This window comes from Numida meleagris, chromosome 4 (genome assembly GCF_002078875.1).
Source record: "Numida meleagris isolate 19003 breed g44 Domestic line chromosome 4, NumMel1.0, whole genome shotgun sequence".
Classification (NCBI taxonomy): Eukaryota; Metazoa; Chordata; class Aves; order Galliformes; family Numididae; genus Numida; species Numida meleagris.
In genome coordinates this window covers 60,661,065-60,733,153 of record NC_034412.1, presented here as the reverse complement: position 1 = coordinate 60,733,153, position 72,089 = coordinate 60,661,065, and the positions used below count along the sequence as shown (strand labels likewise).

The following is a 72,089-nucleotide window of genomic DNA, read 5'->3' as shown; positions in this document are numbered from 1 at the left end:
CAGCTATGTCAGACTGCTTTTGTGTCCACGTAAAACTGTAAAAATCCTTGCAGCAAGCCTGCCTACTTGTAACTACTGTAAGAAATGCAAACTCCATTGTTCACTATGCTTTCTCATGTTTAATAACATAATTTTATCTGATTTTCCTTATGTGCATCCTTGATGAGCAGCTTCAGAGCATACTCCACTAAAACCAATAAAACCTGAGCCTTTTTTTTTTTTTTTTAATCCTATTACTAATGTCTACTGGAGTCGTTACACTGGCCTTAAGTCTGAAGACATTGTATTAGTACCTCGTATTTGAAGAAAACTCTGCTGAAAGAGCAAGAAGCATTCTTCATTCCCTTTTTCTCATTTATATTGGACATGTGTACTCCTCTTTGGGTTATATGATGAAGGGATAATGTGGCACATAACACATTTTTGTCTTTTAACTGGGCAGACATCTAAACACCATACAGCCTTTTGCTCCCTCCCTCCCTTTCCCAGTGGAACTGGGGAGGGAATCAGGGGAAAAAAAGTAGAGCTCATGGGTTCAGATAAAAACTAGGACTGAAAAGGGAGAAAGAAATAATAGTAATGACAATAATATATTGATATTTTATCCTTGGGTAAAGCTATGTGTTGTGGCTGAGCCAATTGCATTGTTCACTACCACTGAAAGGAATATTTCTGCTGCTGGCCTGTAGTTCTTCTCTCATCTTTGTGCTAGCTCGTGTTATTTGCACTCTGCTGAACCACTTCAGTTGGCTTACTCTGGAAAAAAACTATTTTCAACTGTAGAATATAACTTTAGCCTGGGCTGGAAGTGTTTCCTCTATAACAGTGTGAAATAGTTCACTCAAATGAGGGAGAAAAAAACAAAAATTGTTGCTCCCAGTCTAAAACCAACCCAGTTCACAGTCAGAGATGTGGAACAAATACAGAAGTGAATATGTTAGAAAACAGTAGTCTCAATAGTATGGTTTAGTTCTATAACTTACATTCCAAAACCCTTTAAAGACACAGTTGCTTTTATATTTTAATAGAAATTTGGGAATGTAGTTTCCCAAAAGATATCTGGTGATGCTGAAAAGAAATAATCTAATTTAGTATGTAAGTATTCTTGCACAACGAATTTCTTTAATATCAAGGCTCTGTATGCCTTTAATATGAAGATTTCTGATAAGAAGATCTAAATTTAAAATAATTCACTCAGTGTCTTTGTCTTATTTAGTAAGGATTAAAGATTTTTCCCTTTACACATGTTAGACCTGCATAATAAGAGGTAATGATATAGCCAACAGAAAGTAATTTCATTCCTGCTATATTGTGCCTATTTCCTCCTCTGAATAAACCTTCTTATATATTGGGAGTTGAAACTGAGAACTGGGTCTGTGGACTAATTCTTAATTACTGCTTGATGTCATTACTTGAATCAATTGTTATTATGTTAACCAGGATATGTTTAATTTTTTTTTAAGAAATAACAGCAGAAGTTACGATAATTCAACTCCATGTAAAGCTTAGAATTCCCTAGAATTGTAGAACATCTGAATGTCAGTCTGTGCCTGTGAGTCTTTCATAACATGTAAGCATAGTCAAATCCTACAAAATGGTATTTTTTGCTCTAATACTAAATTTGTTTTGAGTAAAAAATAAATCACAGCATAGAAGTTTCCTTCAGCAAAATAAGTTAATATGTAGTTCCTGCAGGCACAAGGTGTTTCACTAGACTTGTGGTGCTTTTGGCTTGACAGCTAAGCTGTTTAGAAAGTTTTCTAGAAGCAGATTAAAATTTAAACCATGCAATTTAATATGTAAAATAACTAGTTATTTGATGGAACTAAGTAAAAATATTTCTGAATTAATAACTAGACAATTGGTAATGTAGATTGTTTTCTCTCTTTTTAAGGACTGAGAAAATGACTTGCGAGGTCAACTGCTGTGGATAGCAGAGGGAAAATGTAGAACACTTCAAGGATGAATGTCCAGGTTAGTATAACAAATATTCGTTTGAGTTGTTTTGTTAGAACAGTACTGTATTTCTCTGATACCCCTATCACAAATCTAGGAACCACAGGTGATGATAGAGAATGATAAATATAATTATTTTGGCTATCTGTTACATGATTGAGAGTGTGAACTATCCACCGTACAGGACATTTTCAACTCCTGAAAATCAGACTTCAAAAATATCAATGTGTAGTTGGTGGAGAAAGAAGTTAGGCTTTGCAACAAAGTATATCGGGCTATATTTCTTCCTATAAAGTGCAGGAGGGGCACTCAATTCATTAATATTTTATGTCTGGCGATCGTAACCATTATGTTAGTTTCAGTCATTCTGAAGAGAAAGGATTTGATAATACATTTATTTACCTCTCAGGCTTGTAATAGAATCTCTGTCTACCATAGGAACCTGTCTGTAGTTTTTGTATGTATGTGTACATGTGCATACCTGTTTGTGTGTGATTTGAAGCTACTTGGAATCAGTTTTTAAGTGCATTACTTTACGTTCAGTTTGTGAAAGTGTGAAATATGTATCATCTTTTTTTGACAAAACTTCAGTTAGTCTTTGATAAAAGTGCTACTACTGTTCAGACCATCACAAAATGTATTTTTTTTAGATTGTACAGCAGATAATCAGAGAAACAAAGCCCACACAGTCTAGTAGTCTCTGCCATACCTGTGAAAAGGTTAATTCACAAAGGCTTCAGCTTTTAAGTGTTAGCTGCTAAAAAGAGCTTCAAGGTCTTGGTTCAAGAGTTTGATCTAGTGATTTAGTGCTCTCAGTTCAGAGATGAATCTGAAGAACATCATGTTGCAGACTTCTTCAGTTTCTGCTAAACCAATTTATTAGTAGAGATGGGCCTGAGCATTAAAGTTCAGGGTACTTGCCTGCTGTGAGGACTAATAGGCAGACTAATAGGTGACTCAGCAAGAAGCTTAGCCCACTTCCCACTTTTAGCAGCTAGATCAGATGCCAGCCCTTGTTTGATGGTGGAGAACATTTTGCTGCCCATTGACATGAAAGAATTGAGCCAGAATTCACTCTAATAATAAATTAGATTTATCAGCAAAAGTTCCCTGTAACAGTAAACAAATATCCTGAGTGCTTTTCCAGCATCTTTTTTTTTTTTTTTTTTTTTGGCTCTCAGGAAGCATACAAGAGCCAGTTTGTTCAAAATTTTTTCCCATCTTGAGCCCAGTTTATCATGCCCACTAACCAACAGCCTACATGGAAACCTTCACAAAACATCTAACCTTCTTGTCCAGTAAGGCTTGTGATTTGCTGCTAACTGACTGGACTATTAAGACTCAGAGAAGGAGTGGCTGAGTTTTTTAGACTGATAATTATGCAAATCAGCATAAGCAAAACTTTCTTCAGACTCCATTCATAAAAGGCCCAAGTTATCTCATTTAACTACCAAGAAAACTAGTGTAAACTGTGGAAGCTTTCATCATCACTTTCACGATGAACAAAATGATGATGAAAAGAAGTATTTAATCTCTTCCAGTCAGAGTCATGCTACTCCTAATCAGCCTTATTCCTGGAGAGCAGAAATTACAGCATTTCTAGAAATGTGATACCATGTGCTGATATAACTATCTAGAATTACTAAGTTAAGAGTAAGTTAGTTTTACTTTGCCAAGGATTTTCAGTCTTTGATCTCAAACTCGCAGTTACTTTGATAGACCTTGTGGTTCCTCGTCCCTGGTGTTAATCATCTGTGGTCTATTCTCTGCCGTGAGAAGTGACATTGTTGTCTCTACATTCAGTTCTGCACCTCCACTGGAAAAATGGGTGGGAGTGAAGCTCTGAAACAAGCTGAAAAAAAATTGAGAATTGCTACAATAAGCACTTCAAACATTTTTCATCTCTCTGCTGGCTTTGGAGGTTATTGCTTACACATGCAGGTGCAGCATTCCTCCTTTGCTGATATCTTGTAAAATCTGCTTTAGAGAAGTGTACTATCTGCTTGGAGCTCTCAGCACAACAGAGTGTGGCAATGAGCACCAAGAGGAGATTCTGCAAGACAAATTACAAAGAGTTGGGTTTTGCAATATCTTCTATGTAAATTCACAAAATAATCACTTTCAGTGGAAAAATCAATCATTAATGAGTTATATTAAAATATCACGTTAGTACTGGACAAATACACATTAACGATTTTGATTATCTATTTCATTGTTTCAGTAATGTGTATAGTTTTACATATGAGGAATTTAATAGTGTAGAAAGTCTTGATTTCATGACATTATAAGCAGCTGTTTTTATTGCATTTAATGACTTTATAAATTAGCTGATTAAAATGTTCAGGAGATTCAGGTTTAGTATATAATGTAGCCTATTCTAATCTGAGATTTAATTGAATGTGTATTATTTGTCCTTCATATCTTCCATATAAAAACTTAATGTTATTTTATACTATTTTTTTCTAAGTAAAATGATATAATTAAGAAGTTCTTAATTAGATGAAGAATATTTGGGGTTTCATTTTTCTTTAATTCCTCACAGAATTCTCTTTGTTATCTGTTAAGGGAATTGCTCCTAAGCTGTTAGCATAATATTGGAAAGTCCATTTTAATTGTACATACTTTTAATGTAGATATGGGCAAAGAAAATGCTCACTGAGGTAATACAATATATTGTACGAAAGCTCTGGCATCTCTGATAAATACAGACATTATTATGAGTCAATAGTGGTGTCCTTGTGGATAGCATTAGATATGAGTTTTAACTGATGTCTGAAAAGGAAAGAGTCCTACATGAGAATAGCTCAAATTCGAAAGTGTTCTTGAAACTTTGATCCATGAAAATTCCTAAGAAAATTTTTGTAGACATAAGCAGAAAGTGGCATTTATGCTGTACTAAAGCCTGTATGATCAGAATAGTTACTGTCACGGGAGTTGGTTGGCTATGGGAGAAAACATCTTTTCTGTTTTGTAGTACTGCTGTTATATTTTTATATTTGGAATTTACATTACTGCCTTTGCTGAACCAAAATGAGAGTTCTTTTCTCCTACTTCTGTTGTAATCACAAAAGTAACTTTGACATTCTCATCTTCCATGTAGGTATAGGCTTACTGGCTGTAGTTTAGGTAGATAGAGATATTCAGATCCAAATAAAGCTACTCCATAGCCAGTTTTTTTTTTTTTAAGATACTTTATATTGTCTACCACAATTCATATGTCCTCACTACAAACCTGACTCATAATTGTTTATTTAATACTTTTAACCCTCCAGCTGTTTCTGACTAGACGTATCACTCCAGTAGTTGGCAGTATTTTCTGCCAAATGTATCTGGCTCAACTTGACTGTAGCATCCTGGCTGGTTCAGATCTCTGCTTTCTTTTCAATGGGTAATGTGCTTATCCATCATATAAATCCTGATCAGACAACCAGTAGTAGGTAACATCTAAACTGGAAGGTGCTTTTGGAATGTAAACTGTTACTTCTAGCTGTTTTGGCACATGAGCACCAAAAAGTATTTCCTACATTTGAGGTTATTTACTTTAATATATACATTTAATTGTAAGAAATGAGCCTGGAATTTGTTAGTGTAGATCCTTTCCTCTGCAAATATTTCAAGAAAAGCTCATACTGCAGTAAAGTACTGCAGTACTGAAAGATTGTGTATAACTTAAAAATGCAGTTGCTATTCTCCTGAAAGAGAGTTAAAGAAATGTAAAATAATGCTTTTCTGAAGTTCTGATAATTAAAGAATGAATAGACCTCCCAAAAAGAGTTCACAGGTTTCTCAGTATCCTTGCAAGTGAGAGAGCTCCTTCATTAAAAAAAAAAGCTTGAGCTTGCCAAGTAGATGAGTTAAGGGACATTACCTTGCCAACAATTTTTTGTTTTATGTAAGTCAAGCAAGAAATAAATGAATATTAACTCAGTATTTTCTGAACTTATATCTGTCTTTTCTTTGGCTTTTTAAGAGCATAACTTGCAAAGTTAACTTCACTACATTGAGATCTGTGGAAACATCGGCTGGAAATGATGATCGCTGAATATGCCTCATATTTTTCTGCAGAGAAGGATTTTAGTTTTCCTAAATGCAACAGGAAATGGACAAATTTAGGCACAAAATAGCACTCTACTTTTTAAGGTTCATGACATTTTAATTTCAGTTGTATATTTTTAGTCACTGCTTAGACAGTATTATATTTCATCTAAATAGCATTTAACATTTCCTCTTCTTCCCGAGTAGTGATATAAACCTGAGTTAATGGATCAATTTCTGTGATTACACTAAAACAAATTAAATTGTCAAATATTACTACCTTTAAATTTTGAACATAAGAATGATTTTATGTGAAAAGAACATTACAATGTCTTTATGTATAATTAATGCAAATAGAAGAACTAGAGATATAGGGATATGTGTACTTTAAGGGATGAAGATAGTGAAGAAAAATACAAAATCAGAAATGAGAGAGACTCATGGAAAAAAACAGATGCTAATCCCAGTAACTGTGAGTGTTTTGAAGATTAGAGTTTCTTACATAAAAACAGATGAAGATATGTATCTGTGATACAATTTAGGAAATACTTTGCAATACTACTGAAATGATTTTGAGGGTAAATTTGCAAACAGTGATATTAACCTTAGAATTGGCTTCAAGGAGCTTTGTGGCTTCTAATGTACCTCGTATTTTCATGAAACTGATAGAAGGAGAGCTCATGGAAGACAGTGGTTGCAGTAATGTTCAGAAACAAGTGTCTTTTCTCACAGGAAATTATCATTAAAGAGTTGTTGAAACCTTAATTATTCATGGAATCCTATGTAAAAGTGGCAACCAGAAGTCTTAGTGAAAGCATGAAGAATAAATGGGTAATCGTAAATAAATTCCTCTCCTCAAGCTAGATTTTCTGAAAGAATCTGACACTTTACTATAAACTTTAGCTTCTCCTTCTCCCCCTCAAAAATCTCATTTACCATTGTAGCTAATGAGCTAGCATGAGAACAATTACTTTTCTAAGCAAGCCAGTTTTTCATTTTTAAATCTTTATTTTTCTTTATGTTCTGTCTTATCTCGTGTTATGTGTGATTTTATATAGATTAAAGTAATTATAGAAAAATACTCAACTAGATCCTCCTACAAATTGGAGATATAAGGTCTTGAAAACATTACTTCTGATATGTTTCTCAGTGGGATCTATTTCATTATTACAAAACTGTGTTAGAAACTAGAGGTTTTTGTCTATAAGTGCAGACAATTATATGTGATGAATGCTCGTAAAACAGAACAGTTGAGAGCCAAGTATGGTAGAACAAAATCTGCAGCTGGAGAAAATAAGCGTTGTGGCATAGTAAGTAGCACAATTTCTCTGAGCTTTCAACATATCCAGTTAGAATAACTTGCACTGTGGCAAATACAGAACAAAGTAAAGAATCAGATAAAACCTAAGAATGCTAGAGTGCTTGGGGTGTCAAAGGGTGCACAGAGTGGGGTTCATTTTTGGATTGCTTGATTTAAAAGATACTTCATATCAGAAACTTCTATGTGTAATGAAAAATCACTCCATCCTCAAAGCAGAAAAAATGGGAAGGAAAAGCAGGTGTTGCTTAGTTGGAGATATAAAAGATGTAGAAGATCGATGGGAAAGCGAAACAAGCTTTTATCCAAGAAGAGATTTATTTCCTTATCTAGTATTCAGGCCTCCATTCATATGTGAAGGTTTGATTTTGATTTCTTCATTAAAAAGAAAAAAGAAAGAACGAGATACAGCAGAAGAAGTGATAAAGAGGAGAATTCATGATCTTCCTTCATTCGTGTTTTCATTGCATGTAAGCTCAGATGGAGACAAGCCAATCCAGACATAGATCTCTATTCTTGCCTTGAGCAAACCAAGTTCATATTTCTGAAGAGGTAATACAAGGCAGAAAGCTGCTAGGATGAACTCCAAGCACAGCTTATTAAAATAGCTTTTTGTGCATTTTTTTTTGTTTGTTTGTTTGTTTTTCTCAATAGAAAGGTGTTATTGATGATACCTAGTAAAACACCAAAGGCAATGCTGGTACCAGCTACATTTTCTTTGAAAACTGAAGGTGGGATTTTTATTTGTTTGTTTGATTGATTTTTCTGGCCCTAGTAGTGTTATGTCAGAAGGAATTTTTCTCCAAAATTCATCCTTCATGTTTTCCTTTAGTCAGGTGTCAGTGTTTTTTTTCATTTGTTTTTATCTATGTAATTGGCAGTTTACTTGCTACTCTTTTCCCCTATAGAAAGCCTGTAGATCATGTGATGGCAGGGGTCTGATTCCAAATAATGTGCTTAATTTTTGAAATAATAAAAAGCAAAATTTTATAAGAACAGATGAACTTTTCGTCTAGCAGGATTATTTGTTGTTTTATCAATAAAAATTTTATTTTTACCCCAGTCTTTGAGAAAAAAAAAAAGATTATAATTTGATTTTTATTCACTTGGTGGTCCCTTTGTCTTCAGAAAAACTACCTCTGTTTCTTATCACCTAGATTCTCATGCTTATTTCTTCTTTGTTATTTAGAGGTTTAATACTTTAGAAGCAAGTGTAAGGAGTATAAATTGTCTACATCCAGTTGTTTCTACGCTGCTATGATACACAGTTGCTCAAGATGTTTTTTTTTCTTCTGTAGAATATCCTGAAACACTGTTTCACAAATCCTTTGTTCCATGAAGGTTCCTTTTTAGAAGAGTTCAGGTCTTCTTCAAGCTTCTTTCTGGTGATGACCTTGGCAGAAGAACTGATAAAATCTCACTGAAGCTCATGTGCCAATCCCTGTATCTTCTGGTAGTAAGATATTGTCACTAGAGAGCATTTCATTACATATGGAACTATTACTACTGTCATATATAACCAGTTATAAAATGTATGTGTATTATCATTGGCACACAGTGATTATGTATATATGTACATATAAATACACAGATGTGTGTTTGCATATGTCCGCTGAGAAGGCCAGTAGCATCTTGGCCAGCATCAGAAGTAGCGTGAGCAGCAAGACTAGGGAAGTGACTGTCCCCTTGTATCTGGCACGGAAAGGAAATCGCAGTGAGGAAGATATCGATCTCTTTTTTCAAGTGGCAAATGATAGAACTTGAGGAAACAGTCTCAAGTTGCCACAGGGGAGGATTAGATTGGACATTAGGAAGAGCTTTGCAGAGATGGTGAAGCATTGGGACGGGCTGCCCAGGGAGAAAATGATGACCCCACCCCTGAAGGTATGTAAGAGACATATGGCATTAAGAGACATAGTTTACTGATGGGACTCAGCAGGTCAGGTCAACAGTTGAGCTTGATGATCTTGAAGATATTTTCCAACCAAAATGACTCTATGTACAATGCCACAGATAGATGCCAAGTTGCATTTTATATCATGTGATAATACCAGATTGATAGTCCCCACTTAAATAAGAGGTGTTTAGTTAGATATACTATCTAAAAATTAAGTAGAGGAAAATTAAGTACTGTATCTGCGACCATGAAATGGTAGAGTTCTCAACTCTTGGTGGAACCAGGAAAGGGGACAACGAAACAGCTACCTTGGATTTCTGGAGGGCAGACTTCGAATTGTTCAGGAGACTGGTAGGGAGGGTCCCTTAGGATTCAGTCTTGGAGGGTAAAGGGGTCCAGGAAGGCCGGTCAATCCTCAAGAAGGAAGTCCTGAAGGCGCAGGAACAAGCTGTCCCCCTGAGCCTCAAGATGAGCTGGCGGGGAAGGAGACCAGCGTGGATGAACAGGGAGCTTTTCCTCCGGGCTCCAGGAGAAAAAGAGAATCTACCTCCTGTGGAAAAAGGGACAGCCAACTCGGGGAGAGTACAAAGAGTTTGTTAGGATGCGCAGGGAGAAAATTAGAAAGGCAAAGGCCCAGCTCGAACTCAGCTTGGCTGCTGGGGTAAAAGGGAACAAGAAACTCTTTTACAAATATATTAACAGTAAGAAGAGGACCAAGGAGAATCTCCATTCTTTACTGGACACGGCTGGGAATGTGGCCACTGAGGACAATGAAAAGGCTGAGGTTCTCAATACCTTCTTTACATCTGTCTTTAAAAGTCAGACCAGTTGTCCTCAGAGCACTCTACTCTCTGACCTGGAAGTCTCGGATGGGGAGCAGAATAAACCCCCCATGATTCGGGAGGAAACGGTCAGAGACCTACTACTCCACCTGGACTGCCACAAGTCCATGGGGCCGGACGAGATCCATCCAAGAGTACTGAGGGAGCTGGTGGAGGAGATAGCCAAGCCGCTTTCCATCATCTATCAGCATTCCTGGTCAACTGGAGAGGTCCCAGAAGACTGCAGACTTGCCAATGCGACTCCCATCTACAAGAAGGGTCGTAAGGAGGATCCGGGGAACTACAGGCCTGTCAGCCTGACCTCAGTGCCAGGGAAGGTGATGGAGCAAATTATCCGAGGGAGATCACACGGCATTTGCAGGACAACTGGGGGATCAGGCCCAGCCAGCATGGGTTTGTGAAGGGCAGGTCCTGCTTGACCAACCTGATCTCCTTCTATGATCGAGGCACCTGCCTGGTGGATGAGGGAAAGGCTGTTGATGTGGTCTACCTAGACTTCAGCAAAGCCTTCGATACTGTCTCCCACAGTGTTCTCTTGGAGAAGCTGGCAGCCCATGGCTTGGACAGGTACACCCTTTGCTGGGTAAGGAGCTGGCTGGAGGGCCGGGCCCAGAGAGTGGTGGTGAATGGAGTTAAATCCAGCTGGAGACCGGTCATGAGTGGTGTTCCCCAAGGGTCGGTGCTGGGGCCTGTCCTCTTCAATATCTTTACTGATGACCTGGATGAGGGCATTGAGAGCACCCTCAGTAATTTTGCAGATGACACCAAGCTGGCAGGAAGTGTTGATCTGCCTGGGGGTAGCAAGGCCCTACAGAGAGATCTGGACAGGCTGGATCTCTGGGCTGAAGCCAATGGGATGAGGTTCAACAAGACCAAGTGCCAGGTCCTGCACTTTGGCCGCAACAACCCCAGGCAATGCTAAGGCTTGGGGCAGAGTGGCTGGAAAGTTGTATGGAGGAAACGGACCTGGGGGTGTTGGTCGATGCTTGGCTGAGCATGAGCCAGCAGTGTGCCCAGGTGGCCAAGAAGGCCAATGGCATCCTGGCTTGTATCAGAACTAGTATTGCCAGTAGGAGTAGGGAAGTAATTGTCCCTCTGTACTCAGCACTGGTGAGGCCCCACCTCGAGTACTGTGTCCAGTTTTGGGCCCTTCACTGCAAGAAAGACATCGAGGCCCTGGAGCCTGTTCAGAGGAGAGTGACAAAGCTGGTGAGGGATCTGGAGCCTAGGCCTTATGAGGAGCGGCTGAGGGAGCTGGGATTGTTCAGTCTGGAGAAGAGGAGGCTCAGGGGAGACCTTATCACTCTCTATAACTACCTGAAAAGTGGTTGTAGTGAGCTGGGGGTCAGCCTCTTTGTAACTAGTGACAGGACGAGGGGGAATGGCTTCAAATTGCACCAGGGGAGATTCAGACTGAACATTAGGTAATACTACTTTTCTGCAAGAGAGGTCAGGCGCTGGAATGGGCTGCCCAGGGAGGAGGTTGAGTCACCGTCCCTGGAGGTGTTCAAGAAACGTTTAGATATAGTGTTGAGAGACCTGGTTTAGTGGAGTTATTGGTGGTAGGTGGATGGTTGGACTGGATGATCTTGTAGGTCTTTTCCAACCTAGCTAGTTCTATGATTCTATCTGTGTACAGTATACAGTATAAGTGCAGTGGACTCTGTCCTCTCCAGTCCATTCTGTGTTTCCTCTATGAGGGTGCCTCCTTCTAGTGCTTCCTAAAGCTTTCTAATTTATTTTCCTCCCCTGTCTCAGGTTGTATTAATGCCATGCAAGTTAAGATTAAAATCTATCTTGGCAATTCAGAATCTGAATGTCCTTACTGCTAACTCAGATCCACGAAGAAGTTCCCAAGTTAGGTGTAAATCAGCTAACTCAGGCACTGATAGAAGTGTTGCCAGTGCAGCACAAGACTCATTGTGGTCCATGAAAACTCTTCCAGCACTTTAGGGAAATAACAAGGCAGATAGCTGGATTGTGATTACATGTTGCTCTAGTTAAAAGCCAATTCAGTATGACTTCAGCATGCACTCCCTAATATTCAGACATAAGAGGAAAAACAGGGATGCAAAAATAACACTTTCTCATCAAATTGCAAATAACCATCATCTTAGGGATTATGTAGCAGGCAAGCAGTATGATGAAAACAAAGCAGAAAAAGATAGTAAACTTTACACTTTTTCTCAGGAAGTTAGTGAAAAGAACTAATGCCCAAAAAAATTGAATTTAATTATGTACTGTTTTTAGCGGTCTCAAATACAATGTTAAAAATGCATTCACACACCTGATTTGATCTTTACATAGGTAATGTTTATTCATTAGCAGTTGTCTGTATGCAAAATATAGTAGATATTTTGCTTAAGGAATACATTGCCCCATAAATGACTTTGTGAGCATTTCATCCACAGTTTCTCAGTGGATAGGATTTCAGCTGGATTAAGTTCGATTTCATGTCACCTTTTCCCACACAAAAGAACAATAACAAACACTTTCCTTCCCAGTCCGTTTGGAAACTGGATTGTACTTTTCACAACTTTCCATTTCGGTGACTTTTTGACAATGCAGCAGACCATCTTTGATGCAGAAAATCTAGCAAAATGACAAGACATCTAGCAAAGCCAGGAATAAATTTATTTAGGGGTCCAGGATTTACTTTCTTTCTATTATTTTCCCAAATAATTAACTTTAAGAGATAAATCTAGTATATTTATATGTGATACAGTTCCTTTAAGAAGGGCTTTCTCCAAAGTAATATATTGGAGAATGTTGAGTATTGAATGTATGTTAGTTTACAAATTGATGAGACATCTTGTCTCAATATGGATGTTTAGAATTTTGGAAAACTTAGATTACTTTTTATTGAAAATAGTTTTATTTATCAGAGATAATTTAAATATACTTTCCTCTTCAAAATGATCATAATATAATCAGTCTTCATGTCACATCAATTAGTATTGCGGTGGACTTGGGCAGAAAATGACAAAGAAAAATATTTCTGTTATGGTTTTAAATAGGTGGAAAGCCTTTAAGAGAAATGTATTTAACTATTTTTAGTTGGAAGAGGAATATATGTAAGTTTTCATGTTTTATCATGAAATTCAATGTAGATTAATGTAGTAGGCGGCAACCGAAAGTACGGGATGTGACGCAATAGGACCTCCCCTGCCTAGTGTGCTTGGGCATAGACGAAGCTAATGAGGTGATTAAGGAAACATATATAAATCAATGTAACGACGCAATAAACACCATTTTGCTGCTCATCATGCTGATGTGTAAATGCGACGAGGTGGCTGGGGACAGAAAGTAGTCCTTGCGGGCAGGGTGACAAGTTATGAACAGAATATCAGATGTGGTGATCACCACATTTGGTGCCCTCTCTGAGGCACGTGAGGAACTTGTCGTGCCCTTGCTCTGGTGCTGGCTGGCGCCCAACCCACGGCAACACGGATCCGTTCGTGGAAGGCGGGGATCACATTACGTTGCTGCAGCAACACAGTACCCGCGGTTCAGAAGGATTTCGTCGCGGAAGGCTGGACCGGCTTGCCACACCCCCACTCCCTGACTCCAGCCATGGAACAAGTTGTTAAGGTACTGCTTCAGTTTTGTAAGGACTATTGTGGTAAATCGGCTCCTTCTAAGAAGGAGATAGCCGCCGTGCTAACGCGGCTAGAGAAGGAAGGCTGCTTGCCTACTCCTGAGTCAATCTTGGACCACGAGTTATGGGATTCTTTTACCATGACTCTTGCCCAACGGGCAATGACTCTGAACAAGTCGTCTGACTTGAGATATTGGGGGCTGATTAAGGAAGCTCTGAAAGCGGCCAGAGAAGATAAGCAATCGTTGTATACCGCACGCAAATTGCTCGGGCTGCATGGGGACCCGGGGGGAGGTCAGAGCCTGGGGGGTACCAGGGTGGTGGCGCGGGGAGCTTGTGCTTCCTTGGTAGATCACCTGGCAGCACCGACCCCACTCAGAACGACCGTTGGAGATTTCGAAAACAAAGAACGGCCGACTCACCCTGCATTGCACAGCTCATCACTATCGGCCTTGGATGACGCTCCGCCTCTGTATCCACGACCATCACTGTATCCTGCTTTACCAGACAGCGGGGGGTTGGGAGATTGTGCGAGCTCTCTGACACAGAGAGATAACATGGAGGGTAAAGGGGGGATGGATAAAGGGAAAGGGTTGGCCCTGCCCCCTCCTCCTCAGTCACCGGACACCGCACCATTAGCCCCGCCCAGCTCGTTCACTGATTGGTCAAAGATAAAAGAGGGCGTTGAGGAATGTGGATTACCCGTGGGGGCGTACCCTATTCTAGCAGGGGAGGGGGGCCCCATGTGGGTGCCATTAGATCAGAAAGGCACCACACGCTTCATAGAAGCAATAGAGAAAAAAGGGTTGAAATCACCTTTTACTCTAACCGCGCTGGAAGCGCTGACAGCCCACGGCCCCCTTCTTCCGCATGATATAGTGAACCTAATGCGGATGGCGCTTAGGCCAGTTCAGTATACACTCTGGGAGCAAGAACGGAAGGCTCAATGCCGGCAAGTTGTTGCCCGGGTGGAGAGGGATGAACGTCATCCCCTTCGCCAGGGGGGCGGTACGGATGTACCGAGACTAACAGGGTCTGCTGGTGGAATGGCTACCCCCCAGGGTCAGGTCACCCTGCTGCGGCCAGGGGAGCTATTGGCTACTACAGACGCGATGCTTGAGGCGTTCAGGAGATGCGCATGTGATGCTGAGCCTCCGGCCCCTTGGACAACAATTGTACAGGAGCCTGCTGAATCCTTTCAGCAATTTGCCAACTGCTTAATTCGAGCAGTAGAAGGATCAGAGTTACCCCAAGCGGCCCGCGATCCGGTTATCGTGGATTGCTTAAAACAGAGGTCCCACGAGGATATAAAGATCATACTTTGGTCAGCGCCTGAGGGGTTGCGCACGCCTGGGGACATTATTAAATATGTGCTAGATAAACAAAAAGGGATGCCTGTTACCGCGGAAAGTCTCGTGGCTGTGCTTCAGGAAGCAATGTCGGTAGCAAGTCCTCCTAGAGTGACTCCCCAGCCTGAGGGGCCCATCACGGGTCCCTGCTTTCATTGTGGCGAACACAGGCATATGAAGATGCAGTGTCCCGCTAGAAAGAAAGAGCCCGTTATCTGTCAGTTCTGTGGAAAGCGAGGTCATAATGCCCATCAGTACCGAGGCTTGAAGGCATTGTTGCAGGGAAACAAGAAGGGGAGGGGCCTTCCGGCCCAGGGTCCCTCCCTACCAAACATGGATGGGCCTGGCAGTTGGGGGCAGGCAGGCCCACAAGCGACCCAGTCAGGACCGCCCACAACTATGTTCCGCCCACCGTGGCATTAACCCTTCACGCAAATGAAAAGTCCCTAGTGAAAGCTAGAGCTTCCTGTCTTGGGTTTTCCCCCGACTATGCTGGACACCGGTCAACTACCCTTGTTGCGCTTGTTGACTTGGGAGCTGATGTCACCGTTATTTCTGAAACCGATTGGCCAGGAAAATAGCCGACGGGCCCCTTCCAGCTTATCAGAGGGGTGGGAGGGGCCATTACTGCGCGGAAGTCTCTAGCTGAGGTGGAGATAATTGTGGTTGCCCGTGATGAAACATTGGAAAAGCCTGCTCTGCTTTTTCCGCTGGTGGCGAAACTCCCGGGGACTCTGCTTGGTAGGGACTTTTTGAACACTATCGGTGCACGGATCACAAATTTATAGTTAGGGCCACTGTCTACCAATTGTCCACCGTTCACGCTATTCCATTACGGTGGAGGCAGGATGAGCGCCCTGTCTGGGTGGATCAGCTGCATGGGAAGAAATTATGGGCCAGTGTCTAGACCGATCATTGTCAAGGTTTGACCCTCACCTCCCTCTGGAATCGGCAGTATGCCGGTGTGCAGAGGGGGCAGTGGCTGTCCTTGGACACTGCCTTTCTGCAAAGCCTATACCGCTTTGGTGGTTATTTTCTACTCAATTTGTTCGAGCTTACACCTCCTGGCTTGAGGTATTAGCTACGTTGCTGAGGAAGATCCGCCGCTTCACAGTGCGGACGTTTTCTACTGAACCCGATGTAATCTATTTACCAAAGGCGCTCGGATTAATGCAACCCTTACCTGATCTGATCATTGAGGCACTACAGGGTTGGGGAGGGGAAATGGAGTTTACAGAGTCATTGCTGATCTTTGATCTGGCTGAGCCCCTTGAAATATCTATGCAGGTCCGAGTTGTCACTTGACCACTTCGTGGACCCACGTTATTTACTGATGCCTCTTCGAGCACAGAACAGGGAGCAGTGGTCTGGCAACATGGGAGGGACTGGGAATCTATGATTTTTACAGACCGAACTGTCAGTGTCCAGATGCTGGAGGTCCGAGCGATTACGGCTGTGGCTCAGTTGTGGCCTAACCTCCCATGTAATATAGTAAAAGACTCAGCATTCGCTGCCCGACTATTGGCACACTTGGGGCAGCAGGGTCATCCGAGCACGAAAGCTGCAGGGATCCTGGAAGATACGATCTCCATACGCTCTGCCCCTGTTGCCATTTTGCACGTCCATAGTCACTCTGAAGTGCCTGGATTTTTTACCACCGGTAATGCGATGGCTGATAAAGCCGCTACCAATCCGTCAGGGAAAGGGACTGTTGCACCCTGGGTGTTATCAGTAAGGGAGGCCCAAGATCTTCATGCTAGCCTTCATATAGGCGCAAGAGCTTTGGCAAAACGCTGTTCGATCCCGTTATCCACCGTGTGTGACGTTATAGCAGCTTGCCCACATTGTAATTCAGCACCCTCAATAGGAGCAGGGGTCAACCGAGAGGGTTGAGTCCCTTGCAAATTTGGCAGACAGACTTTACTTGGGAACCGCGCCTGTCTCCGCGCGCTTGGCTCACAGTTATAGTGGATACCTCTTTCACCGTGATCGTTGCCACACAGCACGCAAGAGCGAACTCAGTTGCAGCACAGGCACATTGGGCTACTACAATCACCGTCTTGGGTTTGCCTAGTCAAATCAAAACAGACAATGGATCTTGTTTCATCTCATGGTCCACACAAGAATGGCTGGCGTCATGGGGAATTGCTCACAATACGGGTATCCTGGGCAATTCCCAGGGCCAAGCCATTGTGGAACGGGCAAACCGCCTCCTCAAGGACAAGTTGCGCGTGCTTGGGGAGGGGGAGGGATATAGTGAAAAGATACCGGTGAGCAGACAGGCAGAGATCCTGGCAAAGGCTCTTTACACGTTAAACCACTTCGAGCGTGGGGACAGCATGCGAAACCCCATGCAAAAGCACTGGCAACCCAGAATCTTAGTGGAAGGTCCACCTGTAAAAATCAAATCAGATGCTGGAATATGGGAGTCAGGGTGGAGGATTCTGGTTTGGGGAAGAGGTTACGTGGCCGTCAAACACTGGGATTCGGGGAAAGTTCTCTGGTTACCATCGCATAAGGTAAAACGGGATACCAGTAAATCAGATGACAAGGAATTTGTCAACACAGAGAGATCTAATCAAGATCTGAGCCTTCTGTTTGCAGGAGATGTTCTTTGGGAGACCATGGACAGAGGGGAGCCCAGCTGAAAAAACTAAAAAGCCTAACAAGGATTCTAAGATGAAACGGCTGATTTCTTCGAGAAGTAGCTTTGTTGAAAAAACCATGCTCTTATGCTTCCTGCTGTTTTTAACCCTCGCCTTAGGGGAAAGCGTTCACCTCATAGACCAACCAGGAAACATCTGGGTCACATGGGCTAATCGAATGAATCAAACAGATTTTTGTCCGAGTTTAGTCTGCCACTTCACCATTCCGAACATGCTTGGTGGGAATACCTGTATGGGATGACACTACTGGGTTCCAAGGGTATATAAAAGAGTTTAATGACTCTATGAGGCAAGATCCGTGTAGGACATGGTGTCTCTCATGGAGACAAAATGGAACGGAACCAGACAGAGGAAATGATACCGTAATATACATCAGCAAAAAGATGGCATGTATCATCTGCAGGCTAAATGTTACCCTCCCATGGGACCCCCAGGAATTAGTTATTAGGATCTCAGAGAGTGCCCAATGAAACTTGGGATGCAAAAGTAAGGGCATGGTGGTCACCCGGATGTTTGGGCTTTGCAAAATTTAATAATAATGGGTCACTTTCGAGTAACTTAGACCTCCTCACTCCACGAGGTCCCTATTGGAATGCAAGAGAGAATCGATCCGAGATGTTCACCCTTGTCAATCCACAAAACACAGAGCAGTTTACCTGGCATGGACCATACTGTGGTTTCTATGCAAATATATCCACATTAATGCAAAACGAAAGTTTTTGCAAACCTCCTGGGGTCTGGGTATCACCAAACGTGACCTTTAACATTATGCGGCCAGATGGCAGCCAGCAGGCGGTTCACTGCAATCGCTATGACCACATCTATACAGGTGGCTGCTGTGTTGGTCCTTGCAAGAAAGGACAGGGTTCAGAGAGGCGTATTTGGAATAACGATACTGCAAAGGCGTTACCGCCAGGTATGTTCCTGATTTGCGGTGATCGTGCATGGCAAGGCATCCCTAGGAATGCAGTGGGAGGGCCCTGTTATTTAGGCAAGTTGACCATGCTAACATTAAACCACACAGTTTGGATGCAGTTTGTGAAGAATTTAACACATGAAAGACAGAAGCGTAGTGTACATGCGCTTGACACGAATTGCAGTGATAAGGTCCAGCTATGGGGTGCTACGGATGTATCTTTGCCTCTATCCTAGCACCTGGCGTCGCTGCAGTGCAAGGATTAAGAGAGATAGAGCAACTGGCGTGTTGGTCAGCCAAGCAAACAAACGCCACTGAAATATTGAGTGAACTGCTCATGGATGTGGACAACATCCGACATGCGGTGCTACAGAACAGGGCTGCTATAGATTTCCTCCTGTTGGCTCAAGGTCACGGGTGTCAAGAAATGGAAGGCATGTGCTGCTTCAATCTGTCTGACCACAGCGAGTCTATTCACTGAAAATTGGAGTGGATGAAGGAACACACACAGAAGATAACAACCACTACTGATCCGTTTGGCGACTGGCTGAAGAATTTGTTTGGTGGACTGGGACCATGGGTTGTCCAGATACTCAAGGTGATTGGGGTAATGCTTTTTGTATTTGTTTGTATTGCATTTTGCTTGCCTTGCTTAATGGGATACCTACAGCAATGTTTATCTAGAATGATAGAACGGGCTTTTGATCAACGCATGGAATATCATAGGTTGCGTGCACGCTTGCAGAAAGTTGTAGAGCAGTTAAAAACGTGCATTTATATTAGGTGTGAATGCTAGAGCTTTGATAGCAGGTAATTTAGTTAGAAAATAGATCATAAGGGATATAGGGAATTTGCGATCGCACTGTAACAGGTTCAAGGCTTTTCCAGGCATGGGGAGGGGGAAGTGTAGTAGGCGGCAACCAAAAGTACGGGATGTGACGCGATAGGACCTCCCCTGCCTAGTGTGCTTGGGCGTAGACGAAGCTAATGAAGTGATAAGGAAACATATATAAATCAATGTAACGACGCAATAAACGCCATTTTGCTGCTCATCATGCTGATGTGTAAATGCAACGAGGTGGCCGGGGACAGAAAGTAGTCCTTGCGGGCAGGGTGACAAGTTATGAACAGAATATCAGATGTGGTGATCACCACAGATTAATGTTAAACAAACATTAGGAGAAAGACTCATAGCTTTAATCAAAAATATTTAAGATTATTATTACCTGTGGAGGAATGAGATCTCAGAATTATGATAAATGGTTTTATGAAAATACCTGCTCAATTCTTATTAATCATCAAAAGTTAATGTTGGAAATTACAGAGAAACGTGAAGAAAGCAAAACAGAGGTGATTACTACATACATCTAAGTTGTGCCTCCATCTTGAACTTCATATGCACTTATGGAACAGCTTTTAACACACTGTCATGGTTTTGTGATTTTCAGTTATTGGTATTCCACATCATAACATCATGTAGTGAGTGTACCTGGTTCTCAGAAGAGAAGGACTACTACATTTCCCAGGGTACTTTTCTCCTCTGTTACCATTTTCCGGACAGAGGGAAAAGATAAAAGCTTGCAGATCACGAGACCTCGTCCATTCTTCCGCCCGTCTCTCGTCCTGGCAGAACCTCGCTCTCCAGCCGTCTTATCGTCGGTAATAGAGTAAGGCCTACCTTGAACTTGGGACATTCTCTCTCTCTGTATTGGATTTATCAGCTTAAATTGTAATTATATTGTGTTATAGTGTGTTGTTTTGCATTCTGATATCTTATTTAGTAAATTAGTTTGTTTCTCTTCAGATTGTTGCCGCTGTTCTTTGCTCTCAGGGCCATCTCCTTACCCTTTTTTCCCTTTTCCCTTTTCCCGGGGTGTGGGCCCTTGGGTCCCCTGTCCCCTTCGTCACGGAACTGGGCCGAATGCCCGTAAACCATTGACACTCACATAAATGTAGTGTACGCCATAGCCCGTCCATCTAGAAAGCAGACTGGGGGCAGCCCCCCAAGAGCAGCACAGAGAAGGTGAAAACGAAATAAGCATGCCTTGTTTATTCCGATACAAAAACTTAAAAGAAACACTGATGAGACCAGTAGCTGAGGTAGTTCCTTGCAGGGCAATTAATGAAGGTTTATTTTCTAAACATGACAAATTTATGAACGAAAAGTGTGTGTAAGGCTATCAAACAGACATGCAAGTAACATCCATGATGCAATTTGCTCAAATCAGGAAACAATCCCAAAAAACTTCCCTGCATGCCTGCCATCATCTTACTACCCTTCCCCAAGCATTCATTGTTACTACTACTGGAGATCTAGTTGGTATGGCTATTCTTTCCATTTTTTCAGTGAAAAGCAGTGTGCAGCATTGTTATGGGTAATACTGCAAGGAACTACACTTTTCTAGATACAAAATTGATAAACCCAGTTATCACATTTTTAATTAACAATGTTTATATGAAAGAAAAAAAAAACAACACCTGAAGTCTCCAGCTGGTTGTTTTGTCCTCTATGTCTTAAATACTTTTTCACAGAATGTAAAGAGATTAGGATTTCAGTGGTGTTGTTTTTAGAGCCAGAGGGATGGATTTTCCTTCTTGTGTTTAATAAAATGTATGACCTGTTTGTTTAACCTGCTATGTTAAACTTCCTCTGGTAAACTAGAATGAATTCACCCAATTCTCATTTGTAGAGACTTTGCATTTCATGTCTTGAATGTCTCTGTCAGTTTTTTATCCATCTCTGCTACTATATTTTGACAAATATCTGTTAAGCTTTTGATGTATGTTTTGGTCTAACTGCATGTTTGTTAAAAGGTGACCTTTTGATTTTATTGTATGGCTGACTTCAGTGCTAATAAGCTGAAGGATGAGATGTCTAATGAGTCCTGTGTATAGAAATAATGATAGATGACTTATTTGGAATTCTACAGACACAGCATGGCCAACCGTGCTGAGGAGACCCTGGAAATGAACCAATCTTAGAGTGGGAAGCTTTATCGATTGTGCAGAGATAGGGCACGTTTTAATCATTTTTACAACACTGTACTGTCTTAGGTACTGAAATCCTTTAAATAAGGAGTATAAACTCTGTTTTAAACTGGATCCTAAACTGTTTCTTGATGTACAGTCAGCAGCAGCTCTGTAAGATCAATCACAGTTACCAAGGCATATTAAAATCAACTTGTTTAATTTTAATTGTTTATGTTTCTGACCCTCTGTGGGTAGCTGTTCATAAAGGTAAATTGTTTTTCTCTCAGACAAGGGTTTCATTTCACTTTGTGGTAGTTCTCTTTCCTTTTACACTAACCAGCATTTTGCTTTCCTTTCCCCCTCCTTCCTGGCCCACACTTCTCATTTTTCTTAGAGAATTTTTTCTCATTTTGACTTCCATCCTCATTAGCAGAAGCTGAAGCCTTGTAAATGACTCAACTTTAATAAAGAAGGTGGATTGCTTGAATTGTTAGATGATGTAAAGTTACCTACCTCAATCTCTTTTCAGGAGTCTCTGTTAACCTATGCTACATGAGTGATTATCCTTTCAGACTCCAAATCAAATTATAAAATTTGCTGGCTGTATTGTGAGCAGGTACATTCATTTTAAACTTGTACTTTCTGTTTAGCTCCATTTATTTTAGTGTTCTCTGTTCTTTATTTATTAGGGGAGTTCTATGTAACTAGTTACTAATTTCATTCCTACTTTTATATCTGTTCTTCTGAGGATGAAAGATCCCAATTCAGTTTGTATCAATTTATTTCCTTCCTTCAATATCTGAATATAATAGTAGGCTAGTGTGCTTAGTTACAGAAAAGAGTAACAAGTTTGAGTCTGAATCTCACACAAAATATTTCTTACTGTTACCTTAAACTTCTTTCAGCAGCATGAGATTATAAATACTTACTTACTGCCTAGACTGGACACAAGGTTATCCTACTCTCTTCTGAAGAGTATTGGGTGCTTTCAAATTTCCAGTCATTTTGGGTATTCTCTGTGCCCTTAATCTAAAGATCAAAGTATGTTGTAAGGACAGATATGAGGAAATACAACCCAGAGGTAGAAAATGAGGCATAAAGTTTGTTTAAAATACGCAAGTATGTAGAAAAGAACTTCAGTGCAGTGAAGCTTCTATTTCTGATAGATATTCTTAGCCTGATAGTATGCAGGGAAATAAGGATAAAATCATGGTTTTAAATTTTATTGGATTACCTGGTTACTGTGAGTTGAAAGAAAACTGGTGCATGCAACAGTCAGGTGAGCGGAAACAAAATACTGAGTCTTTTCAGAAAAACAGTGATGGTTCTAGTGCATGAGCACCACAACATAATTTTTGTAAAGCATCACAGCAATGGCATGTTAAGGCAGTAAGTGGAAGAGATGAGTATGATTTAAACATATCATCTGTGAATCTTTAGATGTAAAGGAAATAAGTGGTATGGATGGAAGATACATGTCTTGGAAAATTTAAACTGAAATAGTAGGAGAAGAAGTATTTCTTCTATAGTAGAAAAAAAAATTAAAAACCTAAATGGTATTTAAAGCCATGTAACATTAGCAAGTACAATTACAGGAGCACACAGCAGCAAGGGACTGTTTTTAGTAAAATTTTATAAATTTTACTAAAAATGTGACCTTGGTTGTAGTATTAGACCCTTCAGATTTCAGGGCAGCCTGTGGATTTTCACATAGTTTCATTCATGTTAAATAAAGAAGAGTCTTTTTGTACAGGTGATTTCCATAATTTGACAACTTTAGTTCAGATGCAACTTTGGCTATTTCTTTTTTACTTCTCATTTTTCATGTACTTGTACTATTCTCTACTACTTTTGTTGCAAATTTTAAAATGCAAGCTGACATCCTCCAGCAGACGCAGGGGGCAGAGGGACAGCATATGCTACAGTCTTGCTCTGGAAATGGAAAGCTTGACAAAACAGGGAGCTCTTCAAAATACGCATTTCATTTTTTCTAGGCAGCATATCATGATTTGCGGAGACTTTGTTTTCTGGAGTCTTTCTAAGCCAATAAATAATGTTGGAAATAGGAAAAACATTCTATGAATACAGCTAACTTGAGGATCTCTAGAGATTCTAGAGAGCACCATTCACTGAGCTTCAGAGCTATATTGAATTGAACGTATATAAGTCCATGGGGCCAGATGATATCCACCCCAACGTTCTGAGAGAGATGGCTGATGTGGTTGCCGAGCCACGCTCTATCATATTTGAAAAATCATAGCTGGCAGTTGAAATCCTCGGTGACTGGAAAAGGGAAACATTACTCCCATTTTTAAGAAAGGTTGAAGGGAAGACGTGGGGAACTACAGGCCGCTGAGCCTCACCTCTGTGCCTGGGAAGATCATGGAGCACATCCTCCTAGAATCTATGTTAAGGCACATACGAGACAAAGAGGTGATCCGAGACAGCCAGCATGGCTTCACCAAGGGCAGATCTTGCCTGACCAATCTGGTGGCCTTCTGTGATGGAGTGATGGCATCGGTGGATGGGGGAAGGGCGATGGATGTCGTCTACCTGGACTTCTGCAAAGCCTTTGACATGGTCCCTCACCACATCCTTCTCTCTAAACTGGAGAGGCATGGATTTGAAGGATTTGTTCAGTAGATTAAGAATTGGTTGGCTGATCGCAGCCAAAGGGTTGTGATTAATGGTTCTATGTCAGGGTGGAGGTCAGCCACAAGTGCTGTCCCACTGGAGTCCGTCGTGTGATCGGTGCTCTTCAACTTCTTAAGCTGGTAATTTGTCAAGCCTTTTTAAAACAAGAGAATTTGTACTTTATTTAGAGGATAAGTTCAACTGGGCAGAATTTTAGTTTAAAATTTTGCCCTTCTGGATAGTTAAGATCGAAGCTGCACTAAGACAGCTATTTGTTTGCCCCAGATCGGTCAGTCTTGGAACCAGTGCTCTTCAACTTCTTAATCAATGACATAGACAATGGCATCAAGTGCACCCTCAGCAAGTTTGCAGATGACACCAAGCTGAGCAGTGCAGTTGATACAGCAGGGGGAAGGGAAGCCATCCAGAGGGACCTGGACAGGCTGGAGTGTGGGCCTGGAAGTGGACCCATGTGAACATAATGAGGTTCAACAAGGCCAAATGCAAGGTGCTGCACTTGGGCCGGGGCAATCCCAGGTATTTATATAGACTGGGGGAAGAACTCCTTGAGTTCAACTAAAATTCTGCCCAGTTGAACTTATCCTCTAAATAAAGTACAAATTCTCTTGTTTTAAAAAGGCTTGACAAATTACCAGCTTTATTCAAGTAGATCCCTACACATAGAGCTGCTAGATAGTAAAACAAAAAGACAGTTTAGCTTTTTCCTCTCCCTAGGCCAAATTCAAGAAAAGATGCTTTGCTCTAAGGAGAAGGCAAGATTTGCTCCTATATGCATGTAATCTGGGAGAATCATTATTATGAATAATGGGTCATCAGAACTGGAAGAGCCCCATGGCTCATATTTATGAACCAACTACCATAATGATGGACATAGTATAAAAATCTCACTAAAATAGAACTCTGGGATATTGTCCCTAGTTTTTCTCATCAGTCACTGGCAAGCATTCCCAGAAATGAAAATCCTCTAGGCAATGTTAAATGTAACTCAGTCTTTACTTGCAAGAATTCATCTTCAGAATGGAAAAGTTGTTTGTCTTTATGTCCAGTTAATTCTTGGCTTTCATTTGAAACTGCCAGCAAGTTTTCCAACCCAATCTGATGGGTTTTATTTATGTGATATAAATCTTTGTCAGCTGATAATTGGTCTCATATATATTGGAAGGTGATTTTTTTTATTCACCAGCAACCTAGATCAAAATGTACACAAAATGTACCTGGAAATGTAATAATCTGCCTCACCTCACAGAGCCAATCACTCTCTTTAAATAGTTTTCAACCTAGCATGCCCTGTACAGACAGCAGATAAACCAATGAAACTTTGATTATTAATGGAAAACAGAATATGTATATTATCATCTTCCTGCTGAAAAACCCTGCTAAAATAAGTTTCATGAGTTCTTCTGACTTGCTTTGTATGAAGGAAAAAAAAAATCATTGTCTATACTTGCAAGATAAAATCATAGAATCACCAAGGTTGGAAAAGCCCTCCAAGATCATCTAGTCCAACCATCCGCTTACCACCTAAACCATGTCCCTTTGTATAACATCTAAATTTTTCTTGAACACCTCCAGGGATGATGACTCCATCACCTTCCAGTGTATCCTGTTCCAGTGCCTAGCCACTCTTTCAAAGAAGAAATTTTCCTAACATCCAGTGTTAACCTCCCCTGGTACAACTTGAGGCTATTTTTTGGCCTTTTTGTCCTATCACTAGATAAGTGGGAGAAGAGATCGACCCTCGCCTCACCACAACCTCTTTTCAGTGAGTTGTAGAGAGCAGTGAGGTCTCCCCAGAGTCTCCTTCAGACTGAATAATCCCAGTTCCCTCAGCCACTCCTCTTAAGGTTTGTGCTCCAGATCCTTCACCAACTTCGTTGTACTGGACATGCTCTAGGGCCTCTATGTCCTTCTTGTAATGGCCCAAAACTGAACTTGAGGTGTGTCCTCACCAGAGCTGAGTACAAAGGGATGATCACCTCCCTGCTCCATCTGGCAACACAATTTCTTATACAAACCAGGACGCCACTGGCCTTCTTGGCTACCGGGGCACACTGCTGGATCATGTTTAGCTGAGTGTCGATCAGCACTCTCAGATCCATTTCTTGCACACAGACTTCCTCCTGAAGCCTGTCACAAATTCCAGAGCTGTTGTGACCAAACTGGAGGACCTGGCACTTGTTCTTGTTGAACTTCATCCCATTGGCTTCAGCCCAGTGATCCAGCCTGTCCAGATCCCTCTGAAGGGTTGTCCTACCCTCAGGCAGGTCGACACTTCCTGCCGACTTGGTGTCATCTGCAAACTTACTGAGGGTGCACACAGTCCCCTTGTCCAGGTCATCAAGTAAGGCATTAAACAGGACAAGCCCCAGAGAAGAAAAAGTATTAGTAAACCTGAAAATGTACCAGTGAGGCCATAACTGAGGGATGCATACCTGGCCCCTCTATATGGCTTTCCCTCCTCCACCCCTTGCTTTGCAGGCAGGAGATAGCCCAGGTAGTGGGACTCGGCTGCGGAGAGGATCTGGAGCTTTTCTTCCAGCTTCCTGCTCTTGGCTTGCAGCACCTTGTTCTTTTTCAGTGGAAACAAGCAAGCAGCAATTGCCTCTGAACTGCCATGAAGATTTGAACTCTGTGGTCACAATGAGAAGAGTAGACCAACTTTGGAAGGATTTTTTTGTCAAATCCTCAAAAATCTTAGAAAATTTTAAGTTTGCTAAAATTAGAGGGAGATGCATAAGCAAGTCTCAATAACAACAGAGAAAGTGAGGAGTGTGGGGAGCCTCCACCATTTGACAGTCATTCTGGAGCTTTCATTGTTTTTGCCCTGAAACAGAGAGATGGATTGCTTGGCCACTTTATGTCCCTTCCATTACTCCTTTTCTCATCTGCTTCTGTAGTAAAAACTCTTTTAGAATGGAACTGATGAAAAACACAGCTTCTGTTGGAAACATCTTGTGGGTGAAATGGCACTATGAAAAAATCCGGAGATGGAAGGTGATTAGCTAATTTAGAACATTATTTTTTAGGGTATTCATTACTCCTCTCAGTATGTTCCTGTAAAGAGCTTAACAAATATTAGACTTTTTAATACATTTTTAAATTCTGTTAGAATATTTCTATGTTAAATATGTATGTGGAGTGTATGAGGAATGCCATTAGAGTTCCCAAGAGTTGAGACTGTCACTACGGGTTATCCTTAAAATGATTTTTTCAATCTCTTCATTGATTTCCCATAGGTTTCCTAAAGGATGAATCATTCTCATCCCCAAGTAGGTTTTCATGGCCAAATTATGTGTTGGAATAATTCTGATGAAGGAAATAAAATAACACAACTGGATAATTTGTCATTACACAGATTGCAAGAGTATGTAAGATACCTGGTGGTCTGGGATATTCCCAAGTAGTTGATATTGGGCTGATAAAATTTATTTTGCACAGATAGCTCTATGGGTATTTAGTGGAGAACTGAAATAGGATTACTGAAAATAACTGATTTTCAAACTACGTTTCTTTCCCAATTAAAATTATCCTGAGGCACTTAAAATCTGTAATCTAAAACTGTGTTGGAAATCCAAGAAAGTCTTCACTTACAGTGATTTTTAGATATAATAACCATTTTGAACCATATGAGCAGTAAAAAACTGCCATTTTATTACAAATTATTTAATTTTACACTTTAAAAAGTGAATTACAATTAATTTTGGTTTGATTTTCATGTTTCTTCCAAAAGGAAATAGGAGATCATTTTTCATACCAGGGAAATAGTGGATAAAAATCAACTGAAACTTTACCATCGGCTTTGATGAAACAAAATGTTACCCTATGCCCTAAAGCTGAGATTTCACTAGAGAACAACAGAAACAAAATAAACCCTGCTAACATAAAATACATAAGCTTACTGTGGGCTACTAGTCCAAACGCTTCAGTTCCCCAATGTTTTCAACAGACATGCTCTGTCTGTAAAGGTGCAAGAAAACAGTATTTCAAATGCAGAATTTTAGAGCTTGTAACATGGGAATTATGTCTTAAAATAAAGCTGTTTTACAACAGCAATATCCATAATATGCATGTGCTGGTAAAGTAAGGGTGAAATTTAACTGAAGCTCTGTATAAAAAGCTGGACAGCCTCACAAATCTGCTAATGTGATCAAAGAAGCAATTTTTTTGCCAATACAACCAAAAAACAGTACTTTTTCCTAATGAAGCTTTGATCGAATCACTGTCTTGAATACCATCTGTAGCCCTTCCATGTTCTTCTTGCTTCTTTTTCCCCACATTTTTTCATTCATTAGTCTGATCAGTAGCATCTCCTTTTTCCAGCCTTGCCTCTGATTTGGTGCAAAAATATCTATGTGTTCATTTTCATTAAATGGAATTTCTAAAAGGGTTGTAATTATTTGAGATGAGAGCTTAAAAAGGAATATATGATATGCTCAGGAAATTGCTTACACAAAGTAACATACAATGTAAGTTACTCTCTGTTGAAGGAAATGCAAATATCTTCTATTTCTAATTCAATTTTGTCCAATTCACTTCATAAACAATAGTTTTTGGTGAAAAAGATAAATTCTTGTCCAAGAAGTCTCACACCCCAACCTTTGCTTGTGGGCTCTATTAATAGAGTAACTTCACTGTCATTATGTCTTCTCAGTGCTTTGACTTTGCCAGAAAATATTGATCTGTAGCATGATCTGTCCAAGGGCAACAGCATCATTAATTGCTAAGTGATCTGCAAAACAATTAGAGACCTCCTGGCTGTTGTACAAATAGATGAATGGAGCTGTCTACCTAATCAGATACGGTTGTATCTATCTATGGACCCAATTGTGTTGTTCAGAAATGTCTTCAACATCTGTCACTTTCCCACTTCTCTCAATAACCTGCTTTGCTCAGCAGGGTTCCTGCTCAAAAGCCTTGGAGGGAAGGGGGGGGTTTCATGCAGTTTCCTAAGAAGATTTTTATCCTGTATCTGCATTCTCAGATTTACTTTTTAAGAGACAAGGAGGATTAATCTAAAGTTCATAAGCATACAAGAGGCTGTAATTCACATTTGCATTAGCGGCATGAAGGCAGAACAAATATATTAAAAATTAATTCAAAGCCTGGACACAGAGAATTTAATGTTTAAGAAAATGAAAGGAATTGATGATTTTCTAGGCTTTGTTACTCAGCACCCAGTACAATGGAAATCTGTCTTTAACTAGGGTCTCTGAGGACTAAATGGTAAATGCTAAGAATAAGATTGTGTTTATCACTGACATATTTCTGTGGGAAGGAAACCTATTAGGAAGGAAATACAGAATTCGTGCTCAGTCTCCTTAAAGTTAGATGGTACAGATGTTGCATAAATATCCTCTGCTGAAAATGCTTGTATTGAGACCCAGGTGATTGTTGGGAAAAAAAAAACAAAACAACAGACTGACACTGTGCAATGTGCTGTCAGATAAATACTCTTTAACTGAATTTGTGATGCAACAGAGTGACTCAGGAAAGAAGTGTTCCTATTGACACACAAATTTTTTTCTAAATATTACTACTGTATGTTTCCAGAGGCTTTGAAGGGTTTAGTCCTGTTTTGGGAAGGGTTTGTGTTCTGTTCAACAAAAATGATATTTTTAGTAGTGTTTTATGGTGTTTGAAGAGTAAACACAAGCACTGCATACCACATATTGGTGCTGTTTGTGTATGTGTGCATAATACTTAGGTTAGTGCTTCTAGATAATTCGGTGTTGAAGATTAGATGCGAAGGTCTGACTTCCTTCACATTCTTTGGTTACATATGCTGCTGTTTTAAAGTTCTTTTATCTTTGTATCTGGCTGTGAGGTTTGTTACCAAATTTCTGTAACTGTCACTGTATCATTCTGAGTTGAATTTTAAGTTGGTTTTGGTTTGAATGATACACAGACTTTAAGATAACATTCCCCTCTATGAAGTATTGGTTATATCCTGTTTAGCACTGAGCAATGAGAAATATACCCAGTCAGTAGTTTCCAGTATTCTCATTGCTCTGTCTGGCTCTGTTTTAGTCATTAGGGTTTTACAGAAAAACTGTTCCTCTTTCTAGTTCTGGCCTCATTGCACATGGTACAAGGACCAGAAGATGTGCACAAACAGGAGAGCATGTACTTGAGGACGGAAGTGCACAGGCTGCTTCTTTATGTGTGATTTAGCTCCTGCATCTTTTAAGGACTGCATAATCTTCATAACGTTGCTGCAAATCCACTGACCATCCTTCCAGTCTCAGGACGAAAAGGCACGAGTGATTCCCTGTAGGAAGTGATTGAGTGCTATCCCCATTATTCCGTCTCTTGGGAGGACACTGGAAAAGATCCAAGAAGATATATCTGGCAGATGGAAAGGTTGCAGGCAGAAAGCGATCCTTTTATAGCAATAAGAAAACATTATTTATGTTCCTCTAAGAAGCAGTTTCAAAAAATTTGTACTTTTCATTGAAAAACTGCTGTGTGGATCCTACCCTTGTTTTGTCTCTAAGCATTCATAATCTGCACATGGATACAAAACATCCTGTTTTTACAGAAACAATTTCTATTTGAGTGGAATGGTTTTGTGTTGCTTTTCATCAGGGGTTAGGTGGTGCAACAGAATAATAAACTAGCTTTCCACCTTCTGCAGACATCTGGTCAGATGCACTGTAGATCACATGTGAAAATGAGGCTGGCGGTCCTGTCCCTACTGCTGTGTTTTATAGCCCAAAAGAGGGGAAGCAAAACATGAAAAATACTTAGTTCTTGGCAACCTCCCAATTTAATTTTCATCTGTATATTCCTCTGCCCTCCATTCAAATAAAAGCAAACGCAAATCATAATGCAGATCATAAGAAAAGTGACAGAAAAGCAATAGCCTAAACAGTCACAGTCAAATTTTCTAACAGCACAGCACTGCAAAGGGTAGATGTTTATGGCAGAGAAGATTTGGTCTTTACTCCCACAATTCTGCTTTGCTTTTCCTAGCACTGCTCTCATGTTACTGGCAATTGCATTTTGGAGCTACAACAGTGCTGTTTCACTGGCATAAACAAAAAGCTTTCCTGGGAAAGTGGCATTATACTGACTTAATTAGTTACAGATAATATAATATTTTTTCTGGAGTTTAAGATGTAAGAGTGGAGGATTTGGGGCTACAGATATTTTATGCATTGAAAATAATTTTCTCTGAAGAAAATGGTTTGATATTTTTCTGAACAAAAACAAACAAAAAAATACTTACAGAATCTTTTATTTAATAACCAGAATATATAATTGAGATAGGTTCTCATAGTGCTGCATGGAGATGTATGTAGATCAGGATCTATATCCAGCCTGTATCTAATGCAAAGCACCATAAATATTCACCTTCCCTTTTCTCCAGCAAAAGCAGCATGGATGTCTGTCCCACCAGTCAACTGCACCGCTTCTTGAGATCCCAACCCAGGAACTCAAGAGGAGTATCTGTAATGCTGTACACGGTTGCATCTTGATGGAGAAAATCAGCCTTTCCAGAAAAACAGAAAATTACATGTTTTCAGTTAAAGAGCCCACAAGCTTGTCCCAGGCTAGATTCCGCCACCCTTGCTGATACTCAGTAGTCATTTCCTATTTAAGTGTGCTCACAATAGTCTGCTGTTCTGTCTGCAGAGTAAAGTGATGGTTACTCAGAAGCTGGGAAATTAAAACTCAGTACTCATCATGCAGTCATGCTGGCCACCAAGAGCAGCCTCTGAAACTGTCTATGGCCATGAATTGTACTTCATGTGTGTTACTAGCCAGCAAACCATAAAGAAGCACTTGATTAAAGCAGAATTACCTAATTAGTTAAAATATTTTCTATCTGTAATTAAGATGCATGTAATGCCTAGAGTAGAAACTGAACCATGGTAAGGGCTGCCATTGCATTCCAGTGCACTTTAGCCAGGACACTCATTGAGGCATTGGCAAGAGAAATGGTCACAGAACATTAAGCGCATTCTCCATGGTTGTTACCATTGTTGTGTGGGCAGTAAGTGTATGTTGCCAGCCTATGCTTTTTGTTTTTTGTTGTTATTTTTTTAAGGATTTTTTTTAGATTACCAAAAAAAAAAAAGAGAAAAGCCTGTTTCTGTTGTTTTCTCCATTATGTTTTTTTGTTTGTTTGTTTCCATGTTTTCTTTTTTAGCTGCATGCCAATATAATATTGCTTAGTGACCGTATATTTTCCTGTAAAAGAGTTACAACACAATAGATAAAAGAAACAGAGTGTTTTGAGTTTTAAGAAAGGAAGCAATTAAACTAATCCAATGTAAATTCTTTGAAAAATCTCTCAAATTTTTGCATCTCTTTCACACAGACTTCTTGAAAAGAAATTGGAAAATATGTACAGCAAAAAAAATCTCAGGAATTCTCTGAATTCCTGAATTCTCTGAATCTCAGGAAAATCTCTGTTTTTAAGACTTTGCAAATCTTTCCTAAGATCAAAGAAGTGCCTTACTTTTTGTATCTTTTCTCAGACTTCACTATTCCTGAATTCCTACCGAGATCACATAAAAATTTGGCTTCTGTTTAAGGTTTATAATACACCTCTTAGATGCCATATTCTAAATTACATTTAAAAAAATCACATTTCTTGCAAAAATTAATCTCTTCAGTTAAAACTCTATTAAAAAATCAATTTTTCTAATACCAGACACAATATTCATGCATTTATTCTTCTCTTAACAAACAAATGCCAACTGTCATGAATAGCAAAATGTAACAGCAAGCTGGTTTCGTTTTTCTTTGCCCTGTCCTGTACTTATTTACTCAGGAAAAACTTCTGCTGGTTGAAAGTGCTTATGAACTCTTACCTGGAAAAGATTCATACTAATTTTAGTAATCTTTACTTCAAAACAGACTGTCTGTTCTGTACAGAAGTTCACCTGAGCCAGGTAGCTACATGTCAAGTCAAGTACTTCAAACTGATTCTTTCCAAACTGGCCAGAAGCAGTAATGCACTGTTAACGTACAGTACTCCCACTTTCAGTTTTTCTTGTAAGCATATTTTAATCTGCTAATGAATACGTGGAAAGAAAAGACAGTATATTTTAGCATTCATTGCAACATCAAGCTTTGGCAAAAAGGGAACTTCTTTCTGAGGCACAGTGCAGCAGTTTGCTATTCAGTTAATTCATCCATACACTGCAAAGCAATTGGGGGCTGAGTTGTGAGTTCTTCAGGTAAGTTCTTCTATCATTTGCTGAGAGCAAATCCAGGATGGGTCCAACAGAATTGGTCTATATTTGTGTGACAAAATTTCTAGAGTGCATGAGGCACCATGTAAAGGCAGATTTACATTTAGAAATGTGAGAGTATTAAAATTCTGTGCGCAAATCTAATCTCAAAACAGTGGCAGCTAATTTGGTAAGGGAATAACAGCGTCTGGAAGTTCTGTACCATGAAATAGCACTAGCATATTTATAGTCACCATTCCCAAAATAAGACATTCAGCAACATCTTCACAGACAGGTTAAGAAAGCCTATTCCTGTTTGCAAGACTCCAGTAATGAAGCATGAAGGATAGTGTTTTCAGGCCATCTGTCAAGTAGCTCACTTTTTTTTGGTAATTGAAAGTGATTTAATACGTCTTGGAAAAGAAAGATCTAACCATGTGCTGTAAGCCTTTCCCCAGTGGCTTGCTGTACAGAACTGGCAATGCAGCAGTTTCATGAAGACATTAAGAAAAGACTCACTCTGTGCATGTCCAAAAAGTGCAAATGAATCCCCTGCCCTACATGGCACTAACTTAATTTCCTAGTACAAATCTTTGCTGGCAGAGAACTGAAGTAAAGGTTAATTTCTTCACAGATTTCACTATCTCCTGTGAATAGATGTTTATTCTCTAGTACTTGAAAGGCTATGATATACAGGTTTTGTAGAAGTGAATTTCACCCAGATTAGTTTCACTTGTGAAAAAGTGTTCTTTTTCCTCTCTTCCAGTAATTACCCCTCTGTTGATGATAGCTATTTTTATTGAAAGCATAACATATCCAAATGTGATTGTATCATGTGTGGATTTGGTTTCATTTTCTACTGCCATATAATGTATTTTCATCCTCTTGTGTATAATGAAGCTTCTCCAACTCCTTGTAGAGCTCTGGAGATTACAATTGTGATGGGGCAAATATGTAACTGCCTGGGAGATACAGTTTAATCAGCCATCCCAGAAAAGAAAGGATGATTTAGCTGCTGGTAAAGATGGCAATTTCATTGGACAAGTCCAGTGAAATGCAAGATGGTTAGGAAGGGAGCTGAGTATCACACCTGCCCACTGAAAGTGACAAGTAACCCTGAGCCACTCCCATGAGTGATGTTACACATCAGAGGAAAAATAAATATCTCCAAATTGTTCTGTCTCAGTCTAAATAAGTTATGCACAATTTTAGACAGAAAGCAGTGTCCTTGAAGTCTAATTGAATTATTTTCGTTGCCAAATTTGAGAGAAAAATGAAAATTGAAGAGTGAAAAGAGCAGTATGTAAGTAGTATTGGAAGAGACCAGTAAAACGAACCCTGTAAGGGATAAGATTCTTTGAAGCCTTCATTATTACATTATTTTTCTGGGCAAAGATTAATACTGCATTTTTTTTCTCCACAGTATAGTCTATTCTTTCCCTGGCTCTCTTGTGCTAATTTAGATGACCCCAACACGTACAAAATTAAACACTGGGATTTCAGGGAGGCAAACCAAAGCATGCTTATTCCCATGGTGACAAGCACAGTGAATAATCCTTATAAGATGCAGAAAATGAAGTAATTACTATTTCTATTTTATTCGTGAAAGTATTTACAGTGTAGAGCTTTATTCAATTTCCCCAGTGTAAAAAGCTTTTGTATGGAAGACTCTCAATGCTCTTTCACTTTCGGGAAAGCAGAAATTGGCTGCTGCAGGTTAGTGCTATTATTCTTTCCATTGTTAGTAGAATGCAGGAGTTTCTTGAAGATAGGCTTTAGCTTATATGCTTAAAAAGGAAACAAAAAGGTATAGAAGGATGGCTTCCAGTTCTCATTTAGACTTCATCATTTCTTTCCTGGAAAACTTTGGGCAATGCTTGCAATTTACCTGCCAGCAACTGCCAGAAAAGAAGCCTCGTTCTTGAGAGGTGACCACAATAGCCTCAATCTTTCGCTGAATAAGTTGTTCAGAAGTTGTTGATTTAGGCAGTGATATGTCAGTGGATTACAGAATAACAGAAGACTGTGTACAGGAAGTTTACCTCCATTCTCTTTTCTCTCTTTTTCACTATTTTCTTTATCAGTGAGTGTGTGTGTGGCATCTGTAGATTGTAAGTATGGATTAAACTATGTAGCATTGTCTCTCTCTCATTAAGATGTAAGGATTCTGACATTTTGTGGGCCTTCATCCACTTTCCAGTGTTTGCTCTCATCATTGGGATAAACCTGCTGGAATCTATTGAGCCTCTCTCCTTAAAAATGTAGATGGTATTGGATTATCTAATGAGATTGGTGTGAAAAATAAACATTCATCAAAGGTTGCGGGTATTCTATGCACTGTGAGAAATCAGTGTTGTTAAAGTAGCTGATTTACTAGATCAGACCATTAATTCAGTGATTACATCAAACCTGGAAGAACTGTCAGTTTTTTACTTTGTAACTCCATTTATAAAATGACTGCCCAGTACACTATGTGTTTTAGAAGCACATTATTTGATCTCAAGCTTGTGATTTCATCAGTCTTACCTTTCTTGGGAAGCTGGAGTGGCTTTCTGCATCACCATTCTTAAATGGAACATATTCCGTCTCATCTAACACTTGGCATCCTGACTGTGGTAGTTAACTAGGGTACACGTTATTAACATATATCTAAGTGCAAATATACACATTTAACTAATTATTTACAAGACTGGGATGTATGTGGCTCTTAGTATTTCTTTTCCTCACATAATTTGTACTTCAAAAGAAAAAAACTTGATGCTTTTCTATGTAGAACAAAAAAAGAACAATTTAAACCAGCTAAAACATCTGTGTTTCTTCCATCTTTATCTAGAAAACAGATGAAGAGTTTAAAACTAACTTAAAAATTATATCAAAGACTGCTTATATGCCAAGTTTCAGCTAAAAATACTTTTCACAGCCAAATTATCAAATCCTCCGGAAGAGTGTTTATAATGGATTTGCTGATGCAACTTTTATTACAGGGATATGAATAGCTGTAATGAGGGCTTCCGTTGATGCTCTGGCAAGCCTACTGCTAAAAATTATTCTGAATTTATCTGGCATTCAGAAAATGTTTGAAGTGGCCAAAATGTTTACACCATCATTATCACTTTGACAATGTCTCTTTTATCCCAAAGGAAGTCAGTGATGAACAAATTCAAGCAATGTGCGAGACATGCATATTTAGCATCTGTTAGGCATTCTCTTGGCAGCATTATTTCATATGAGAAAACCAGGGCCAAGGGTTCAGCCACCAGCTTTGAGCAGTGTATTGGAATCAAATATTGTTGCCTATTGTGTCATTTGAAAATATATTAGTTTAGTGCATTATGATTTTTTTCTGGTGATTTGCTTTTGGTTTATGATCAAGAGACTCCTGAGTATGAGCAAGAGTGCTAAATTCAGAGTGATATTATTTTGGAGTTCCACGTCTTTCCTTTGGTTCTTTCATACTACTCGTTTGCACAGTTTTGAAAAACCATTAGCACATGTATTTTTTAGGAAAGACATACAAAGTGTTCTTAATCCTGGACTAATTATAGACATGCTACTTTTATGACTTTAGATTCCTGAAGCAGATTCAGTCAGATATCTGATGACAGGAATTCATGGTCAGCTTTTGGTACATTGTAATACAGAATGTGTATGCACAATTGCATCTTATAGTAATATCTTTTTCTATCAGGTTTTCTTTTTTCTAGTAGTCTATTTTTAGACAGTGAAATGGTACCTCTTCTTAAACTTATGATGGTTTGGCCACATGTGAGATTGCATTGATTAATCAAGTTTGGGTGCTAAACTGATTTTATTAAGCTCCCGTGCAGGGAGCTATCAAGTGAATTAAGCTGGTCCCTTATTGTCGTAACTTAAGTTGAGAAAGACTTAACCTATGCTAAATCAATATAAACCAGATTTAAAATGATATAAGTGGGTGCACAGTAGTGTTTAAACTAATCAAATTTAATACATTTTAACACATAGTTTAAACAAGTTCAATATGATGTTGCTCAGGCTTCTGACTGTATTTTCAAGGATTTTAGTTCCGAGAACAGTAAAAAAAGAATGCCTTTACAGGAAAACTTGCACAAGAAATTTCATAAAGAGTGCATGTTTTTTTTAAGAAACAGGAATTTCATACATAGAATTTTCATACAGCAAATGCTAGAATTCCTGTTGGAAAATTTTTGCATCATTTTGGAAGTATTAGAAGAAAAAAGTAGCATAGTTTCATTTTGAAATTAATTTGAAATGAAATACAAATGTTTTTGTTGAATGTCAGTGCTAATGCTGTTGTGTGTCACATCACTGAAAAATATATTTCTGTAAATTTTGTGAATTCTTCATCCATCCCTTTTGGCTTTCAAAAAATAAAGTACAGAAAAGGAAGCTGAGAATGAAACCAAAATGTATTACTTTAGTCTGAAGGCTTTAAACTGAATTTAATTTGAGGAGTTTTGCAACCAACTAAATATGCTGTTCATCCAGTTTTAACAAAAACTCTTCCTGTCACATTATATAGCAATGCACATGGGACTCTTCACCAGGAGGAAGGAGTCTCTTGAATATCTTCTGCTCTTCCTTGGATTCAAAGCAGAAGACTTTTTGTACCAAGTCATTCTGAATGAGATGGAAATATATTTGAGGTTTGTCTTGCACAATCTCTAAATATTGAACAACAATTAAAAAAAAAATGGTTCTTAACGATGGTACTTGGCAAAGGTACAGCTCATTGCAAGCTTAACTGATAGTGGGTCCTTCTCAGTGTGAGATTTAATTTTCTTTCAGATAGCCAGCTGTGCTTTGTGTCATTACGTATAAACCATCTTGTCAGCACTTGATTGCATGCTGAGATGGGAAAGTGCCCCATGGGAAGGAAGAAGAAAACCACTTCTTAGCATGGTATCATCTATAGGACTCTGTGCAGTGCTGTCAACACTGAGCTTATATATTATGGATATTGAACTACAGGATATGTCACCATTTCAATCAAAGAAACTGAGGTACACTGGAAGAGGGGAAGAGGAAATAGTAAGCAGTGTCATATTAATAAGCCAAAAGTACGTAGGATTAATTGAAACCTATGACACAACCCAGTCCATAAAATATCTGAAGGAAAACAGCTTAAGTCTGCTTTCCATATATCTATGTGTATATATGATGTATGTATTTTTTTTGAGTGATTAGCTACAGTACTGTGATTTCCATCAAATTCAATGGAGAACAGAAAAATTATATGAGATGACTATAGGTCAAACCAGAAGCCACTTGAAGAACTGACAGTCTCATGAATGAGCTGGTTTTCAACTTTACTTACCCATATCCACTAAACAATTAAAAAGCAAGCCATGATTCTGATTCATGAAAAGCTAATGTGGTACTCACAAAGGTAAATACATATATGTATACACATACATATACATTATTGATGTAAAATGAAGATACCAGATGAAATAACTGGTGCCAAAAACAGTCATGTTGACGGAAGAGACTGAGTACTTCATTTCTGTTTCTTTCAGACATAGAAAACAAAGAGTAACTGACCTATTTGGACTGTTCTATTCTAGTCCTACATGACTTATGTCTTCCCTAACTCAAACACTCCCTTGTTTTTCAGTCTCGGGTTCTACCTGCTGACCTCACTCCTCAGTTAGAGTGAGTTACATGAATGCCCCGAATGGGTTGATTTTTTAAGTCTTAAGATGCAAGGAGAAGAGTTGAATGATGTGAACAGATGCCATGATGCCTTTCTTCTCAAACTTTTCCATTGTCTTGTTGTTGTTGTCTTTGCAGTTTGGAGAACAAAGTACCTTTGGGTTTGCTCTCTTCCTAATTGATGAAGCTGATTTTTCTTTTATTCTGATATGTTTCTTTGGCCAAAATAATTGAGATCTGGGCTATGGGCAGAATATAGCCTGTTTAGAGCCTTTCATTATAAAAAAAACACACAACAATATAGTCAACGTATGACAGTGTAAGGCTCTATTAGGCTTTGAAAAAAAAAATAAATAAATGGAGTAACCAGATGAAAACAAAAGGAATTGCACTGAGGTTACTACACAAAAGTGATGCTAAATTTGTAGTCCTTGGGTACTCAGCATCTCTCAGGATCCTGTACTTTGAAACTACTGGAACAAGAGTGAAACTGCATGAAATTTTTGTCAAAGAATCATAACCCTTATCAGTCCAAGCTATTCAAGCTAGCCTTTTTGGATAAAAGATAAATTTGGGGCCTGTGAGTAGAACTCAACAAAGCTACGTGTTTAATTTCCCAGTTCACAAGAGAGTTGTGATTTGCTGGTTTTTATTAAAAAGCCTTATCTGGTCTTAAAAGTTCTTTCTTTTGGAAACAGTCTAGAACCCAAGAGGACAACAGACATATCAGAAAATGCAATAGCTTGTTCAGCAATAAGTGTAGTTTACATTAACAAATGTTCAATAAGTTTTTGTAACTTTTTGCATGTAGTAACTGGAAGACTTACATGTTTTACCTACATATTTTTGTACTTTCTGGAGATAGCTAAAAGAGAATAATCTTCACTTTTTGAGGGACACCTTCTCCAGAGTAACTTGAAGAATAAACACCAAATAATTCATAGACTTCTAGCATTTAGTCTTGCCCAGATCAAATTTAAACTTCTCCTGGCACCCAAAGTGGCACTCTCTTTGACACTGCTAAGATAAAAACATATATCTAAACTATAGAAATACTCCTGCTGATGAAGATGCAATACATAAACAGACTTGGATAATCTACACACAAATCCATGAAGCTACCAGCTGGCAACCATGTAGAAGTGAGAATTTAGTGAGTAATAAATGGAAGATCAGCACAGCCTGTCTTTGATTAAAGACTATTGTGGGTGTTACAGAACAGACACAAGTACAAAAATGCTAGTGGAGGGTCAAAAGCAAGTCTTTCCAATTGAAACAATCAACTCAGCAAAACTTCAGGGTGTGGTAAGTAATAAAACTGGTGGATTTTTTAGATGAAGATTTGCATGAGAAAGAGCTGGGAACGTGACTAGTCAAGAGGAGTGAGATTGTCTCAGTAGCTTGTCCTGGCAGTTGTACACCAGGGCAGATGGTAATCTCTGAGGAGTAAGAAGTGTTGCCTAGGGCAGCTGAGCATGTTCAGGTGGGAAAATCTCAACCACAAGGAAGGCTGGACAAGCAGGTTGTGGCAGAATTGTAAACTGGGATATTTCTTAAAGAAGGAGGGTGTCTGCATGAAGTGATCAGGGTTCAGAGATGACATTAAGAACAAGAGTTTTCTAGAAATCTAGGAGGAACTGTCTTGAGCTGGGAAGACATTAAAAGGTATTGTCTAGAAGAGGACTCAGAAGTTTTGGCATTTTTTATTAGAAGAATTCACTTCTTCTACAATGATATTTCAGGCTCCCAGAGAAATGTATCCTCAGAGGATGCAAGCTTTCAGTCGCTCTGGCATGTTTAAAAAGGAAGTCCTATTTTGTAAACAGCACTCATGTTGCAGGATTTACAAAAGGAATACTGAGTGCTCTAGATTGTCTATATACATTGCAGAAAGTTCTGTATTTTAACAGAAGTGATAATGATATCATTAAGAAGTCATAAATACTCATTTTAGCGTTCTGTGCAAGTTAATTCAGAACCATGGTTATTTTAGAACTTTTTTTCAAGGCTTAATTTCAACCACTTGTTTTTTGACTAATTTTCAAATTGCTTGTTATTAAGACTGCTACTTATATTGTACATGCTATTCTGTGATGTAAATTCTCAGTTAAGTAATGCCAAATGGAATATTTTTCAAGAGGACACTAGAAAGGAAAGTCAGGCAATGTTTCTTTCGTGTGTTAGTTTGTGGGGTTTTTCTTTAATGTATTTAGTGATGTTTAAAAAAAGAAAAAAATAAAAAGAATCTGAATCAGATGAATAAATATTCTCTTGGAGAAAAAGCTGGGAATAAAGTTCAAAACTCATTCTATAAATATTTTGCTTTTTTAACTTTGAGGGGAACACAATTATTAAGCCAAGGCTTGATTGATCAGAGAGAACTTCTTTGGGTTTTTGACTTTTTTTTTTATTTTTCCCATGAAAAAATGAAAGAGCATTTGACTCACCTGAAATGATGTTTCTTTTAGTTGCGGAAGGTGCGGATAGTGACATAATTCAGCCTGCTACTTAGTTAAGTGACAAAGATCACAAGTTCTGACAAAAAATATCTGGGTTATCTCTAAAATTCAAGTTAGTTTTCTGTTATGTTTCTAGTTAATGTATATTGACAGCAAGAACACAGGCTCAGTGGATTTGAAAACCTTGTAAATACTTAACATTGTTTAATTTGTTTTCTGTATTGGTATCCTAATAGGCGTTTCATAGAAGAGGGGTAAAAAAACTTCCTTCTGTTTCTAGGCCTGAGCTGGAAACATTGTACTGGTGAGAATAAATTGGAGTGTAGTACCTTGTGACTTGAAACTCCACAGTAATCGCAATCTAGGGCCAATCCAGAAATATCTATTGAACGTTGAATCCACATACCCCATACACTTCAAGATGCAAAAGTTCCTGCAATACTTCACAACTAACTAAGAAATATTAATAAACCATTAATACAGAATGCTACACAAGCAAACGGAGATACAACATTCCTCTCTGGGAAGAAAAGAAGTTCTGCTTTAAAACTTTGTTCCTAGTAGATCCATTTAAACTTTCTGTCCCTTGATTGAAAACTTTGCATTTGAGAAAAATCCTTTACAAGAATTCATTTCACATTACTTTGTCTAATTGTCTTAATAAATTGACACTACTTCTTTCTACGGTAGTTTTTCTACAAATTGACTCAATTTTGTAAGTTTTTAAAATTATTGAAATTTAATTGATTTTTCAAAAACGTAGCAAAAATACTTCACATGGATGAAATATTCCACTAATATACCTCCCCATACGATTCACAGTAGTGGACTTATACAGGTGTAATTTACGGTAAAATTGAGCCCTGAGAGAGGAGGTAGACATAAACCTAACTTTAGAAATGAGAGATGCATTCAACCAGCAAAAGCTGTAGCTCATTAAATTATCTGAAATATGTCACATACGGTATTTCATTTAAATGATTCTAGTACTTGTGATAGACAGAAGCAAGGAGGATGGCCTCAAATATTAATAAATCCATTATTCTTTATGCTGTCAGTCATTAGCTAACCTTCTGTTATGTAGGGGGAGGTTAAATGGCACTGCTGAAACAGTATCTTCTCCCTTGTTAATAATAATGCTCACATAATTCTGTTCTGAATAATGGATTAACAATTTTCACCACCAGCAGGCAGGCCAGTGGGCAACTGCAATTTAAAAAGCAGGTTAGTAAAAGTATATTTAGAGAGTAATGAAAACAGTTGAAATGAAGCTTGAGATGGATTGAGATGCCTTACTAGGGCAAGGATGTCAATAGTCAGTAGCAGAACTTCATCTCCACTACAGACCTGAATCTTTGAGATTATAAACTTTATAAAATCCTGTTTAACATTTGATTTATGTAAAGAGTGGTGCAAGGACAAAGAAATAAGAATTTAATACTGCTTTTTATTTTTCTTTCTACCAGTATCCATCTTTGAAAGAAATATTACAAGCATGCCAAATGAGAGAAGATAGTGAGTCTTGGAGGAACAGCTTCCTGAGAGAGGATAATCCAGTGATACAATAGATGATTGGTATGTAATTGAAATTTTGAATGTATTTATTTATACTACATGCATTGTGGTATAGTTGTAAAGGCAATCAAGAATTCCACATCAAAGTTATTTCCTACCTGTCAAGAGAAAACTGTTTCAAAAATTGACTGTCATAAGATAGTTAAGTACAGAACCAGTTCTACTGACTTCCTTACAACTGACCTCTACCCTGAACTTGTGTGTTCATCCCCAAAAGGTGGAACACTTCCAGGATAGCATGCACTTTAGACAGTTTATGGGAAGAACAATATTTCTGGAAAATGTTCTGCTTTCTGATGGAGTGAGGTGGAGATGGAAATAAGAATAGATCTAAAGTTTTAATGTGTGTTAATAGAGGAAAACCTGGTTGTGCTGTTTAACACTTTATGTTAGGTATAGATGAGACATCACCTTGCTTTTATTCCTTTGCACAATCATTAATACAAATACTTACGTACCAGCTATACTTTGAGGGACTATAACTGAGTTTTCCTGAATTTTGAAGCTTGATGAAGTAAAGTATAAACTGGGGGAAGAAAGCTGTTTCTTGTTTTGAGTTTTATTTTTATCACTGTGAATTCCACATAAATTCAATCCAATAAGGTCTGTTTCAGGAGACAGTGATTGTCCTAAAACATGACAATTTTAAAATGAGAGCAAATGCTCTCTGAAAGTACTACCACCGAGTCTAGAGAAAAATGTTTTCTTATGCAAGATAATCATAGTAGTAAAGATAATGATCAATGCTCTTTGAGCGTCTAGTAATAGGCCAAATTCAATTACAAAGGATTGCTTGCATTCCTTAAAAATAAGTGAAGATTGATCTTAGGACAGAAGCTGTGAACTGTGTAAAATTGACTCTGCTAAATACATACTAATTGGCATTTGGATTAGATTTTGTTAATCTTCTGCTTAAATAAGTGAGCATAGGAAAGAGCTAGGAACAAATTCCCATTTCTTCCTCTAAGAAAAAATAAGACTTACTGTCATAAACAAATACATTAGCAAGTAATATGTAAAAATGTATTTTCATATATAGCAAAAAGTTAGAAAGTGTTATTTGCAAACAATACATCACAATAAATAATTATTTTTTTTCAAGCGTTTTGGAGAATTTAAATTGACAGAAACTCACTCAAATTGTGTGGGTAAAGGCACAGAATGCAGTTTTGAGTTCCCCTGGTTTCTTCCACCATAAGGGAAAATTTTCTAAGAAATCCTGTATTCTGTTAGATGGGATGCTGTGATGTCCTAAAGAACCAGAGAATTCAGGTAATTAAACAGAATTTGTGACCTGCTATGGGCTTCTGTATGCCTTTTGTCTCAACTCGGTGAACAAACTTGGAGTGCTTAGATTTGAAGCATAAATTACGTAATTTTTAAAGAGTTTATATTTTTTCCATAGGTTTTTCCATACAGTACACACAACTAAAATTTTAACATAGGGACAGAAAGCTGTAGAGTTCACTGTAAGATACACTGTATATTGATATCAGTAACAAGCTCTAGGTTTAATTCTGAACTGTAAGCACCAAAATAATTGGAAGGAATAATTGGAAGTATTGTTCTTCGCAGCTTGCTTTAGTGTTGTAGGACAAAGAAATGTCTATTCAGAATCTCAGCCGCTTCTTAAATCACACTGTTGTTTCTTACCCTGGCAATAACCATGTTAGTAGACTGTTTTCTGTTTTGTTATGGTGTAGCTATTCCAAAAATAAGAAAAATGTCTAGAGTCACTGATCAGAACAATTAATAGTAAAATATGTTTCACTTAGCGTTTAGTGGAAATATCTTGCTGTACTATTTAGGTTTTTGAGCTTCTACCTTACTCATAAAATATAAAAGTTACATTGTATTAAGCACTGCATTAGAACTTATACAGAATTCTAACAAGGTGTCTCGCTCCAATTATAGGAGGGAGAAGAGGTTCTCTTATATATGTATACCCAATGGTGAGATTAGGACACAGTGGGTCAAATGTTAGCCTGACCGGTTTATTACAAATCCTAGTTGCTTAGGGAGATGGGGAAGGGAAGATGGGCGATAGGAAAGAGGTAGGAAAAAAAAGCAAGGAGTCATTGTAGAAAGCAAGAGAGATAGTCACCACCACGGGTCCAGCATTGTTCATAGTGCATCAGTTGGTCTGAGGAACTCCAGTCACTGTGGGGGATGGGAGAAAGCCAGGAAGATATGCACTGTAGCAGCAAGCAGGCCCCAAGGGGTTCTTTCCTAGGAGGTGTTTTTCTTTTAGGGAATTCCTCTGCCAAAGGTTTCTTTTCTTTGGGACTTTCTCTCCTCCAAAGTACTTAGTTTAGTGGGGACCTTTTATTCACCACTTTTCAGTTTCTTTTTTTTCATCTTCTTTTCTGTCTGTTAGTGTGACACACCTGGCCCAACAGATTAGCCAGCAGGGAGTAGTGCCTTCGTTGCTATGCACAAGCATTATTGCCTTTCGCAGTGGTCAGCTCCTTCAAGCTGCACCCCCGAAAAAGACTGCTTGTCCCTCTTCTGCTTGTCTTTTCAATCATAAACAGAAGTATTGTGGCATGGTGATACCCACCACTCGCCCCCTAGATAATTCATAGTTGTCACTTAGAGTCTTATCACTAAAAAGGCCTCAGGAAGTGAGCTTTGAGCCAAAAATACAGTTGGTGTCTTCCACACAAGGGTGTCTATAAATTGTACTTTATAAATAGTATTTCTCACTGGGGACAAAACTCTGCTTCTTTCAGGCAGTTAGCCCCATAAGCATGTAATATTTATTATCTTGAAAGTGAAAAGTGATTTGCTTTCTCACAGTAATACAGCACATGAGAAGAGCTGAAGTCCAGAGCATTCACGTGTGCATGTGCAAGGACACTGGCTATGAGCTGAGCCTTTGGCTTGCCTGTGGAATGGCAGACTGAATCCCTGTGGGTTTGAGCCTTGTTGATTTCTTGCCTTTGAGACAATATTTTGCACTGGTTGGTGATTGCCAACAAACATATTGTCAAGGCAGCAGTTCTGACCTCTTTATGCAAAGGTGAAAGCAATTTCCTAACAGTCTGTTTGCAAGAACAGAGAAAGGCCTTATGACAAGAACTCCAACATTTTGTTTGTCATTAAAACCCTTGCTTTTTGAAAGTTGTCATGTCTTCTACCACAAGGTTCAATACCGTTATGTATTTTTTTTTAAACAGCTTCTCTTTCATAGTGAACAAAATAGCAATAACCTGGGAGGAGGGGGGAGGGGGACAAAAACAAAAAAAAAAAAACAGCACTAACCTCCTAGGGAAAAACAGAGGAAAATATACACTTACATATTTTCATATAATACACACTCCTCTGAAATACATATATATTATATGGGCTTCTCTGAAAGTAATGCCTCCTATGTTATTATGTTTGCCCATGACATTACAGGCAGATGTTGGTGGTATGGCAGTAGAGGTTGAACCTTCCCAATGTCTTCATATGGAATACATGAAGTGTCTCCTCTTAGGTTGAATTAGAAATAGAATAGCTTCTAGTGTCTGTGTTTTTTAATCCATCTGTCAAGATGTAGCCATTAATAGGAAAATATAGTTTTGATTCCATCTTCATATATGATTTACTTCTCTTTGGAAATGTCATCAGTATTGAGACAGCAGAGTACAGTAAAATATCTGTAATGAAATCTTCGGTAGTTGCATTGGCTTGAGTTTCATTAGGGACCACTTTTCTCTTGTGTTCTCCCAATACAAAATATGAGTGCTAAGTATGGATCCACAAGAGATGACTTCTGAGAGTCCTACAAAGACCTGGCATTCCTGGAATTCTGATAGTGTGGGAGGTCAAGGTGTTTGGCCTTGAGGATACCATCAGTGGTATTAGTTCAGGACAGTACAGACAATCCCAGAGATAACAGGCTAACTGTTGGAAAGGTAGATGCAACTCTCGTAGAGCAAGAGGATGAAAATGTTGCTCATACCAAACTCATGCATAGTAAAACAATGTATTTGAATACATCAATAGAAATCTAATGGAGATTAAAGCAGGAAGCAGTACAAGTCAAAAGAACATTTGCAGAAAGCAACAGTAACTGGATATGAAGCAATCAAAGTAATTTCACCCCTGTGAGTACAGTATTCTTCTCATACTGAACTACACAGCTGCCACTTAAGAAATTGACTTGAAACGAACTTCACACACAAAAATTGCATCTTAATGAAACCAAACAATAAAAGTGTTTGAGGAGGTAGGTAAGTCTTTTCCCTAAGAAAAGTAGCTAATGAAATCAAATACCATAGGAAAAAAAATAGTGCAGAACATAGTTCAAAAAGAAGATTGGAGAGACAACAATTCTTCTTTTTTTAACAATGTAAGAATGTAGATAAAAAGCCATTTTCTTGATTCCTATTAAAATGTTCTAGCAGCAGGCTTTATAATCAAGGAAATGATAGAAGCAACAAACATTAGCCCTGCTGAGCAGCTGTGTCTGCAGAGAGAGACAGTTTCCATAGTTATGCCATGGGCTGCTCTTCAAAGCAACTGTAAATTAGCTAGAAAATAATGAAAAGGATTTTTTCATTCTGTTTTCAGGTTGAAGTAGAATCTGAGGTTTTTAGACTCTTTCCTTCAAAGAAGTACATCTCATGCTAAATGGAATTGTGGTGTTACACCCAAGATGCTTATGTGTGTGTTTTATAGTCCATCTTATACTTCACTCTTACACCGTGAGAACAAGCTCACGTCTGAACGTACATTCTCAAAGCAATTAGTTACCCACCATATTTTTATAACTGTGCTGTCCTACTTGTAATTGAACTATATATATTTGGTAATACACTGTTGTATATATCTTATGCTCCCACCTGTGAGTTGTATAACGAATAGCTCCAACTCATTTTAAAACCAGGGAATGACTAATAAGTTCCGTGATGTATGAAATCAGGTCTGTGGTGGTCTGGCTTAGAGAGTGTTGAGGCTGCACAGACCTTCTGTTGATAAATGAGCAGCTTTTCCAAGAATGAGGGCAGACAGGAGATGCTAAGTACTAACAGACTACAAAAAGCACTGTGCTCAGCAATGAGATTTTTTTCTGTCATTCCAGATAGGAAACCATATTAGTCATGTTAATGTAATATACTGTTTGTGATTGCCTTGACACTGTCCATTTAAACATTCAGGAACCTGCGTCTTCAACATATTCATGTGCAAGTACATCATGCTGGGTTAGCACTAGTCAATTTAGCAGTGTTGTCAACTTTAGTTAAAACAAATGGCATAGGCTACTGCATCACTGAGTGACCTGCATTATACAAAAGTGGTATTCATAAATAACTCTTCATTGAGATTGTCTTCAGGGTTATATCCAGTTGTTGTATTCTGGATCTGCTTGGACACCTTCAACATCTTGTGCTCATCTAATTTAAACCTACCAATCCACCTGCATCTGAGTGCTAGGAACTGCCATTTTCCTTTCCAAAAACAAGTCTGCAGCACCGACGTCACTTGTTTATCGGGCAAACACAAGGTCAATAAACTCACAGGGAACTCAGAGCTCACACGAAGTTGCACTTTCTGGGAAGATTAGCCAAAATGAAATATCTGACAGTTCTGTGTCGGCTTTCCACATTGCGAAATGAAGCATTATTTCTTCTCCTTTTGAGTATCTAAAGGGGATGAAAGATATGTTAAAATGTCAGTCACTCAGATCTTGGCCATTCATTAAGCAAGAAGAATTAGATGAAGTCAATTACTTGGTTGCCCTGGAATTACCTACAGCATTAGCAATTATTTAGGAACATGTTAGCCATTCCTGCCACAAACTGTTTTGCTTGAAGATCATCTAATCATCAGACCTAGCATCTCTAACCCCAAGCCTTCATATGTATAGCATTTCTTAAACTATTAACTACCTATACCTTTATAAAACCTAAGGTTTTATAAAGTTGTTTGATTTGGAAGGGCCAGAAACTTCTAGACATTATTTCTTGTTCTTTGGAGTTCAAATAACTAACTACGATTTTCCTTGTCAACAAGAATATGTAGCTACATCTTGTACATTTTTTTATTATTTTATTTTTTTATCTACTCCATCGCTTATGTGTTCAAAATATTGTTTCAGGGAATGCAAAGGTTTCCCTATAAGCCAGGAGAACTATATAAACAAGAATGTTGCTGAACTTTGGTCATAAGGTCTTCCATCTCTCTTGTCAAAATTCAAAACATTAACGAAAAACTAAGATAAATATTGAAATACAAATAACAATTTTTGTTATATTTTTATTATTTCATGTGGATGATCGTACAATTGTAAGATAAGTTTGTAGGGTGTAGCAGACTCTCTTCCGTTTGTGAAATATTCCTCTGTTGCACAGCCTTGCTTTATCAATGTGTTGCTTTTTCCTACCAGTTGTTGGCTTGGAACAGAGTGTGCTTTGGTAGTAATAACAACCCTCCAGTATTTGAAATGGAACAGTGAGCATGAAGCTGTATGTAACTTCCTCCAACAGTGCCAATGACCCTTCCTTTCTCCATATGTGTTTTTACAAATATAAAGCATATTATTGCCTTCCGCACTCACTATTCTACTTTGACCTCAGTCCCTGCTAAATGAAGAACATATCACAGTAAGATGATGTGCTTATCTCATTTTTAATGAAAATAAATTAACACCACTGACAGTGCTGTGACAAAATGCTCTAAACTTTTCTTCTCATCATGGGAGATTTATTTTACTCATTTTGAAGGGAAGCTGGTAGGTGGTAGACAGCCCTCTCTTTTTCTACAAATATCTGCTGATACTATTTTTAAAAATAAAATGAAGGAAAGCCCTGTAGAAATTGCAGAAAAAGATATTCAATATTGTCTGTCTCTGCCTATTTTTTTTAAATTGTGATTTAAAAATCTATTACATTGTGTTTATTTTGATGTTGAAGATTCCACAATGTGTTAGGAGTCGCTGTTCTGTTTCAGCAAGGTGTAGAATTTGCATTATAATAGAAGAACACAATTGCCCAACATTGTAGTCCAGTCTTGAACCATGAAAGAGAGAACCTTGTTTATGTGCTGTTATCTCACCTGAAATCTCCTCCACAATTTGTCCACCATCTCTGCAGTAGCTTTTCAGTGTCTTCTTCCGTGGGATAGTTAAATTCCAATAAATGTTAGAAGAGAACTAGATGCTTATTTGCTGTACTATACTTTGGTTAATTCAGGTCTTGCATTTTGGCACTGCGTTTCATAAGGATATACACTGTACCCCAACAAAAGCAATTTCAGAATGGGAACAATGAATACCAACTGCTTTCACAGGATCTAAATGAAAGGAGAAATGAATGGAAGCAGCAACCGCTTGTGCCCAAGTAAAGAGAGAGAGAACTGGATCCTCTCACTAAAGGCTTGCCTGAGTTTTTCTTCTTAAGGCCAGAACAAGTCACTACATCTCCACCTGGTCGAAACAAAAGGGACCACTGTAGTTCAAAATTAACAATAAGTAGAAAGTGCTGTCCCACTATTTTCAAACGTGAAAAGGAGAGAAGCAATATACCAAAAACTTGTATGATTTAGCCTCCTTGGTGGAATGGCAACTTTCTGAATGTAGGAATCATCCAAGACTGTCGAGTAAAAGTAACTGTAACAATGATCATACAGTCATTAAGCTTGGAAAAGACCTCTGAGATCATCTAGTCCAACAGTTCGCCCGACACCAATACTGTCCGCTAAACTATGTCCCTAAGTACTACATCTACTCTTTCCTTAAACACCTCCAGTGGGGGTGACTCCACCATTTCCCTGGTGTTCCAATGCCTAGCTACTTTTTCATAGAATAAATTCTTTCTAATATCAAATGTGAACCTCCCCTGGCACAACTTGAGGCCATTCCCTCTTGTCCTATCACTGTTAACCTGGGAGAAGAGGCTGACCCCCACCTCGCCACAACCTCCTTTCAGGGAGCTGTAGAAAGCAATGAAGTCTCCCCTGAGCCACCTCTTCTCCAAACTGAATAATCCAGTTCTCTCAGCCACTCTCTGTACAACTTGTTCTCCAGACCCCTCACCAGCTTCACTGCGCTTCTCTAGATACACTCCAGGGCCTCGATGAATTTCTTGTAGTGAAGGGCCCAAAACTGAACATAGGACTCAAGCTGCGGCCTCACTAGAGCCAAGTACAGAGGGCAATCACCTCCCTGCTCCTGCTGGCAACATTATTTCTGATACAATCCAGAGTGCTTTCTTGGCCAACTGGGTGGGCACACTGCTGGCTCATGTTCGGCAAAGCATCCACCAACACCCCCAGATCCTTTTCCTCCACGCAGCTTTCCAGCCACTCTGGCCCAAGACTGTAGAGCTGCATGGAGTTGTTGGAACCAAAGTGCAGGATTCAACCCTTGGTCTTGTTGAACTTCATCGCATTGGCCTCAGCCCACTGATACATTCTGTCCAGGATCTGCTGTAGCATTGCTGATCTCAGGCAAATCAGCACTTCCCTTCAACTTGCTGTTGCCTGCAAACTTACTGAGGGTGCATTCAATCCCCTCATCCAAATTATCAATAAAGATATTACACAGGACACGCCCCAGTACCAGCTCTTGGTGAACACCACTCATGACCAGTCGCCGGCTGCATTTAACTCTATTCACCACTACTCTCTGGGCCCAGCCATCCAGACAGTTTTTCACCCAGCAGAATGATACACAGATAAGATTGTTTTTGAAGAACTGCATGCTCTCTCTCTCTCTTTTTAAGGAATTCCTGTATATTTTAGCACTGAATAGGTCTTTAATTCTATAGTAAGTGATGGAAAAGCACGTTAGAAAGTGAAAGAACATTCCACATTTGTTAGAGATAACTTACTAGAACATTTTATCCAGTTTTTATAAAGTTTCCCTAGTAAGTGGTTTGTTTTTCCTAGAGATATTGTTTCTTGGACTTGAAAATATTTTTTTCCCAGAAATTAGCCCAACATCACTTCTTTTTCCCCCCTGTTATGTATATTTCACATCATGCTTTCTAAATATCACCAGAATTTCTGTACCACCTACTGTTGCTAACTTGTATATTTCTTGGCAAGTTATTTGGCCTCTGTTTCAGTAATCTCTATCTTCTGACTGGGGACAGTGCTTGTTGTCCAAAACTCAAGAACGAAATGTATCACATACAGAGCTGTGGATTCTAACTGTGCTTTGAAAAAATTGGAAGCAGCATCTTTTTGTTGTCTTTATTTTGTTTTTCTTAAATGTTGCTATTTAGGAAAGTTGAATCAGAAAAAATATAGAAAAAAGAGCTCTTTGTCCTATTTGCCTGAAATTTTCACTGTTGAATTAAAATTTCAAAACCAAGACAAAAGTAAAAATATGTGTTATTTAGATATCTGACCTTTTAACTTAGGCTGAGCTCTTGAATTCATTCCTAAAGCCATTATGATGGCTCATAAATACTTGTGACATTAGCCAAGCATCACATGGAAGGACTGATTGTTTCCATAACACTGGGTTATCTACATTAATGCAACTCTAACCTATGTTAGAAGAAATATCTTAACAACTTGCAGCCACATTATTCTCTAATTATCTTTTTTATACAGTCTGAGCTTGCTTTGATAAATACAAGTATATACAGTATACATACATCCCATAGATAATGAAAGTGAAGAAAGACCTAAATTACAAATGATGCTTATATGGTTTAAATCCACTTTTAAAAGATCCATTAGAATCTCAAATTATTTATATTATAGGAAGTTTACTACAATTAATGGTGACCAAAGGTGGATCCAATCTACCATTGTACTGATTCAGATCAGCAGTTACCCATTTCTAAGGGGTCATGGGAGTTAGAGAATGACAAAAAAAAAGACTTTGAAAGAACTGGGAATGCTTCTCTTTAAGAACTGAGTGTAAAGAAGACAGAGAAGTAGTAGCAGTTTGTAAAAAGTATGTAAAAGGCTGCTGCAAGCAAAAAGTGTATTTCATATCCTTGGGGAATTGAGCTGGAACTGATGACCTGCAGTCACAGGAAGAAAGACTTAGGGTAAACTACTGAAAACCTTTCTAGTGGTATAGATATTGAGGCAATGAAATAGATTGCTTAGGAAAATTGAGTCTGCTGCAGATATTTTAAAGTATATTAAGGAATGATATTGCTATTATTATTTATGTGTTAGGGCAAGGAGATAGCAGATGACTTCTGGAGATCCCTTCTAAATACAAATTTTCTCTCAGTCTGTTGATGCTCTTCATAGTATTTTTATTTACACCCCAGATATAAAAGTTTTCTTACGTTATTCAGTGCCTTGAGTCTTCCTTAGAGTAGATAGAACCATGGTAATATCTTAACTGACTTGACAGTACAATCTTATAAATATAATAAATTAATATCTCAGTATGACTTCTTTGACAAAAATGTTGAGTTCTAGCTCTGCTTTGTGGTTGTGAATGCAAATTTGAAGCAAAAAGCATAGAAACCAGTAATCATATGCAGCTTTTTCATGTGAAAATTCTTAAATATTTAGATTTCTATAACTGTAAAGTTCTTCTGAAAAATACTACTAGCAAAGATCATGATACCTTTCCAAGATTTCTCAGTCCTGGTAACCTGACACTCACTATATCTCTTCTGTTTTGTGACCAAAAGAAAAACTTAGAAAAACGATTCTAATGTTCATTGTTATAAGAGAATGAGAGAAACCTATGTGAAGACATTCCATATATTTTGTTTCATCTCATCTCTTTGTCCTTCTTATCTTGTGATGAGAATTACATTTTTATCTCTGCTAATACATATGTAAGGTAAAGCCTATTTGTACATACAAAAGCATTAAGGAGTATGTTTTTCATCATTCATAGTAAATTAGTTGAAAACAGAATTCCTTTCTAGTAAGTATAATGAAAGTTCAAGAATGTAGTGCTGTAACAAGTGCTTGCTCTCTGTTTGATGGGATGGCTCAAAAACAGTTGGGCACGGTTTCACATTTTTGGGTGTGTCCAACATTTTTGGACACTTTGTTATTGTAACTTTCTTCTTCTGGCTTCTTCTCTGTTCATCTTGCTCTTGTCACTGTACCAGAAGTAAAATAGATGAAACCTGTCTTTCTTCTATTTCAAGGAAGTTAATCCTGAATTCTAAACCTTTTCTTTTTAGTCTTTTCCCTCCATACTGAGCTTGAAATCTTGGAGCCCAGGGCCAATTTTCATCTTTGTTTTCTGTGATTTGCCTCCCACATTTTCAACAAGTGGTATATCTGTCATCTTTCTATGACATCCTCATGTGTGAAACATTTTCTCTTCTGCATGCCATTTTTACAAGAAACTCCAACTGTTATCCCCTTCAGGGTTAAATCTATAACATGCATAAATATATGTTTTTGTCAAAGAACATGACTTTTTGCACACTACAATTCTAGCACTGTGTTCTGTCTTCTATGGTTCTTTTCTGTAAAAATTGCCTTTTTACAAGATCAGTTTTTGCATCACTTATTCACAGAAAAGGTCCTGTAATATTACAATAATTCCTTTAATTTGCAGTTTTTTTAAAAAAAAAACATTTCTACACCTTGTGGCATGCTTTTCATCACTCGATTGTATTTATAAGGAAACTTACAGTTGTGAAGCACAGTTTTCTAAAACTACTCTCCATTTATGGAATACTAGCTGCTACTGAAATAGCGATGGGATCCAAAGAACAAGTTGAAGTTATTCCTATTCATCAGATACTAATGCGTAAATGACATCCTCATTCATTTTCATTTGTGAGCATTTTAAATCTCAAGGATAAATACTTTTAATCCATTAAAGTTCTGTTTACAATTTGAAAAAATTTATGAGTTATCTGACTGTAGCAAAGCCAACTCTAAGAGAAAAAACCTGATTAATGAAAGACAGGTCAAAAAGTGGGGGAAAAAAAAAACATGAAAACTGAGCTGAGCCTGATTTAGGTCATGATCCCCAAAGCTGAAGAAGACTTAGTCACTTAAGGTACTCAAGGCAGATCTCAGAAGCTGCTTGCGGGACTGGTAGAGACTGATAGGGTCCCAGCCAGCAATGGTTCTAGCCTCACCCAGGTGTGGGTAGCTCCTAATGACTGTGCTGTTTAAGAGCAGGTGGTCATATCTAAAGAAAGAGGGTATGATCCTGCAGTGGATTGCAGCTGCCAGTGTTGATCATTTGCAAAACTTTGCAAACATTTGCAAAATTTGCAAAACTGAAAAAAAAAATTTGCAAAAGCTTTTTAGTACTCCCATTCTGAAATATTTAAGAAATATTTATACTAGCATAGTGAAGCCAACAGTCTGAATTTACTTACTTTTACCATTAGAGGTGTAACAATAATTACAAATCTTTCCTCCCGTTAACATTCTGTTTTCGGTGATAGATACTCTGCTTTGACAGAGGTGTGAACTAAATTTTTGAAGTCCACCTTCTAAAAAATCACCCTCCCTGGGAAAAATTCTTCTAAAGGCCAAGGGAAGGCTTTAGTTTGCAGCATTTTTGAGTTGTTTGCCTTTTGCTCTTTCCTTAAGAAACAGAACTCTAACACGCAAATCTGATTTTGAGAGGAATCCAAAGTTTCTTGAAGCTTGCATTGGCAAGAGCGTGGTTATAAGCACTTATTTGTGGATATTTCCTTTTTTTTTATGCAGAGCATTCTGTGTAATGATCTCTCATTCGAGGAAGTGTGCCTATCACAAGCTAATACAGAGTTTCTAAAATAAAGCCAGCAGGAAGAGCCTGAATAAGGATTGAAAAGATGTATTTCTTTTTGCCAGTCTCCTTGCAGCTGAAAATGCTTTTTCTTTTTTTCTTTGAATTAAAGATTTGGAGGTGATGACAGTCTGTCTTACGTATGTGAGATTTTTTGTATAGTTACCTTTTCCTCTAGTCTACTTTCAGCCAGGTAGCCTCTGAAGGATTTGGAATGAGGCAGCAACAAACAACAGGTAGTCAAAGTGTCCTCTCTGATATAAATTATTTAAACACAAAAACTGGCAAGTTATTTACTGTGATGATTGTTAAATAGGTTGAGGGCTTTAAAGCATGGGAAGGCAGAATAAGTAGCTAGATGATTACTGACTGAAATGATTGTTTAGTTTAGGTATAATAAAATAATCTAGAACCCAGATGAGGTCTTAATACGACTATTTTTTCTATGCTTAACATTTTTTTAATAATATAAGGAGCTTTCAGAAGCCCAAAATCTGTACTTCTTCTGTGTTGTAGCTATACATGTCTCAGGTCAGACCTTAGCCCTTAGCCCAATTGCTGTGCAGTTGCTGTCTTCTGGAGTGAAAATGGTGCTGCTGCCTTTCATTTTAGGACAAGAGCAAACTTTTCTTTTTTGATCATTGTCATCCTTAGTTCATTTCATTGAAGTGAGCAATGCAAAGCTTTACTTCATCACTTTGTTATTGTATGTTCTTTAACTAATTTTAGTTTGTATTATTCAGATTACATGTAACACCAGTAACAAAGATTCATTTAAAAAATAGTTTATTTTACTTCACTGATAGAAGATACCTTGAAAAATAAAATTAGAGTCTAGGCTATTAGGTTTCTTTTTTTTTGTTGTTTTGCTTTTTGTCTTTCCTGTTGCTCTTTTTTGTTTGTTTGGGGTTTTTCTGTTGTTTATATTTTTCCTGCACAAGAAACATAGTAGGCTTTAAAAAAGTATGTCTTGAAGCAGAATACATGGCACAAGTTAGTTTCATTTTCACTATGGAAAAAGTTTATCATACAATTTTGTTGATCTCTACAGATTAATTTTGTGGAGAGAGGCAGCCAAATTGTCAGTCAAAGCTTAAGGCAAAGCCAAAAGCAATCCTGATGCACTAAAAATATAAAAAAAAATAATACAGATGTTAACTCTTTCAAGCTCGGATTCACTGCTCATTGAATTACTATGAAGAATTCAGTTTCATTCAGGGTGTATTGTTGTACTGGATGTGGCTGGGATGGAGTTAACTTGCTCTGCAGTGATGTCTATGATGCTGTGTTTTAGATTTGTGAGTAAAACAGCATTAGTAACACATTATGTTTTGGCTATTCCCATCCACACAGATCCTTCTAACATCTGTGACATCCATACAATAATATATCTCATAAACATTTTTCCCTATAATAATGTAGAAATAATTTCTTCCTGTTGGTGGGGTGACTGCACCTTCTTTCTCTTTGAAATGGCAATTATGATGTGCTGTTTGAAGGAGTATTTCAAGTCATACATCAAATCCATGAACCTTTTCATAACCTAAAATCTATGTTTAGCTTTAGGGAAAGAAAACATGTATGATAGATGTGCTCATTTATTCACTACTCTTGCTACTTCATTTCACAACACTGAGCTCATCAAGACCTTGTTATCTTGTGTTGTTGGGCCATACAGTCCATCCCTTTCCTAAGACAACTTAGGTTGCCACAGACAGCTCAGCAGTAGAGATTTGAGGCCGTGTCTTTCATACCATAATAGGTTCTTGTCCAATTCACTTTGTCACAGTGTCCTTTGTCACACTGTCCCCCAGAAAGAACATGCTGGCTTCATTGCAATGCTGTTTGTGATCTGATGATTATTATCTTCTCCACAAGTCACAGACTCCCCTAATGCTTAGATGTCGAAAAGTGCCGTCAAAAATTGATGGCTCCAGCAAATGCAGGTCTGCTGTAAAAATTATTGGGTTCTCAGTGAACATTTCCTAGTGTTTTGTTTTTCATAAATCAAAAAAATTCCCTGGAAGTGAGATGAGAATTGGAATTTTACATCTCTGTCTAGCCAACTCTGCTAATAATTAGCATGCCAGTAGCTTCTTATGAATTGTTCTGTCAGCCATTAGGAGAGTATCAGGAGCCCATCTCCCTAGACTGATACAAGAAGGAAAAAAAGTATTTTTCTTATTACTGTATTTTTTGTGTGTGTGTAAAAGAGTTTTACCTCTGATTTAGAATTGATTTCAGTCTTTTCAGCTTCAAGGGTGACTTGAATCTTTGTTAAAGCAGAGACTTATCTGATAAAATATGAACAAGAATCTACACAACTAGGTCCCTAATTACCCAGATAATTGCACTGCCAAATAGCAGTTCCCAAGCTTAGGTGGCTTTTCTGTCACAGGGTGATCTGGGCTCACATTTCTAGCTTGTGTGCAAGCAAATACATACACCTTCAACCATGCACCGTGCCTGAAAACCCTTGCTGCAACTGAAGATGCTCTCACTGATCTCCTTTAGCTCTCTGTTTGCCCATACATTTACCATCTTTAAACATTCATTTATTTTTAACTACTGACCCAAACTCTTTTTTCCTCAAGTTTCTTCAGAATTCAGGTAGATCAGCAAAGAAGTAGACATCTGATTTCCAAGCAGTTCTTCAATTTTTTTCAAAGATAAATTGGAGGAAGGGTGGTTGCATTAAATTATCTGAGATGGAAAAGCTTACTTTAATTTAGTAAATTACTCTGCGTATACTGATTAAGGATGATTGATGTGTTCTACTCGTGTTCTGACTTTCTGATGGTATCAGCAATAAAAGGCATGGAGGGCCTATTTTAATCATAAGAATTGCAGAAGTATGTCAGAGTACTCAAGTAAAGCAGAATACTCAAGTAAAGCAGATCTTGTAAGTAAGTGCAATAGTTATGCAAGTGCTTTCAAAAATGTTTTTTATAGTTGTATCATTAAAACAACAAAACATCAGGAGTACAGCAATAAAATTTTCAGCCTTAAATACAACTCAGTTCAATTACAGATACAATGTGCCTTGTATTTCTAGTTTTCTGGCTGTATAATTAAATTCTCTGGGTTGTTATTATAAAATTCTGATTGTAATACCTATCTGTCAGGTAGATGAGTTAAAGCAGCAAGAGCTGATTTCTCCTCACTTTTGCTAACTACATACTCAGAACAGTGAACTACAATAGATATTTTATGATTTTTAATTTAATTTCTCAAGATTTAACTTGGTTCTCCTGGCAGTGAATTAACACAGCATTGCTGCCTGATTTGTGGGCTAATTAACCAAGTAGCTTTAATAAAGTGCACATATCTGTATAGTAGTTTAAGATGTTTTGCAGTCTGATGGCAGTAATTGTAACCCCAGTGCACATGCACAGGTTCTCTCCCTTCTAGGGCAGGTTTCCAAAGGACTAGAAAGCAGTGATGAGGATATATGTGATGTGAACAAAGCTGACTGCACAGAAATTATTGTGGGATTTTAATTATTTGTTTTTAAAAATCTCTGAGGGAATTTAAATTCAATACTACTAGACATTTGTGTCAGAACTGAAAAATGTCACTAGAGTCATTGGTTTCTCTAATGACCACTTGAGCGCAGTTGTAACAAGAAAGGAAAAACCCGAATCAGAAGCCTAACTGAAGGTGAGAAGATCAAGTTTGATTCATGATTCATTGGCAATCTCTTTCAAATCTACCACGCATTGCAAAGACTAGGGCAATCTCAAATTCTGGTTTAGGCCATGTCTGATATCCCCTGGATGTGCTAATAAATATTGAGTGAATTCAGATTTGTGGCTTTTGAGTAAACTCTTTCTGATGCCTTTTGTTTACAGGAGAACATGATAACCAGTGTCTGGACAAAATGGGAATAGAAGTGAAGCGACACAGATATATTCACAGAGTGTAAACTTGCTGACAAACCCCAGTGGGGCTGTAGGCATATCTTGCCAAGTAGGCTGATAACGAGGATAAAAGATCTTGACTAGGAAGTGGAAAGAGACCATATATTAAATAAGTAAGGGATGAAATTCTGGCCAAAATGTGCAATTTGGAAGCAGCTGGGGAAAAAAAAAGCCAAAAATACAGGAAACAAACTGAGCCAGTTTTACCCTTTAATACTGTTTATAATGAATAATTCATTGTGAGTTTAATGTATTGCCTGTGTTGGATTATTCTAAGTAGATCTGTGTCTTCAGAGTTGATACATGTGTTCAAAATAGTGATGGAACATTTTTGGATGTAGATTTCTCAGTGGATTACAGTGAGAAAAAGAGAGCAAAAACACCTGGTTGCTGTTAGCCTTGTAAGTAAACCAAGCAATTATTTCCAGTGGAATTCTAAATCTGATTTGTAAAAAAGAAAACAAACAAACAAAAAGAGTTGAGACTATGTTGTCTCTTGCTATTAAGACATGCTACAGGTAGCATTTATGTATAGTTGAGATCATTCTTTAGCACCAAGCTCAGACAGGGGTTGGACCACATCTGGAGTAGAAGGAATCTCCTGTACCTGTTGCAGGGCTAAGCAGTCTGAGATTGTCCAGTCTAGGAGAGCCAATGAGAAAGATTTCAGTATCATGGTCTTGAATGATAATTCAGAAAAAATAACCAGGAGAACCAAGTTTAAACTCGGGTCTGTTTCTATTCTTGCTGTAAACAATTTTTAGTGTTCAAGCATCAGAATGGTAATGCACTGGTTTTCAAATGTATAACTAGTTTGGTGAACAGACAGCTGACTGAAATTACCAAAAAACACTTAGAGAAAAAGTCCTTTGTGAACTCCAGTGATCCTGTGCCTGATTACTAAAAAATTTAATTAGTGTCCCATAGGAAAACTGGTTCTTTTTCCAGCAGGGCTTTAAGATGTGCCTGCAGTATTCATGTGCTGACAGAAGCATCACAGATACTCTAACTGATTTTAGAAAAGCAAACATGGATTAAATGTTGTAGAATCAAGCAAGCAGTGGGCAGAATCACGTGACAAAAAAGTTTGCAGGTAAGCTCTGGAGTGTCCTCAGGGTCCATCTGTCTGGACAGAGTATACCACAGGTTTTTTTAGCCTGTTTGCCTCAATTATCTTCCAGAGTAAGCCTTGTCATAGAGTACAGACTGGAGAAGGATGATGCTTGTGTATGCTGTATCATAGCATGTACAAGATCTTGGAAGACCAATGTTTAGTTGTATCAAAAAATCATACGACTGAGAAAGTAATTATCAAATGAAAAGACTAATGAGCCATCTCTTTTACAAGGACACCAGGTATCTGGAACACTATCCCCATGATATTTTGTTGCTTTAACTAGTTACTAGGTTGAGGAAGTTAGGTTACACTGGTGTGTTACTTGGTTGGTTTGTTTTCAAGAATAAGGATGAGCTCCTCAGTTCCATCACAAGAACGTGTAATGAAACCACTTGTCCTCCAAAAGCTGGACAGAGGTGTTTATGCTATAGATCCTGTGTTTTAAGATGGATTATGCCCTTGCATGCCTTCAGCTGACCGTGGATTACCTCACCCCTACTTGCAGGTGTGGAGTTTTCATATTATCCTGTTTCATCACTCTGTATTGCTCTTCAGGCCAGTAAGGAGGGGAAGGTTTGTTTCATTTTGTATTTTTATGTGCATTTTTGCTTTTTTTCAATGCATTTCCTTCAGCAATGTCTAAAATAAATTTATAATCTATCTTCAGGCATTTTGGGCAAATGTGGAGACAATGAATGGTTCATGACCTCTTCCAAGACAGATTTTGACAGCTGAAAGACCTGATTATTTTCTTATCTAATTCCTCCACATGCTTTTGTGAAGGAGTTTACAGTTGTTTCCTTGACACCATTTGTGGCCATCCTTGATACTAAATGTTGCTAATGAGCTTTCTTGAGATTTTTTTTGTAATTTTTGTTATGAAATTTTCTATCTTGATTCATAACATCATTAACACCTTCTCTCTTGTTTTTCTGTATCATGATTACCTACTTAGTACCAAAAAGATATTAACATACTAACCAAATCCATTGTTCTCTAAGGTTTAGTAAATTGTATTTATTTTTAGTAAAAGCTTTTCTTTGTTCTGTAATTAAATAAGAGGTAAAAGCCTTTCTTGTTAGTTGATAATTATTCTTAGAAAGAATTTGTGTTTGTTCTGTTTTTTCATCTATCTCTCTTGTTTGATTATTGCTAAGTTTTGGTACTATTTTCAGTGTTTGATTACCAAAGTGGGAGCCCTCTGCAGGTACTAGGTCAGGAGAGTGGAGCAGTGATGGGACGAGTGATGGATAAATAGTTCCTCCCCATTCTCATTCAGTTTGCATCCAACATTAGCCTACAAAGGGAACACATTCTCTCAGCTGTGAATTCACTGTCCAGTGTTTGGGGCATTTTTTCTACCTTTATATTGCTAATTTGGGATTCAGAGAATCCGGAGTGCTTTCACTAGGTTTGTGCAGGAGCTCTCCAGTGACATGACTCTCTCCTGTGACAGAACACTCCAATGAAACCTCCAGTAAAGCATCTTCTCTGATGTAGTTTCCCAGCCTGTTTGCTGCCCCAGTGCTTACAAAAGGATGTTAACATCTGTTACCTTTCCTATGGCAGTAATCAATACCATGAGATGTGTGTGGAGGTGGGGATTAACTTTGCTGTTTTGCTGTCCTTAGGGTGTGAAGGGGGCATTCCTTCCTGGTACCTTCAGTTTACACTAATAATAAGAAATGAATTAGTCCTAAAAAAGATCTAGAATTATAATTAAAATGAAATATAATACTTCCTGGGGCAGAAATTGTCAGTGGTATTTTCTGTTCCCATGATATATCCTAAGCAATAAAATTGAGCCTTCGTATATAGATAGATGGGAAACTTCCTGTGTACAATAGAGGAAAATATGTGGTTGCTCATGCTTTCATCTTACCAAGAGGAACCAAAAGAGAAACATTGTTCAAGCAAAAATATTCAGTCAGCCCTTATCTTCTCTGTGGAAGATGCAGTTTTTCTGTCTGAGGGATAATTGGACACCAGATGACAAAGCAAGTTATTTTTATCAAAAGAGTGAGGAATAAAGATTTTGGTCTGTGGCTATGCCCAATTCCGTTCTGTGTACAGTAAAAAGAATAATGCCTTACCTTTGACATGACCATTTTAACATTTATGTTGCAGAGTACTAGTATAGCAACATGATAGAAAAAGACATAAAGATTCTTCCTGTGCACAGCCATTTTGATCAGGAGATAAAAATGACCAAGTTGTGAAATAATAACATCTGGGTCACTGGATCAATTTTGCACCAATTGATGACTGCTCAGAGAAATGAAAATGGAAAACAGACAGATAGTATTTAAGTCTTGTTAACAAATTATACCCATCATTCAATCTCAACTTTTCTTCAGTTTCAGGCATATGAATACATAAGAAGTGAACACAACTCTAATTTCATAAATAAGTTCTGAAACAAAAATCTCTGGAGGTCTACAGGGAGTATTTACATTACTGCTGTATAAACCAGCAGTACGAATGAAGATGAAACGTTGTATCTATAACCTCAGACTTTGGAGAGTTTGGAGAAGGATGTTACCATTTTCATGGGTTGACAAAGGCAAACACACAATTTGGTCTCTCCCTCATTAGTCCTTCAGTTTCTAAAAAGTTTAAGTGCTGATAAATTTCATCAAGGAGCTGAAGTGCTAATCTACCAAATTAATTGATCCTGCTCATGAGAAGCAGTGATGGGTATTTTATTAGAAAATCTGCATGCATGGTGGATAGTGGTTTCAGAATCTTTCTGAGTTGCAAAGAAATTCCAGCTTATAGAAGCTCGATACATTCTTGTTACTGCCTGCTCATCTATTAAAGGAAAGAATGAGTCAAATCACCCACTGATAGGGTAGTGGGTTGCTAAGGCTGAGATATTTTGAATTAATGTTTACTTACATACAGTAAAGAGATGTCAAATGTAAAAAATGTTATCATGTTCCCCTATTTATTTGTTATTTTGTTTATTGAGTCATTGCCTCCATAGGCCCTCTGAATAGTGTTCCTGATAAACACATAAAGCAAAAGCTTGTGGACATATTTCTTTCTGTGGGTGCACTTTGTTATTCTGCTAGATGCCCTGCCTGTAGCTCTACCCAAGAAATATCATCTTGGCCTGTGATTGCAATTTGAGATGTACAGAGTGTTTCATGAGGTGATGTTGGCACTTTCAGTAGCTATGCTCTGTGGATAATCACTGAAACAAGTGCTTAACAGTGCTAGGTGGCTCCATGCCTCCTGGGAGCTTGGTTGGGACCTGTTTCTCAAGCATCCTGAAGGCATTCAAGGTGAAAGAGTTTTGCTGAACTGTGGAGTTAATTTCTGATTATTTATAAGATTTTATGGAGAACATATAGGTTTTTTTTCTCGTTTCTGATCTCACTTGTTGAGTGATGCCTTTAGCTCAAGCTGTCTACAGTGCTATAATTAACTGTATTTCAGCTGTGGTAGAAGTGATTGCTGATTGTGAACAAGAACACATACTGCAGTGTTGACCTATACACAGATGTTCAGTTGTCTATTTTCAGTGGGATTTTTTTAAAAAAAGTTTGTTTGCACAGTTGTTTCTAAATCAACAATAAGATAGTCCTCTAAAATATTAGGCACGTACAAAATAACAGGATCTGACTATGTTATGAGAATACCATACCAGTTCCTGACTTAGGACTTATTCCAAGTACTGAAGGCAACTCAGCTGGAGGGGAATGAGCATACAGGGAGTTTATTTTCATCCTATTGCTCTTCTCTACATTCCAGCTACTAGCTTACAATCTGTAACTCACATGAACATACAGGTTCATTGCATTCTCTCCGAAGGACAGAATTCTGATCAGCTGGACCACAGCAACAGTGTTTTGGTAAAAATGCACAAAATTGGTCAAGTTGTAAACTCAACAAGACCTACATTTTGTGGCATACTGTGAGATATGCTGAAGATGTATATCATAGAATCATAGAATCATAGAATTAGCTAGGTTGGAAAAGACCTACAAGATCACCTAGTCCAACCATCCACCTACCACCAATAACCCCACTAAACCGTGTCTCTCAACACTATATCTAAACGTTTCTTGAACACCTCCAGGGACGGTGACTCAACCACCTCCCTGGGCAGCCCGTTCCAGCACCTGACCACTCTTTCAGAAAAGTAGTATTTCCTAATGTCCAGCCTAAATCTCCCCTGGTGCAACTTGAGGCCATTCCCCCTCGTCCTGTCACTAGTTACAAGAGAGAAGAGGCTGACCCCCAGCTCACTACAACCACTTTTCAGGTAGTTATAGAGAGCGATAAGGTCTCCCCTGAGCCTCCTCTTCTCCAGACTGAACAATCCCAGCTCCCTCAGCCGCTCCTCATAAGGCCTAGGCTCCAGATCCCTCACCAGCTTCGTCGCCCTCCTCTGAACAGGCTCCAGGGTCTCGATGTCTTTCTTGCAGTGAAGGGCCCAAAACTGGACACAGTACTCAAGGTGGGGCCTCACTAGGGCTGAGTACAGAGGGAGAATGAATTCCCTACTCCTACTGGCAACACTATTTCTGATACAAGCCAGGATGCCATTGGCCTTCTTGGCCACCTGGGCACACTGCTGGCTCATGCTCAGCCGAGCATCGACTAATACCCCCAGGTCCGTTTCCTCCACACAACTTTCCAGCCACTCTGCCCCAAGCCTGTAGCACTGCCTGGGGTTGTTGTGGCCGAAGTGCAGGACCCGGCACTTGGTCTTGTTGAACCTCATCCCACTGGCTGCAGCCCAGAGATCCAGCCTGTCCAGATCTCTCTTTAGGGCCTTGCTACCCCCAGGCAGATCAACACTTCCTGCCAGCTTGGTGTCTTCTGCAAAATTACTGAGGGTGCTCTCAATGCCCTCATCCAGGTCATTAATAAAGATACTGAAGAGGACAGGCCCCAGCACTGACCCCTGGGGAACACCACTTGTGACCGGTCTCCAGCTGGATTTAACTCCATTCACCACCACTCTCTGGGCCCGGCCCTCCAGCCAGCTCCTTACCCAGGAAAGGGTGTACCTGTCCAAGCCACAGGCTGCCAGCTTCTCCAGGAGAATACTGTGGGAGACAGTGTCAAAGGCTTTGCTGATGCTAATCTATAATCTGGGCTATATTGGCCCCTACACCACTTTTTGATGGTTTGGAGAAGAAATTTTACTCACATTGCCGATAGACATTTTTAAAGTTTAGAGTAGATTTTAAATACCAAAGCAGAGAAACCCCTTCTTTCTCTTTCACAGGCATGACTTTGTCCTGATAATCATTTTGAAGGAAGCTGAGGTATAACCCAAAAAGGGAGGCTGGAACCACACAATTGAGCCAGGCAATGGAAGTGTAGCAGGTGGGAGTTCTCAAGAGTTAAGTGGGGGAGGCAGAAGTACAGACTGGCTGACCACCTTGGGTAAGGAAGCAGTTGCTAGGAAATTTTTATTCAATTCTGACAAAGGTTTCTGACAGAGTAACAGAGTCTTTTGAGAGCCAGAACTCCCATTTGGTGCCTCAAAGGGCAAAGGAAAGGGAGGAAGGAGGAAGAAAGAGTGGGAGTCCTCCAGCTATTTCCTCAGTCAATCTGATGGAAATGAGATAGGTTAACCTGGCTAGCACTAGTACCACAAACAGGCTGCAAGGCTGAAGCACACTCATTCTTTCCATTTTTATGCTGTTCAGAGGTCAGTGAGCGTGCAGTTGTAGGAAGTTAATCAGCTGTGTTACCTGCAGGGGCTCGGCTCACTGTTGGTGGTTTTGTTCTGAGACCTCCCACACGGGCAGCAGGTGGCTGCTGAGCTTCTGTGTGTGGGGCGCTCTGCACAAGGCAGGAGTAGCCACTCTCCTGCAATCTTCAAGGGTGGAGGTTTCTATTACTCCAAAGTAAGTCATTACTGCAAAGAGCAGCAATTTTATTTAGCATGAGGTTGAAAAGCTGAGTGCTCTCTTTCATCTCTTGTTACTTAATCTTTTCCATTTTACAGAAATTCTGTAGGTAATTAATCTTGTTTTGTAGAGGTAATGTCTAGCCTAAATATGGAAGGAAATAACCTCGTAGCACAGTATCTACTTGATTTGGTTACTTGTCGCATCTGAATTCTCATAATTTTGTGATCATAATTCTCAATACCTGATCAAACAGAGTGTAAATTATACATATTTACAGGTAAAACAAGTGAACCAATAGTCCCCTTTTCCACATTTGTCTTTCCCATATAGTCTACTTCTTTTGTCTCTTGAGTATTTGATCACGCCTCTCTCCACCTCTGCCAGCAACTCTGATTTTGTGTGATTTATGAAGAAATGATTTTCAAAGAACTGTTTTACAAAAGCAGGTTGTCAGTGCATGTTAAAAGATCAACCAGTTTCCTGTCTACAAATCTGTAATCAATATATCCTAAAGTAGTTTTATTCTACAGCTTAAAGCTTAGTCCGGAAGAACAATGTACTCTTTTACAGTCCAAATACAGTGCCTGAAGAAAGAGCCCTCATTGATAACCCTCAAGTAGCTCTACACACAGATCTGAAATACTGATTTATTTCGATACTCAAATCATCGAGGACATGCAGGTGTTAGTGGGTCTTTTACTGTTTGCTGAGGGTTATAACAGAAAGTGTCCTCATGAAGCTGTATCTGAAGGAACAATGTTAGCATGTCATGGAAATGACTTCCTGTTATACATTAAAGATTTGTGTGCTGAAGTTGTATATGTTAAAGCTATTAGCGCTTCCCTCCTTCCACTTAGAAAATTGTTTATCTTTTGAAAAGCTGGATACACTTCATTTTGTTTTCCTCAAATTTCTTTATGGAACAAATAGTATAAAGAATATATGTAATAAGAAGCTTTGGGGCAAAAATATAATATTTGCGCTTGATTTCTTCCCCTCTTCCCATCCACATTATGTTCCATATTAACATATGAAATTCATCTCCCACCTTTTCCCATGAGCCTTGTTAGTTCCTGCTGGGCCTCCCACACAACTTGGCCTTAAATATGTCCCTGAAAGTGTATTCCAGGAATTATATTTTAGATAGTATTTCTGATCAGATGAGTTTTTTCTTGCTTCCCAATTATTAAAGTAATATAGGATAGAGAACCTAGGAGAAGAGCAGCCGCTGATGCTGCTGGACTATGTCTTCTCCGCTAGGAATAATATCCTCAAGACTGAGCTGGTCAACCTGCAGCTTTGAGCCGTGATGTATATGTATGTATGTATGTATATATGTGCTCAATTACAAGGAGCAGAGGAGAGGAGGGGGTAGAATGCATTATGACCAACATGTCTTCTACATGTAGTAGTCACACACTACTAAGAAGCAGCTACTACTAAGATTTCTAAACCCTTGCTCTTTTTGTTGTAGCTGGCTCCTTGGCCAGAATTACCCATGACTTTCTATTCTGACAAGGAATTAAAATAGGACATAGGAATTTCTTACTTACTATTGTTTGTAATGAAGTTACACATACAACCCTGTTGAAATTAGGGAGCAATTTTACTAAGCATTGTACAGAATCATAAACCTGCTGCTTTATCTCTAAAAACTAGTATGAAGCAGCTCTAAATGTATTTTTTATAACTGACCCAAAAGACACTGTTGAAAGCCACAAATAGAAATTATCGTTCTTAGGCAAATGCTCTCACAGGCTGTAATACAAGAATATTTTAGCACTCTAGTGCAGTGATTCCAGTCTCTCTGATTAGAACTCTTTTTTTTTTTAAATTTGTGATTGGTGCAGTATTTGACATTTTTCTTCAAGTGTCAGTTTCTGTACTCGAGCAGTTGACTAAGGAGTCTCAACTTCCATTTAGAAACAAATGTTTCCGTCCCTCCTGGCTGCAGAAAACTGCTTGAAAATGGGACTCGACAGCTGTATTACTAGCTGTTTTTGAGAAGTCTGAATGTTTGCATTCTTTCTTTTTCATAGTTCTTTTTCTTCTTTTTTTTTTCTTTTTTAACAGCTGCCACTAAATATCACTATATTAAATATTGCTAAACTTTCCAAACTAATTTATGACTATATGGTCATTTGTTATGCTAAACTGCTGGGGAAAAATATGAAAGGAAAAAGAAGCATGCATTTTTTGCATAGTAGATAGTTGTTCTTCTTTTAAGAGACAGGAATGCTGAGACACAGTTTGCATTCCAGCTGCAGTAAGGCATTTTCTAATGGTCCATCAAAACCACCATGCCATCTGCTTATTCCAGGCTATTTATTTCATCCTTGCCTAACCTCTTTCCTTGCTGCTTTGAAGCAAACATATTTTCTCAAACCTGTTGCCATTTACTAAATTGTCTTTGAAAGCCATTTTGAAAAAAAAATCTAGGCTTCATCGTGTCAAATATTTTGTCATTGGAACAGCTGTGGCTTCAGAGGGAAGAAAATCCAATCAGCCAATTAAAGTGCGCTATTAGAGTTATGGTGTGGTGACAGCATGGACAGCAGCCTAGCCGTGCTGAAAGTTCCTATTGGCCAATCCATGGTTAATCATCAGCTTGTACAAGCTGCTCAGGTTTTTGCCTAACTTTGAGTATGAGTTGTTACATCTTGACCTACATGGAAATATCTGCAACTGAAAATGAGGCTAACACTTAACTATCTTCTTCAGGTACACGCTCTTCAGCCTATCTATACTATTATCTTTCTGCTTAGGAAGGGTTTTATTATAGATCTTAGAAAGATGTATGGGTTTTACAGTTGTGTAAAAAGGTGCATGTGTTCAAACCTCATTGAGTCCTTCACTGCTAGTGGCAATGAGTTCATTATGCATTGCATTGTATCATTTTGTGTTTTTTTGCCTTTCAACATCCTCCTTGATCTTGCTATAAGAAGGTATGTAAAAATGCAGTTTATCTGTTGAGGACTTTGTAGCCTAGTCTCACAGCTTCCCTAAGATGTGTCCTCTTTAATCAGAAAGAACTGATCTCTTTTCCCATAGCTCATCATTATTTTCATTTTGGTTACATTAGAGTGTTGCACAAACAGGACATAGAGACCAGCCCCATAACTTGTTAATCTTCCTTCATATGGAAATGCCTGCGTTCTTTTAATCATTTTAATTGATCTTCTTGGTGTCTTTGCTCCCTGCAAACTTTATGTGTGTTTTTGTTACTGATGACAAGAAGTGGACAAAAAGTTTTTGAAAAAGTGCATGCTGTTTTATGTAACAAAACTGCAGATATCCTAGTCCATTTTGTAACCATTTTCAGGGGGTTTTGGAAGGAATGGCTTCAGAGTCCTAAAGCACTTAAGTGTTCTTTTAGACCTCACTCTGAGAAACTTGCTTTTACAACCACTGGGGATCAGAGACGGGAGTTTTTCATGGAGCTGTCCTCAGTAGCATTTTTCCTTCTTACTGGTTGTATATTACTTTGCTTTTACCAGCAATCATTTCCATCTGCTTGCTTGCTTCTCTTTTGCCTAGCATTCTTGGTCTCCTCTATGTCCTGATAGACATGTTCATTTTCTCCATTACATAGTAGCACCACATTTGTATCATGCCCATTTTCTACATGACAGTTAACTAAACAAAAACCTTGTAGTATAAAACCAGAATGAAACCTTATTACTTTCTTTAATTAAATGCAATTTATTATTTATTTCCACTGTATTTTTTCTCTTCTGGGCTAGAGCCATACTGTTTGAGTGCATTTTATCATCACTGACATTAGCAAAAGGCTGTATAGATTTTGGGACTACTTATCTTTCTGCTTAGTATGAAAGTTTCTGGAAATGCTAAATTTTGGGGTCTTATTTCAGGGGAGAAGTAAGAGCTACAGGCCCCTGTGAAAGATCCTTTGTTCTTGCAGCTGATTCCAATCTTTTTCCAAGAGTTTGATTCCCCTTATGTCTAAGGGGACAGAATATCATGATTAGGAAGGGACCTAGGGAGTTAAGCTTTCCTTCAGAAACAACAAGAATTATACCATTTGAACGCATTTTGACTGTCTTGATTTTTCTATTTTTTTTTCCCATGGAATGGAAGATAATTGAACTGTTCAGTGTCTGCTCATGAACAAATTCAGTGTATGAGATAGCTTTGAGTTAAATACTGGAACTCAGTCCTCTCTTCATTCATGGTAGATATTTATGTTCTGTTCATGCTGCTCCTCTAGCTTCCTAGTCTCATAATTTTTGCAGGATAGATTATTTCCTCAATTTATAGAGGAAGAGACCCTTCCAGCAGCCTCAGGGCCGTGGCCAGCACAGCTGAAAACCTCAGAGGAGCCACAGGGTGCATGAGGCAGGCTTCAGGCATTGAAGCATTGCTAGGCCCAGACCCAGCTGCTGGCTCAAAGCAGATGTCTTTTGTCTCAGCATCTTTTGCCTATGAGCCTCCAACAAAGCACTATCACTCTGTGAAACCTCTTTTTGCTTCAGAAGTATCCCACATATAATGCATAACCTTGCACAAATATATATGTGCTCCCTTTCTTCCTCTCTCTAATAGTTTTCACTGAGATTCTTAAATGACAGAGCAGATGGAAACCTTATTTAAATTTAGAAACCGTGAATACCACATGCTGTGCTCATTGGAGCAATTCAAGTTGGTTTCCCTTAAATGATTTATTTTAATGCTGGATTCCATGTAGAATTTTTAAAATAGTATAAACACTTGATATAAAGCATTTGAAGATACATATATTTCTCACCATATATTGCCTCACTTGTATGCAAGTGTGAAAATGTGTCCTAAACTGATCAGATTTCACATCTAGTTGTCCTAAAGGACGTTAACACTCCATTATTTATTAGAGCCATCATAAAAGAAACTCCTGCACCGTCCCTAAAGAGAGAAAATCTGTTATGGTTCCCAAGAAAGAGAAGTAAGGATTATCCTTGAAAACAATCAAAGGAGAGAACAGTTTTTATCAACTCGTCAGTGGAGTTGCCATGGGCACCAGCCAGGAGCCTAGACTTAAATGTCAGATTTCCCTTCCACTACTGTCTTCTCCTTTTCTTTTGCTTTATTTTTGCATTCATTCCATTCCTTTCTATTTATAATTTATTTATCTATATCTTCCCAATAAACAGTTGTGCTTTATTCTGTGCCTGTTCTTAGACATCATGCCAGTCACAGGTAAAGAAATATGTTTATCAGACTTAGAAAAAAAAATTAATTCAATATGGTTTTGGATACTCATTTGAAAGTCATAGCATGTTAGCATATTAATATTTTCCCAGCAAAGAATGTAAAAACAAAGAAAGCTGCATTAAAAGACTGACACAGTTAAGAAAGAAGCAGCAGTAATGAAACAGCGTAGAGTCAGCAGCAGCTTCTCTTCAGCAGTATTGTGCCTAGTCGCTCCGAGCCATGCGGTACATT

At 38.6% G+C, this 72,089-nt stretch overlaps 1 protein-coding gene across 1 annotated transcript; it reads left to right on the top strand.

Moving 5' to 3' along the window:
* Positions 13,027-19,800, top strand: LOC110398113. Its single transcript, XM_021395493.1, is given in 5 exon segments — positions 13,027-15,344; positions 16,050-16,282; positions 16,909-17,514; positions 18,103-18,790; positions 18,793-19,800. Coding segments are annotated over 5 exon segments (3,831 nt in total). The 5' UTR covers positions 13,027-13,621; the 3' UTR covers positions 19,374-19,800.